Source organism: Calidris pugnax, unplaced genomic scaffold (assembly GCF_001431845.1).
Source record: "Calidris pugnax isolate Ruff unplaced genomic scaffold, ASM143184v1 scaffold178, whole genome shotgun sequence".
In the NCBI taxonomy this organism is placed as follows: Eukaryota; Metazoa; Chordata; class Aves; order Charadriiformes; family Scolopacidae; genus Calidris; species Calidris pugnax.
This window is the reverse complement of record NW_015090986.1, coordinates 1979065-2049214: the sequence shown is the minus strand read 5'-3', so window position 1 is coordinate 2049214 and position 70150 is coordinate 1979065. Positions and strand designations below refer to the sequence as shown.

The 70150-nt window shown below is 47.5% G+C and overlaps 2 protein-coding genes across 8 annotated transcripts; one reads left to right on the top strand and one right to left on the bottom strand.

Annotated features, from left to right (window-relative positions):
- The first annotated feature begins 34177 nt into the window (after positions 1-34177).
- CAPSL (calcyphosine-like) lies at positions 34178-48415 on the top strand. 7 transcript variants are annotated; one of them, XM_014953884.1, is made up of 7 exons: positions 34180-34363; positions 37715-37851; positions 38588-38638; positions 38712-38889; positions 40062-40271; positions 42458-42587; positions 48277-48415. In XM_014953884.1, exons 2-6 carry the CDS (start codon positions 37715-37717, stop codon positions 42557-42559), a joined length of 678 nt encoding a protein of 225 aa, XP_014809370.1. In that variant the 5' UTR covers positions 34180-34363; the 3' UTR covers positions 42560-42587; positions 48277-48415. The 7 variants fall into 7 exon arrangements, with proteins under 7 accessions (XP_014809371.1, XP_014809374.1, XP_014809370.1 ...); XM_014953883.1 differs by lacking the exon at positions 48277-48415 and adding an exon at positions 44092-44366; XM_014953885.1 differs by lacking the exon at positions 42458-42587 and having other exon boundaries at positions 34178-34363; positions 48277-48409.
- Positions 48416-53727: 5312 nt separating this feature from the next.
- On the bottom strand, positions 53728-69087 carry IL7R (interleukin 7 receptor). Its single transcript, XM_014953895.1, has 8 exons — positions 68871-69087; positions 63110-63248; positions 61674-61828; positions 59866-60020; positions 58608-58785; positions 57658-57748; positions 56027-56102; positions 53728-54669 (listed from the first exon to the last, which is right to left on the bottom strand). Exons 1-8 carry the CDS (start codon positions 68959-68961, stop codon positions 54166-54168), a joined length of 1389 nt encoding a protein of 462 aa, XP_014809381.1. The 5' UTR covers positions 68962-69087; the 3' UTR covers positions 53728-54165.
- Between the last annotated feature and the right edge of the window lie 1063 nt (positions 69088-70150).

Here is a 70150-nt window from a genome sequence, read left to right as displayed (position 1 = left end):
GGCTGTCTCGAGGGGAGACCTGCGGGGCGGGGGGAAGGGGAAGGGGGTGTGATTCCCAGCCCCCGGTGGCGGAGCCCCAGTTGCGCTTAAAGACGAGCGGAGGCGAGCGGAGGTCTCTCAGCCCGTGCGCGGCGGCGGGGCGGTGTTCGTTGCCGGGCCGGGGGAATGGAAGCTTCCCCCGGCTGTGAGGGAGCTACAGCCCATCGCCGAGCTCAGCTGCCTGACCGCTCCAGGGCTGATGGGACGTTAAAGCACGTTGTTGAGGGCATTGCCAAGCGCCTCTTAAACGCTGACAGGCTTGGGGGGCATCGACCGCCTCTCCAGAAAGCCCGTTCCGGTGTTTGACCGCCCTCTCGGTAAAGAAGTGCTTCTTAACGCCCGGTCTGAACCTCCCCTGGTGACGCTTTGAACCGTTCATTGAATTTCACTGAATTTTTAGAGTTGGAAGGGACCATAGAGATCATCTAGTCCAACTCCCCTGCTAAAGCAGGATTGCCTACGTGTCCTGTCGCGGGATCCCAGGGAGCAGGGACCAGCACCTCCCTCTCCAGGTCCCCTCCTCAGGAAGCTCCAGGGAACAACGAGATCGCCCCCCCCCCCAGCCTCCTGTTCTCCAAAACTAGACAGTTGGAACCAGAGTCCTCAGCGGCTCCTGTTGGGACATGCCTTCCAGCCCTTTCACCGGCTTGCTGCCCTCCTCTGGATGAGGAGGTCAGACCTCGGAACTCTCAGGCCTTCCAGTCAAACAAGGGTCTAGATGAGGTCCTGGATTCTGTAGCTGCATCTGTTTAGAAGAGGGAATAAATTAAGAAATAGGCAGCAGAGCAAAAGGTAGGTGGATCTTCCCAGGAATTAGTTGGGAAAGCTGTTTTGGAAGAGCATGATTTGTTTAGGCAGGCTGAACACTGGGGAGAGCAACAGGGGCTCCTCTGTCCATTTTGCTTTAACTGAAGTGGTGGTCTGGCTTTCTGAAGTTCTTAAGAGGTCCCTGGTTGTCTGTTTTGGGGCAGAGTTTAAGCAACATAGGGAAACGTTCCTGTTTTGTGTAAGAAAGAGTAAGTATCCATCTGGGAGCTAAGAAGTGAGAACAGAAAGCTGCAGTAAATAAAGGCCGTCTGGGCAAAGAGCAAGAAGCAAAAAGTGCAAGCTTCAGAGTGTGTGTTGTCCCTGCACAGTGTCAGTAAGGTGGAAAGGCCAGCAGTGCTGTTGGAGGTATGAACACTAGGAAGCACAGGAATGACTGTACCTCTGCCTTGAGGGGCTGGTGAAGGGCTTTTTCATTCACTGTTCACTCAATTCCTGCTCAGGTTTTGGCTCACGCTGAGGTCTGATGCGTGATGGGGGCAGTGCCGTTAGGTCACAGAGAGGGCAACACCGAAGGAGGAACGTGGTGGCCAGAAAGGGGTAAAGGAAGGTCATGATGCAGCCACTGTCACCGGCAACTTGCTGTCTCCTGCAGCCCTAATAACCCTTTTGTTCTGGATGTCTGGCAGTTTGTCCGGGATCTGCTAACTCATGGAAATGTCATAGACCAAACTTCCAAGCTGGAAGGCATAAATTTGTCAGTTTACCCAAAAAGTTTTTGAAGAGGATCCAACAGTAGCTACACTGCTGAGGTGTTTGTGCTTCCTGCTGCGATATGGGGGGATGCTTGCACCGTGACGGAGGAGGAACTATTTTGCTCTTAGGTGTGCAAATTACAAGTTATGAGTATATATAAATCTAAATCTAAATCTAAATTAGAGAACTTGTGAGCTAGAAACCCCATGAGGTTTCTAGCTCATGAACTCATTAAGTAATGAGTGAATTCACATGCTAGGATAGTCTGTACAAAGGGGGTTTGTCATGTTTGTTTGCTTTCTTTCCTAAAGAGCTCATTAATTTACAGAGTACACGGTCTTGTAAATTTGAGGGATCCAAATGGACCATGACACCATTGCTTCTTTTCCATGGCTCCATCCTCTTTGCTCCCTCACTTTAGGAATTGTCTTGGCTTAGCTGGGATGGAGTTGACTTTCTTGCCGTCAGCTGGTATACTGCTGTGTTTTGGATTTGGAATGAGAGTATTACTGATAGCACACTGGTGTTTTTAGTTGTCAGTCAAGGCCATTTCTGCTTCTCACTCTGCCTGACCAGCAAGAAGGCTGACAGTTCACAAAACGTTGGGAGGAGAACAGCTGACCCCAGCTGACCAAAGGAGTATTCCATGCCACACAATGTCATGCTCAGTGTATAAAGCTGGGGGAAGAAGAAGGAAGGTGGGGGTGGGGACAACATCCGGAGGTATGGCGTTTTTCTTCACAAGTAACTGTTACGCATGATGGAGCCCCGCTTTCCTGGAGGTGGCTGAATCCTTGCCTGCTGAATCCATGAGTTTTCCTTATTTTTTTGATTCTTCTCCCCATCCCACTGGGGCAGGGAAGCAGTGAGCGAGTGGCTGCATGGTCCTAATTGCCAGAAAAACACGACAGAAATTTATAGATATTGATGAGATCCTCCCTGAGCCTTCTCTTCCTCAGGCTGAACAGTCCTAGCTCTTTCAGCCGTTCCTTGTCTGAGAGATGTTCCAGTCCTTTAACATCTTACTGGCCCTTTGCTGGACTGTCTCCAGTACGTCTATGTCTCTCTTGTAAGGGAGAGCCCAGAACTGGGCACAGAACTCCAGTTGTGGCCTCACCAGTGCCGCAGAGAGGGCAAGGATCACCTCCCTCAACCTGCTGGCAGCTCTTCTCCTGTTGCTGTGCAGGTTACCATTCTCCACCTTTACTGTAAGGGCATGTTGCTGGCTCATGTTCAACTTGGTGTTGAACACCAGCATGTCCTGGTGCATGGGATTGTTTCCCCCTCGAGTGCCCTTTACTCCTTGATGAACTTCATGAGGCTTCTGTCATCCCATTTCCCCCACCTGTTGAGATCCCTCTGGAGGGGAGCATGACCTCTAGTGCATTAGCCACTCCTCCCAGTTCCATGTCATCTGCAAACTTGATGAGAGCACGCTCTGCCCCGTCATCTAGGTCATTAGTGAGTGTGTTAAATGGGAGTGGACCCACTGCTGACCCCTGGGGTACATTTTGACCCAGGAAGCATAGGATGTGCTCAGCTACAATGAGTCTGTTGGAGCTGGCTGGGACGGCTGTGCCAGGTACAGGGCAGTCCTGGGCCTCTACCCACAGCGGCTCCCTCAGCAGTCCCCAGCACTGCCAACACCTGGACAGGGACACCCAGTACACCAATAGGGCAGGCGAGTGTGTCTGGAGCAGTGCAGGTGTCTGGGCAAGAACAAAGAGCAAGACTAGCTGGAGTGACTGTGGCAAGTGGAGGAGCTGTGGCAGGGGCACCTGCCAAGAGGCCTCCCAAAGCCTGTGTCCTGGACACAACCTCCACATCAGGGGCTGCCACTTGCCTCAGCTTGCATGGCAGGAGGAGACTGTGCAGAAATGCTCTGTCTTTCCTTCTCTAGGTGTCTACTCTCATAACAAGTTGTCAAGGTCCTGGAAACTGACTCATCCCAGAGGAATCACTGGGATTCGTGAGCTACCCCAAAAGGAGCAGTTGCAGTGTCCTGGATGCTCATGCATCTTGTTGAGGATGGACGTGCACAGCAGCCCATTGGCATGTACACTTTGGAGATCAACACTGTGGTGGCTGAAGCTCCCCATGACGAGGCGGAGCCAGAGAAGCTGAATAGGCCCAAGCACCATGCAGCCCAAGCCCATGTCACACAGAGCCAGTGATCCTTCCTTGCTCCATAAGAACCCCCATCTGGCAGGGCTGGCCATGCCTAGGAAGGAAGAAGGCAGGAAACCATGCTTAGTACCATCCATGTCCCCATGCCCCTCTGCCAAATGCCCAGTGCCATCAGGGCAGCCTGTGCCCGCACACAAAACCTTTCCTGGTCCACCAGAAGACCATAAAGCACACAGAGAACACCCTCTTTTTTCTGCACAGGCTGCGGTGGGGTGAGCCCAGCAGACCGATGGCCAGCCAGTCCCCAAGTAACGGCTCAAGTTGTGCCAGGGGAGGTTCAGATTGGACATTAGGAAACATTTTTACACTGCAAGGCTTATTAAGCACTGGAAAGGGCTGCCCAGGGAAGTGGTGGAGGCACCATCCCTGGAGGTGTTCAAAAGAAGGGTTGACATCGTGCTTAGGGACAAGGTTTAAGGATGGGGGTTTTTTTTCTCAGAGTTGGGTTGATGGTTGGACTAGGTGATCCTAAAGCTCCCGTCCAAACGAGACAATTCTGTGATTCTGTGATTCTACGGGTCCCGTCAGGAATGCAAACCAGAGGGCCAAGTGGTCAGCGGGGTCTCTGCCCAGCATGTGGCCACGCTGCAGCTCTCTCTGTGGCGTCAGAGCCATGAGGTCAGAGCGTGCGGGGCCAGGCCTTTGTGAGGTCGTGCCCTGTGGTCCATAAGGTGTGGGCTCGCAGTGTGCTGCTGGCTGTGTGCCTGGGGCAGGCGTTCTCCTCGGGGCTGTCTCCAGGAGGGCTCTGCCCGCACAGACCAGGCAACGCTCGAGTGGCTGAAGGAGGGCACCGAGAGAGCTTCTCTTTCAGGAGAGCTTCTCTTTGAGGAGAGAGTCTCTTTCAGGAGAGCTTCCTTGCTCCCCAGGATGGGGAGGATAAGGGCTCCTGCAAGAGCCCCCAGCAGATGGGCCAGAGGCCCCTGGGCCCGATCTGGGCAGGCTCGGGGCACCAGGCGGCCGAGGTTCTCTCGCTGCAGGGCTGCAGCCAAGAAGGGTAAGTTCAGGGCTGCCTTTTTTCAGGCCATGCTGTCACCAAGGCTGCCTGGCTGGGCTGGGAGCCACGGCCCTGCACAACCAGCGCCATCCTGCCCCGAGGGAGGCCTGGGGCCACCTGGCCTGGCAGAGCATGTGGCGCTGGCTCCCCTGTGCGTGCCTTGGTGGGATCCTGGAGGAAGGCCGCGGTCCCCCAGGACTGGGGCCACCCTCCCTGCCCAGGCACGCCATGGGTGCCCTGCCTGCCGGGGGATCCTGCCCGGCCCTTGGTACCCCACTCCCAGGGTGCCCCCAGCTGCCCCCCTCTCCAGGGCATCCCCACGGCCCTGCCCCCAGGGAGGGAGGCCCAGCGCCCACCTCCCCGCTGGACCCGTGTCCTCAAGAGGGCTCCTCAGCTTCATCTCCGCTTGCTTCACACAGGGTTGCTCTTCAGTGTCCTGCTGGCTGCGGACTTTCTCCGGAGATGCCTCAGCACAGCCATCTCCAGCCTGTGAGTACAAGAGGGTGCAGGGGGGACACGGAGACGAGGGGTGCCAGTGGGTCGGGGCGAGCAGGGTCAGGCTGGCGGTCAGGCTTCCCACCAGGAGACCCTGGCTCCTCCAAAATCCCCGCTCCTCAGCTTGGAAGAGAAAGTCCCCCTGGGCAGGCAGGGCTCTGCCCTTGGCCACTGCTAAGCCCAGAACCCCCTCTTTTTCAGGAAAGAGACTGTCGCCGCCAACAAGAAGAGGCTCTTCACGATCCTCGTCGTGATGAGCCTGGCTGCTCTTGGTGAGTCTGTCTGCTGCCAGCAGAGCACGGAGGCGAGGAGTGTGAGCTTCAGCCACAAGCTCTCTCGGCACCCTTTCCCCATGTCCTCAGCCAGCCTCTTGCCACCACCGTGCTGGGGGAGGAGACGGCGGGATGGCAGGGATCCTTAGAAACCCTCGTAAAGTAACTCTCTCTTGGGGATGTGCATTGCAGCCGGTGCCTGCTGTGGGATCGTGCAGCTCTCGTGGAGGCAGCGGCCAGCGGACGTGCTGCAGGTGAGTGAGTGCTGTTTTGGGGACAGGAAAGGCCCAGAGGGGAGCCCCGCTGCTGGTGGGTGGGTAAATGGCCCCGTCCTGGGGTTCCAGGCCGTGACGCGGAGAACGGGCAGCAGCTTCTGCCAGCCCTTCCTGGAGCCCCCAGCTCTGGAAAGCCCCGGCAGCTCTGGGACTCCAACGGAGAGCTTTTCTCTTTCAGATTGGCTTTTCTGGTGGCTCCATGGAAAAATCTCAACGGCTGATGAATGAGGTCATGTGCCTGGCTGCAGACATGGACTCTATGAAGAAGGTGAGGCTGCACTTTGGGAAGGAGGGCTGGGACCAGCTGGGCCGCGCCCAAACCCCTTCTTGGAGCAGTGGTTGGGCTTTCCCTGCTCCCCAGATGGGGCAGTGGAGGGTGGGGGCAGCGTGCAGAGCTGCTGGCCAAAAGGAGAGCTTTCTTGAAAGCCCTGGCTGCGGTGCAGGGTACGGGATGTTTCCCACTGGATGGCTGTTTCCCTCCTTCCCGGCTCGGGAAGATGGCCGGGCGCTGCTGTCGGCTTCCCAACACGCCACTCGTTTCCAGCACAAGCACAGCCCAGCGGCGCGGTGCCGCCTGTGCTCGTGGCTCCATTGGAGCACTGGGGCCCCATCATGCCCTCACCTTCCGTGCTCTTGCCTTCTGCTTCCAGCCGGACGATTTCCTGAGGTACTGCTGGCCCTTCCAAGAGGCTGGGAGCGAGGTGCTGATCCAGGGACCGGCACAAATGCCTCCGCAGTCCATCACGGTGCAGCAGAGCTCCGAGAGAGCCTCTCCGCTGGGGACTGCCATCAGTGCCCCCCGAGATTTGGCTGTCTGTGTAAGTCTCTGCCGGGGGCTGGGAGCTGGCGGTGGGGAAAAGCTGTAACGGGGACTTGCTGCTCTCTGCGCGGCTGCCGAGCTGCGTGTGCTCCCAAGCAGTGCTGGAGCCACAGGAGGCGGGTGCAGATGACGGGCCCGGGGCAGGCAGGAAGGTTCCCTCGTGGTCGGGTCGAGCCTGACCTCCTCCCCTGTGCTTTGTCTCCAAGGGGCTGGCTGAGGAAGGCGAGGAGGCAACTCTGCTGGGGACATGCAGCTGCAGCAGGCAGGAGAAGGCCCACCAGAGCTTGCCTCTGCAGGTAGAGTGCGTGCGTGTGGGCAAGAGGCCAGGGCAGAACCGGCCGTTTGCCAGCAAGCCGCCTGGGGAAGAGATGGGGACGGTCCCTGCTGGGAGAGGGGCCTGACACACAGAGCCCGCTCTGGCTCTGCACACCCCGCAGTGACGCTGATTTTTGCCATGGTTTCTTTGCAGAATGGGATCCCCGGCGCCTTTCCGTTAGCAAATGCTGGTGATTGGAGCATCTCAGGAACACTAGCACAGAGGCTCCTTGATTGGATGGAGGCGATGGGGAAGATGGTGGGAAGATGGTGGCCGTCCCGTTAGACACCCGTTAGACACCCGTTAGACACCCGTTAGACACCCGCGTAGACCTGTTTTGTTCAATAAAATTTCATGTGTAAAAAGGAGACTCAGGCCAGAGGGATGCGGCTGTTGGTCTGGTGCAGAGCAAGGTGGTCTCAGAGGCCCTCTCCGAGCTGCCGGCTCCTGCCTTTCGCAGGCGGAGGCCTTCCTCAGGCTTTCCACTCTCTCTCCACCAAGGGCATCTTTCCTGACCCGGCAAAAGGAGACGACGCTCCCGAAGCCTTTCCCTGCCTAAGCTCCTTGGCAAAATCCTTTGGCACCGGGGTGGCCTCTGGCCCCTGGAAGGAGTCGTCGGAGCCTGGCAGCGTCTGGAGCTCATGATGGCCAGGCTCTGGCCCATTCCCTTCAGGGGACACGGTGGATCTGGGGACTGCGTCTAGTGGGGACCCACATGGTGCAGCCACGTCTGGGACATGCCTCCAGGAAAGGATGGAGATTCTCCTGAGCCCTCCTTTTGTTGCTCCTGTATCTAGACAGACATTTTCTGGCGCTTTTTACAGCTGTAGCCAGATGAAGTTCTAGCTGGGCATTGGCCCTTCTCATTTTCTCTCTGCGTAACCTAAGGAGGTCTTCCAAAGCTGGGAAACTCTCCTTTTGTCCCCTCCCCTGACTTCCAGCCAAAGCTCTCTGGTCAGCCAGGCCGGTCTTCTGCCCTGCCGCCTTGTCTTTCGGCACATGGCCATAGCCGGCTCCCGCGCCTTGAAGATCTCCTGCTGGAAGAACATCCAGCCTTCCTGATCCTTTGCCCTTTGGAAATAATTAGTAATTATGCCTGTTCTAAAGGACATGAAATGAATATTTGAGAATTTTGTGTAAGTTTTATGTTGTAGTCTGTCAAAATGTTAAAATCTTTAACATGTAAGGGAGGAATTCTCTAAAAATTTTTGATATTGTAGAAAAAGAAAAGTTGTATACTTGTATACTCGTGCATATTGGTTCAATTACAGTCACATGCATCCTTGCATGTATACTGATCCTTTTTGTGTGATTCTCAGAGGAACACGTTTAATATTGCCCCACCTATTTGTTACTTACTGTAACAAGCTCTAGGGAAGCACAAAGGAATGACATCTTGGTCAGTAAAAAGTCAGAAAGATGTATGAAAATGCGTATCTTTACAAGAGAATATGGACCACATTTTTTCTTGAACTAGGATACACTCAAGATAAGGCATCTACTCAAAGCCTAAATGTAAATGTCCCCCAAATGTAAGTGGGTTATCCTGGATAATCCATGTAATTCCCTGTCTGAAGCACTAAATTAACTTGGTTTTCCTTCACTCTGTAATCTTATGAAACATGCCTTCTAAAAGGGACTAAAGTGAATAGCTTCTAAAGTTCCTAGAAAAAAATGATTCTTACTAAGAGTAGAAGAAGATACCAAAAATGTAGGAATCTGAGGTACAGTCTTCATAGAGTTGACAGTCACAAATCAAACCACTTGTATACTCGTGCCAGCCATGCCTAAACAATAATACTAGGTGCAGCTGGTGGTATATTTAGGCAGAGGTTACTATATACAAATTACTCCTGGCATCTGGAATCTTTATTGAACCAGGTTTTTCACATGGGCTCATGGCTGCCCTAGAACAACCTTCTTCAGCTGATTTGAGTCTGGCTGCCACAGATCCTTCCTTCTGTCTGCACTACCAGCAGCACAGGGAACTGGTTCAGGGAGCTGCTGATGCTGGAGACTTCCTTCTTTGGAGAGTTAGTTTTCCTCTGAATTAGCTCCCTGAACAAGCTCCCCAAGTACTGCTGGTACAAGAAAGGCATCAGAGATGTGTTGAGGGGGCTGGAGAGAGGATGTGACTTAGTGGTACAAACTGCTGTGGAACAACACCTGAGTCTGGAGAACTGAGATCAAAGTGACTGAAAGGCTACTTTACACTTGCCTCCAAGTACCCTCCCTGAAGTTGAGGGTGCCTGTGCAGACATAACTGCAGGCTGTTTCACAATTTGAAGCACTGGATGGCTAGGCTTGCTAAAGATATTCCTGCCCCTCTGCCATGGCCTCTTGCCCTCCTAGGCTTTCCGGTACAGCTATTTCTGCATCCATGTTACAAACTTAGTTGTGCAACTGATTGGCTCTAAAGTGAAGAAGCAGCATGGACAAGTCAACCTAGTATTCATGGTGATCTTTTCGTACCGTGAAGCCGTGTCCTAAAGGTAACTCCTACCAGTGGGATTCCCGTGTTCTCCCTTCCTCTTGACTTACCCTTCGCTGAGGATACAGCTGAAGCATACATTCCCATTGCCGGTCTTTGGAAGAGTGCTCTTCAGAGAGCTGTAAACAGAATGTGTATTTCCTTGATTTAGATTGTGGTGTCAAACCAAAGTCAGGGGTGACCTCATTGCAGTCTACAACTTCCTCAAGGTGGGTGGCAGAACAGGAGCTGCCGATCTCCTCTCTCTGGTATCTGGTGACAGAACACAAGGCAATGGAATGAAGCTGCATCAGGGGAAGATCAGATTGGACAAGAGGAAAAGGTTCTTCATTTAGAGGCTGTCAGAGTTCAGGGAGCACCTGGACGATGCTTTTAGTCTTGGTTTAGCTTTAGGTAGTCCTACAAGGAGCAGGGATTTGGACTCTATGATCCCTGTAGGTGTCTTCCAATTTGAGATATTCTGTGATTCTATAAATTCTATAAAATATTTCAAGATCTGAAAACATGTTCAGCATTTAGAAGAAGAAGGATTGGATTTACATTCAAATCTAAATTTGAAATTACCTTTGGGTCATAATGCAAACTTTTAAAGTTGCTTTTTGAAAACTCTGCAAAGTTTTGCTCTGTTGTTTCTTCATAAAGACCAGCTTCCTGCTTAGTTGCTTTGATCATGGTTCTTTTCTTAACACAACTGGAAGTAGATTCTTCACTTGTATCATGGAATCACAGAATTGTCAGAGTTGGAAGGGACCTCTAGAGACCACCTGGTCCAACTCCCCTGCCAAAGCAGGGTTGCCCAGAGCACATCACTCAGGGCTGCATCCAGGCGGGTCTTGAAGATCTCCAGAGAAGGGGACTCCACAACCTCCCTGGGCAGCCTGTTCCAGGGCTCTGTCACCCTCACCGTAAATACGTTCTTCCTCATATTTGAGTGGAACTTCCTGTGTTCCAGTTTGTGCCCGTTGCCCCTTGTCCTATCACTGGAAACCACTGAAAAGAGTCCGGCTCCATCGTCCTTCAGCCCACCCTTTAGATACTTATAAGCATTAATTAGGTCTTACCTCAGCCTTCTCTTTTCCAGGCTAAGGAGTCCCAGCTCTCTCAGCCTTTTCTCAGCATCAACTTATAGAAAATAATTTTTTTCTCTTTTATGTCAACGCAGAGCAATGTCCCTTCCTATTATTATCAGGTCCTTCTTTGCCAAAGGATTTACCTGCTAATGACAGGCAATCTACTGCACTAATCTATTGAATTGTTGAATTCGCAACAGCCATGCATGGATGGAGCAGTGCTAAGAGGCCATGCGATTTCCAAAACTGCTGTTATGTAGACAAGAGAAGGATCTTAAAACTTGTCATCCCGTGAGCTTCATAGAGCCCATGTAAGAAGAGTTTTGGTCAGCAGACAAAGATGATCCAATTTTATCTGCTCTAAATAGTTGATTGAAAAGTGAACAAGGATGTATACTATTAGTGGTTAAATTGAGGTGGATTAAAATAAATAATCCTTAAAGATTAATTTTATTTTTTTTTTCTTGAAACATAACCAGATAGCATTGATCTTCTTGTTTACATGCAGTGCATTGGGAGGCAGAGAAGATTAATGAAATAATCTACAAGACTGCAGAATCAAAGAATCACAGAATGGTAGGGGTTAGAAGGGGCCTTTGGAGATCATCTACTCCAACCCCCCTGCCCAAGCAGGTTCATCTAGGGCAGGTTGGACAGGAGTGCATCCAGGCAGGTTTTGATTGCCTCTGGAAAAGGGGACTCTACCACCTCTCTGGGCAGCCTGTTCCAGTGCTCTGCCACCCTCAAAGTAGTTTGTCCTCATGTTGAGGTGGAATTTCCTGTGTTCCAGCTTGCGCCCATTGCCCCTTGTCCTGTCACCAGGCACCACTGAGAAGGTTCTGACCCCATCCTCTGGACATTTGCCCTTTAGATAATTATAAACATTGAGGAGGTCCCCTCCCAGTCTTCCCTTCTCCAGGCTAAATGGACCCAGGTTTCTCAGCCTTTCCTCTTAAGAGAGGTGCTCCATTCCCTTGACCATCTTTATAGCCCTCCGCTGGACTCTCTCCAGCAGTTCCCTGTTTTTCTTGAGCTGGGGGCCCCAGAACTGGACACAGTACTCCAGATGTGGCCTCACCACGGCAGAGCAGAAGAGGAGGATGATCTGCCTTGAACTGCTGGCCACGCTCTTTTTCAGGCACCCCAGGAGACCATTGGCCTTCTTGGCCACAAGGGCACATTGCTACCTCATGGTCAACTTGTTGTCCACCAGGACTCCAGTGTTTCTCTCTACAGAGCTGCTCTCCAGCAGGTCAGCCCCTAACTTGTACTGATGTATGGGGTTATTTGTTCATAAGTGCAGCACCCTACACTTGCCCTTGCTGAATTTCTTCGGGTTCCTCACTGCCCAACTCTCCAGCCTGTCCAGGCCTTGCTGAGTGGCAGCACAGCCTTCTGGTGTGTCAGTCACTCCTCCCAGTTACAGGCCTCCAACTGGACTCAGATAAGTCATTGGAGAGTTGAATGTTTCATCCTTTTACCAAATATTGGACAAAGTTAGATGTTTGAGTGTACTGGATGGCACGCATCACACCTGCAGCTCAAATACAAGAGTAAAGCCTAGGAAATAAGCCTCTCTTAATAAATACCTCAGATTGACGCTGCCCGGAAGTGGCAAGCAAGGGCATAGGACAGCAGCCCCTTCAGGCGTAGGTGCACGGACATCTCCTGACCAAAAGTGTTACTGCAGGTCTTAAACTGCCACTTAATTCCGACCGTTTTGAGGGGAGCTATGTTTCTTACGGGTGGGTATCAAGCAACTAGTGTGTGAAGTTGGTGGAGATGTGCTGTGGTTTTGGCTGAATCTGTTAAGGATTCCTATTGAGAAAGAACAGAGTTAAGAATCACTACTTTTTGAGATTTATCTCACCTGTGATAGCTTTAGTGAATCTTCATTTTATGAATGTAACCCAGTGTTGAGAGACCCATGATCAGCTTTGGCTCTGACTCTTCTTGCTTATCCGGGCTGGAGAGACACGCAGCATTTGCCAGTCATCTAGTTTTATTCCTTTTCAGTATCTTTCACCTTAAATGTAATATTAGGTGAACTACATGGCTATATAGTAAAGGCTTTGATGAACACAGATACTTTGCAGAGATTGGACACATGCAGAGGAAAAGTATAAATCTGGAATTCAAACCCCAGTAGTCTGTGTTTTTTTCCCATTCTTGGTAATCCATTGGGAGAGTGGAAACACGATATGGCACGATTACGATGCAAAGGACACCTCTGCATACATGCAAACTCTTACTTTTCTGTTCCTGTGCACCCCTGAAGTTAAGTATCTTACTACTCAAGAAAGTTCTCTACTGCTAGTAGACCTGACCACAGTAAGTTTTGTGGAAAGCATCTTGAATTTAGCTGTAATGAGTCATTCTTTTCCTGAATTTCAACTAAGCTCACAGACGAGCAGAGACAGAGGTGCTCAAGCCCCCTTTACTATCCCCGCTTCCCTTCAGCTTGAGCTTTAGCAAAAGGCCAGGACAGAGGGAAAGGCACAAGCCCTGGCCCCTAAACACGGGAGTGCAAACAGCATGGGGCGCACAGGACTGTCCACAGTCCCTCTCCCACTGACTTGTTGCCAAACCTGCGGTTTTGCCCTGGCCTCTTGCCCACACACACCCCCCGTACCTGCAGAGGGAAGGTCTGAGTCGGCTCCCCCTGGATGTTGAACCTGAACATCCCGAGCAGAGTTTCCTCTTCTCCTTCCACATCCACTCCCTTGGGGATAAAGCAGAGGGGAGCAACTCAGGCTCGACTCAGCTGCGAGAAAACAGGTATGCCAGATCCACATCTGGCCCTGCAACCCACACCCCCTCCCCCAGCTCCAGCTCAGTCTGGCTCAGGATGCAGTGGAGCTGAGCTGCCAGGCCAAGAGGCACCGAGCCAGGCTTAAGATGGGATGACACCACCTTCTGCATCCCCTGAAATGTCCCCACAGGGCACAGCAGTGCTCAGGAGAGACCGGCACGTAAATCTCAGGAGATGTGCAGAGACTAGCAAGTTCCCCTTACGGCTTTTCCCCAGCACCAGGTCCCAGCCCCAAGTGCCTGGCAGAGACTTACAGAGACGGTGAAAACTTGGGGGGCGCTGCTGATGTCCCCGAGCGCAGAGGACTCTTTCAAAGGGTGCTGCACAGTGATCGCAACTGGTCGGACTCGCACGGGCAACTGAATGTCCACCTGGCTCTGACATGCTTGGAAAGGCCAGCAGTATCCTGGGGAAATGTTCCACTGAAAGCAGAGGGCAAGGGCAACGGTTGCTAAGGGCACAGTGTGCTGCTACCAGTGCATCCAGAAGCAGTGGCAGCACTGCATTTGTGCTCACTATTAGTAGTGTGGTATCATCAGTGAACTTGCTGAGGATACACTCTGTCCCCTTGTCCATATCATTGATGAATATGTTGAACAGCACTGGACCAAGTATTGACCCTTGGGGGACACCACTGGGTACAGGCCTCCAACTCAACCCTGCTCCATTAATGACAACCCTCTGAGTTCTGTCACACAGCACCTCTCAATCCACCTCACTGCCCCCTCATCCAGCCCACACTTCCTCCGTTTCCTAATGAGGATGTTATGGGAGACAGTGTTAAAAGCCTTGCTGAAGTCAAGGGAGATGACATCTGCTGCTCTCCCCTCATCCAGCCATCCAGTTATAACATCATAGAAGGCTATCAATTGGTCAAGCCTGGGTAAATCTGTGTTGACCACTTCCAATGACTTCCTGTTCTTCAATGTGTTTGGAAATGACTTCCAGAACAAGTCGCTCCACTACGTTCCCCAGGATGGAGGTGAGACTAACCAGCCTGTAGTTCCCTGGGTCCTCCTTCTTGCCCTTTTTGAAGACTGGAGTGATATTTGCCTTCCTCCAGTCCTCAGGCACCTCTCCTGTTCTCCATGACCTTTCAAAGATGATAGAGAGGGGCCCAGCAACAACATCTGCCAGTTCAATGGTGGTGCAGGATGCAGCAGCTCGGCTCAGTTCAGCTCAGCTCAGCTCCTTCCTGGGGGAAGCCAATGCTTTCTAGCAAGCCCAGCCTGTGAGACCTCAGGTGTCTGGCACCAGCCCAGCGCGTGGGCTTCAGCAATACCACTGGCCTGAGGGTAGATGCCCCAGGGCTTGCCTTCAACCTTACCAGAGGGAACAAAAGCAGCACTGGTGATTTCTGCTACCCTATGGACTGGTAGATGCACCCACCCCAAGAAAGCCCTGACAAAAAGCTGATAAAGACCTAACAAAGACCCAGCAAAAGCCCGTGGAAAAACTTCCTGGCACAGCTCTTCTTTCACCCACACGGGGATAGTCAGCACATCTGCATTTCAGGCCAAAGCTGAGGAAGTTGGACTCTTCCGCCACTGGGGGGCTACGTGGCCACGTGTGACCACAGATCAGATTCGAATAGGGCCCCGCAAGGGAGCCATTTTAAGATGGTCCTCCTCAGAGCAGCGGTCTGCAGTCAGGGACTCTCCCCATGGGCTAGAACGTCATTCCATGGCTCATCTCCTGTATAGGGTGAGAGCCCTTGTCTTATAGGCAAGTGATTATGTGCATTTTGGATCATCACCTCTAAAGCTCACAAATTCTGAAGTAGGGCAGCATTCATTTCCTTCTACCTTCTGAACCTGCGGTTTACTAATGCCGTCTGTGGTGAACAATTTTAATTTACCTCATTTCCATTTGGTTCTCTGCTGAACAGGCTTTGGCTGGAAAGAAGTATATTTTATCGCCTGTCTAAATTTGATGTTGCGAGCCTCCGCGACACCATACCTGCACAAACGTGTCCAGACAGTTCCAACCGTGAAAGAACTGGAACATGCTGCAGGGCCATGTGTAGCTCCTGGGTGATCTCTCCAGGCTGATGGTGACCCCTGAAGGGAGAAGAGACGAGCTGACTGCCTGTCAGAGGCCCCAGTGGCTGTAGGGTATTTCTAAGGCTGCCTGCCAGTCCCAGGCCCAGCCGCATGCCCTTGGAGGTGACGCTGGCAAGAAGGGGGTCCCCGTGCCCAGTGACAGCATCTCTCTCACAGTTGCACAAAGAGAAGCTCTGCGGGCACCGTGAGACTGCAAGCCGCCGTGGGAAGGGCAGGGGGTCCAAGCCGATGCCCTGCTGCATGGAGAGTAAAGGACGACCTGACCACTTCCAGGCTGCAGGAAAGCTCAGTGAAGAGGCAGAGTGTAGCGATGCTGGCAGGGGCATGCCAAGGGCCCAAGGACAGGACTGGAGTGAGCCCAAGGGAGCCAGTGTGCCACAGCCCTGGGACTTCATCTCCCCCCCGCATCAGAGAGCAGAGTCTGCCATGCCGCCTCCTTTTGGGAGCGCGAAGCAGGAGCCAAGCGCAACGAGACCTGCCTGCCCGCATCCATACCTTCACTTTTCAGAACCCAGGCAGATGCCCCAGGTATGGCAGACTCGGCCTTTCTCATGTCCTGAAGTTCCTGGGAAAGAGAGAAGTGGACATAGGAATGCAGGACAACCCTCGTCTAAACAGCTGCCAGGCTCAAAGCCTTTAGATGAGGAGAGCGTGGGCTCAGCAGGAGCGTTTGTGCCTGCAGGTGTGGGTCTGGGCCCCACAGCCTCATCTCCACCTCCATGCTGCCCAGCTGAGCCTGGAGATGGGCTCAGTGCTGCCAGGGCCAGATGCTCCTGGGAGGGCACTTGTGTCTCACTGTGTTCTGGGGCCAGGCCAGAACTACTAGAGGCCCTGGCACACTGGGAGAAGGATTTTCGTACTCCTCCACTGCCAGCCACGACCCAGTTAAACTTGGCCAGAGGAAGGGGCTTTAGAGCAGAGAAGCTCAACCAGCTACCCCCGGTAAGGGATGGGTGGGTGAAGTGAGGAGGAAATCCCCACCAGCAGCCCCAGGAAAGCGTCTTCTGCGGGGCCCTACTTATCACAGCCCTCTTTCCCAAAGTGCAAGATCACCTTCTTCACACAGCTCCTCTCTGAAACCAGGAGTGACACCACCGTCCTCGGGTGTTGGATGTGCCAGGCCAGTTCCCCCTGCGGAGCGACTGATGTCCTGCAGATGCTAGAAAAGTAGATCTTGTCACGAGAGCTGCTCGGCCTCTCCCAGGGCCTCTAAGCTCACAGACGAGCAGAGACAGAGGTGCTCAAGCCCCCTTTACTATCCCCGCTTCCCTTCAGCCTGAGCTTTAGCAAAAGGCCAAGACAGAGGGAAAGGCACAAGCCCTGGCCCCTAAACACGGGAGTGCAAACAGCATGGGGCTGGCTCCCACTACCCCACCAAATGAGCTGTGGGGCGGGAGAGGGCTCTTACCTCTCAGGCTGCAGCTCGCCCACAGGTTGCACCTGAAAGGGAAAGGCTCTGCACTTGAGTCCCAGAGCTGCCAGGGCTTTCCAGAGCCAGCAGCTCTAGGAAGGCACTGCTGCTGCTGCTGCTGCTTCTTTGGGTCATGGCCTGGCATGCTGGCAATTTACCCAGCCACTGTCAGCCATGCTCCTCTGGGGGCTTCCTGTCCCACAACAACAGTCACTGACCTCTGGCATCTCCTTTGCCCACAGCTTCCACACAGGCCATGAGGTTCCGCAGTAGGCACCAGCTGTAATTCACATCACCAAAAGAGTGGTTTTACTGCCGTGTCTCATGATCCCCACACTCACACTGTCATACCAGGGTGGCAAGAGGGTTGCTGAGAGGTTCGCTCCCTGCTGCAGGGAGGACCAACACCCCACTCCATGCACAAGCTGCGCGAGAGCCACCTCTCTATCCCTCCCTCTGCACGGCACTGACGAGGAGTCCCACTGCAAGGGACTTGAAGCTCCGTTTCATGCTTGAAGCTCCGCTTCCCAAGCAATGCCCAGCTCTGGCCCTGGCTCTTGCCATCTCCGCTTCCTCCAGCACACCTCTGAGCAGGGGCTACCAGAGCAGCAGCTGCACAGCAGCACCGGAGCTGGGCCTGTCCCCAGGGTGGGCTTGCAACAGGGCACTTGTTTCCATCAAGAAAGAGAAAGGCCTTCTCCAGCCTCCCCTGCACAGCTGCACAGGCAGTTCTCTCCCGCTGCCTCTGCCTCTGCCTTTCCCTCACACACTCCCTGAGCATGCCAGCCAGGCTACTCCTGGCTGCGCTTCCTAAAGCTGTGTGGGTCTGCAGCGGCCCTCTGGCATGCTGGCATCTGCGTGTAGGCAGCTCCCTGAGCTGAGGAAGTGGGACGTTGGAAGGTCCCCACCGGTGTTGCAGCGCCTCTCCCTCCCCTCACACTGAAGCTTGCACCCTGCTGGTCCCTGCTACTGCATGCAGCGGGCCAATACTCACCAAAAGCAGCTGTGAGGATGAGGCACAGGATCATAAGGATCTTCTGGGTGGTGCCTCTCCTGAAAAAGGGAGTCCCAGCGTTACCAGCGCGCAGAGCTCTGTATGAGCACGTGTTCACTTGCAGGCTAAGCAGCACCAATGCTGCAGGTCAGCTGAGGACAGAAAGCAGACAGACCAGCCCCTTTTAAAAGGACCTGTCTGCACCCTTCAATACGGTAGGCAGAACTTGCCAAAAAAAATAAAGGGTTCTGAGATCACCTTCAGAGAGTGAAAATGATCTGGGGAACGAGGCATAGCTAGCAGTGGAGATGGACCACCTCTTGTATGGGGGTGTTTCCACAACACTGGGCAGAGCAGCAGGCATTTACTGCTCCTCTGGCAGCCCAGCTACAGCCCTGTGTGGTGGTGTGCTCTCCCTGTTTTTCCATCCCATCAGTTGCAGTAAGTTGCACCTGGACTTGCGGGGATGGCTGGCAACACAGCCAAAACACTGTGAGAATATGACTATAGGTCAATTATCTTACTGTATCAATAGTGGACAGCCCAAGAGCTCTTTGAGCTCTCCTGTATGCCAGCGGGCTGCACACCAGATCTCCCCTTTTGTGAGGACGCTCGCTAAAGGGTCTCCTCCTCGAGGTTGAGAGATTCCTTGCTGCAACAGATTCTCGGGAAGTGACTAGTAACTTGCTAGACTTTGAAGTCTTAGCTAAGTAATATACAGAACTGCTTGCATATATATATATGTAATCCTTTAGACATAAATCATGGACCAAGTGTGGGACTAGGACTGGATGCAGCCTCACCGAGACTCTCCTCTCAGGAGGAGTTTAGAAAGCAAGGGATTCCTTTCTGAACCCCATGACTCAGCAGGAGGGTCTCCCTGACCACTTGTCTGACCCTGTCCTCTATGCAGGAAATAATCAAGTGTACCTTGCCATTGAATCTCGTAAAACACTGTCGCATTCACTACTAGTTTTGTTAAATCACTCTTTCACCTTAAGAAATATTTCACGACTTCTCTCTTACGAGTGAAGTTAATCACTCCGCCTGTGATGCCCTGTCGACCAAGGTGTCTCCCCTGCTCTGGACCACTACCAGCCTCCCCCAGAGCCACTGGCACTCCATCCATGTCCACGCTGGGCATGCACCGTACTCACACAGTGGATAAGCCACTGACAGCATTTTCCTCAAGGCGCGCCTCCAGGACCAGCTCGTCACTGTCGGAAAGAGTGCAGATGAAGCCTGGCAAAAAGAACAGAGAAAACCCTTCATGAGGATACCTGGTGGGACACGTCAGACCCTGCAGGGAGGTGGTGCCATGCGCTCCCACCCCAGGGAAGTGGCAAGAGCAGGGCCAGGGTGGTTGCCCTGGGGAGGCGGCAGCTGGGTGCCCCCTGGGAGCGAAAGACTGAGGGACGGGCAGGGTCCCCTCGTGGGCTCGGCACTGAGGGCTCGTCCAGGAAAGGAGGGTGGCTTGAGCCTTGGGCTTCAGGGCTCCCACCATTTGGATGTACCCCCTGGTTGCGAGAGGATCCCCACAAAGAAATGGAAATGGTAGCCAGCTCTGTCGACGTGGCGTAGCTGAGATAGCCCCAGGCTTTCCTCAGAGCGGGGTGGCGCTGGCTCTACAGGGCTGTTGGGCCTGGCCCCAAAGGTGGGGTGACAGGCACCCTCTGCTCCTCACCCCTCACTGTGTCGTTTGACAACCCAGGGGAGGCAGAAGGATCAGGAGGATCTCCGGCATCTTTCCTGAGCAAGCTGTCTGCCCTGTGCTCAGGCGCTAGCAGCCTGAGAGCACTTGCCCTCCCCTTTTGACTCAGGCTCCCAGCAAATGCTTGTCGGGCAGAGTCATGGCCAGAGCAGGGCAGCCTGCAGTCCCCTGCGTGGTGCAGGCCAGCCGGCATCCTCTCCTCCAGCTGCGGTGCAAAGGAGTTCTCTGCACGTATCCCAGAGGACTTGGGATAGCAAGGACGCGTTGAACCTACTTTCATGCTCTTCAGGGCTCTCCCCTTGCTGGGTCCCGGCCTGGGCCACCTGAGCGTGGGTGTGCCTGAGGGAGGAAAGAGACAAGAGCCGTCTTGTGCGCTGTCTCCATGCTGTGCGATCCGAGGCAGGTGGGAGCCGCCAGTGTAGAGGCCCCAGTCAGAAGGCGATCCTTGGGAAGTCTCCCAGGAGGTGGCCCCGCCGCGGCGGGATGGGGAAGCAGCAGGAAGGCAGCACGGCCATCCCAGCCCCACGCCCTGGGGCGGCCATCCCAGCGGCCCGGTGTCGCTGGGGAGAGGGCACCGGCTGCCCACCTCCGAAGCCCCCCACCTCCTCCCGAGGGCCCTGCAGCAAGAGGGACAGAGCCCTCCTCAAAACTCAGGGCAGCGGCAGCACAGCAGGGGTTGGTCCCCAGGGGTCAGAGGGGCTTTCGGTGACTCTCCCAAGCCCCACGGCTGCTGCTCCGCGTATGGCCCTTGGCAGCTTCCCCGCCACGTCCATCGCCAGCCCCGCACGAGGCTCTGCCTGTGCTACCCCCCTGCTAAGGCCCCCCCGAAGGGACAGCCCCCCTCCCACGCACACCCCTTCTACCTGTCCCTGGCCCGTCTCCTTCTGCGGGGGCCTCCCAGTGACCTCTGGGGAGCCTTTCTTTGAGGCATGTTGGGGACTGCCAACCCGCGGCCCTTCTGTCAGCCCCATGAGCTGCGGCTGCCCAGGGTATGGCCACTCAGCAACGCCCTCAGCTCACAGAGGCCAGGTGGTCACCTCACAGTGTGAGGTGGCACCTGTGACATCACAGATGGGGCCACGAGGGGGTGGGCGATGGGTAGAGAGCCTACACTTCAGCCCATCCGCAGCCACCCCGGCTGCTGCAGGCCTTGCCTTTTTCCCTCTTCCCTTCACTTACTAACATGTTTTTATCCCAACCCAAGTTTTCTCCTCTGTTCCACTCAGTATTTTGTTCCCCACGGGGAGTAGGCGCTGTTCCTGTTGGAGCACATGACTGGCTACTGTAGACATATTGTAAGGGGCCTTCATTTCCAGTGAACGCTATCTTAAGCAACGCAGGACAAGATAAGTGCTCCCATAACCCTCTAAATTTAGCAAGCTCTCATCAAGAGTAGAGAATCATACAATGCATAACTTGCTCCCTACTAAGGTTTCTCCTTCAACTCCTTTTGAAGAGTTTTGTGGAGCTTGGGAATATGTTCTCTACTGAGCCCCTGCACCTAAAAGATAAATCAGCGCTACCTGCTGTGATGCCTCTTAACTTGGCGTCTGAACCTTCTCAGGCAGCGTAAGCATACTGGTTGCATGACCAGCCTCTGATCATCAGAAGTTAAGTGTTTGCAGGTGGCTACGTGGTTGCCCCAGCTATTTTAGCTTTTTAATAACAAGTTACCCCAAACACGTCAAATTGAAATAGGGCAAACTCAGTTTTTGCTTTCTTGTAATAGTGCCACCTCAAATAAATATGATCTTGGCCCAGTCAGAAGGCGATCCTTGGGAAGTCTCCCAGGAGGTGGCCCCGCCATGGCCACCTGTGTTGCAGAAAGCTTTTTTATCAGAAATGTCAAACACGATTTTGCCTTAATGTACGGTGAAAAGCAAACACGTAATTTCCCTTGAAAGGGAAAGTCCACGGTAAGTTTCTACTCCTCACCTGCCAGCAGACTTGCTTCCCCCCATCATCACCTCAAAGTGAAAGAGTCATGAGGATGTGATTTTTTGCCAAAATGGAAATAAGCTCCAAGGTCCAAGGGTTATAGCATCTGAGCCTGGTATTTAGGTCTCACTGGTGTCTGAAAAGCACTAGTTTTGCTGCCAAACCCCAGTGAAAGTGGGATTTGGCAGTTTCTCCTAGTCAGCATTAGCAAAACCACAAAAGTTCACAAGCCATAGCTGGAGTCTCCTGTCCCAGTGGTCTGTTTCCTCCAGTAATGAAGAGCATGCACAGACTGGATGCCGGAGGATGATACTGGAAAAAATAATCCATAAGCCAAACTATAGGGATCCAGGAAATAATGGAGACGGCATGTCTTCATCTTTATCCAGTATACATGCCCTTTAAGAGCTGTGGGCTCAGATCAGGACTCCAGCTGTGATGGCAGGTCCCCTGTGTCTTTGCTGAGTGTTACGAATGTCTGTGTGAGCCTCATTCTCTTGGAAGCTTTGGGGGAAATGGACACCAAACTCCCTTTGGTTTGCCTGGAGGGTGTCAAAGGCACCTATACATGTCTACTGTTTAGGAAGGAAATGCATGCACTTATTTTAAGAGGACTTAAAGTTTAGACACTTATGAAGGTGCACCAGGTGCTAAGCAGATTTAATTCCACCAAGCCTAAAGAGTAGCATCCTCAGAAAGCCATATCTGATGATCTATCCTGGAATTACAAACCTGTAAATATGACTCCTACACCAGGCAAACAAGGAGAAACTAGTAAAGGAGGAGTGTGCTTAGATTTTTAATTCCTTCTTGTGCATGTGCATCTGTGCTCTGTGGGCACTTGAGTTGTTTGCCAGCAGTGCTACTTTCAGCTGGAAAGTATTAGGGCCACCCCATGCCTGTCCTTCTCAGGCTTTGGTCATAAGACCCAGTAAACCTGGGTTTAGCCCTTGGCACAAGCTTGGCAAAAGTCTTGGCAGAGACACTCTTGCTGGACTTTACCACCTCTTGCCTTCCCATCCTTATTCATCAGTGAGGACACCCCAAAATCTGAAGGACTGCTTGCAACATGAGATGTGACCTGCAGGATATGACAACTCAGTGCTTGTGGTAATTGTTACTGTCAGGTTTTCACGTGGGCCAAATGTGCTAATGGGTTCAAAGAGAGGCTAGAAGAACTCATGGAGAATAGCTCTATAGGTGCAACTTCCAGCTCAGGAAGCCAGGAAATGGCTGGTTGCTGGAGGGTGGATGGGGAAGAAATCTACAAGCATGCCTAGTGCTTATACCCAAACAGTGACTGCTGGCCACTGTGAGGATTTAGAGATTGGGTCAGCAGACTTTTGGGGTCACCCAAACAACCAAAAAAAATTGGTTTTTAACTTCAGATGTTCTTATGATGCTGTAAGTCTACAGCAGGGGCAGCTAGAGGGTGATTCAGTTGCATAAAAGCCAGCATCTGGGTGTTCTGCCATCCCTTCAGCACCTCTCCAAGGAGAGCTCAGGTAAGTCCTGCTTAGTTCTATGCAGGTACCTGGGGTGTCCTTGGTGGCTAAAATGGCCCTAAGTACATATGGTTGGGCTCTCACTGTTTCTGGGACCAGGGCAGAATTGGAGTGGGACCCTCTTTAAACAGTGATGCTTTTGAAGCAGTTGAATGTTGAGGTGCTGGTGGTCACAAGACACAAGTTTTTGGGCACTGCAGCACTAGGAGAGTGTAAATGTCAGTACTTGGCACTAATCTGTTTTGAGGTCTGGCCCTGGGTTTTCAGTCTGCTGACTGATCCCTGTAGCATTTACTTTTTGCAGCCAGAGAAACAAGATCTTTGCAGAGGCAACAAGAACTCATATGCCGAGGTGGCACCATCTCAGGGGTCAACGGGTGTAGTGGAGCCTGACAATAATTAATCCTTCCAGGTGACAAAAGTCACTCCTAAAGTAAGCGTGTGTCTGTTAGTCTGAAGCAGAGCGAGGTGGTTTCGCAGGCCTTCTCGAAGGCCACATGGTGCCTCGGCACTGACCTGTTTTACTTTGAGGGTGACAGAGCACTGGGACAGGCTGGCCAGAGAGAGGTGGTGGAGTCTCCTTCTCTGGAGAAGTCTGAAAAGCTGTAAAGGCTCTGCAGAGCGCTATACAAGAGCAGGAGACCTGGATGGCGGCAAAAAAATGTTTGTTGGTCACCCCGGTGTTGGGAATCGGGGCAGCCACACAAACGCCGCACCCCCCATGCGATAGCAATCCTGCCGAGCCTACAGACTCGCGGGAGGGCGATACCCCACAATCCCCGAACCCCATCACAGTCACGGAGGGGCAAAATCAGCCAAAATCCGTCTGGGACAAATTAGCCGAGGAGGCCAGAGCTGCCGCGGTAAAATCAGAGCCTCAAGAAGCCTGGGCCAGGCCCCCGCCCTATGCGCCCCAACATGGCGCCGAGCCAAGAGGAGAGGGGCGGGGCGGCGGTGCCTTCGGCGGGATCAGGGAGGAGGCGCTAGAACCAATCAGCGCGCACATAGAGGAAGGGACGGAGAGAAGGGGCGGGGATGCCGGGGGTGGAGACGACCGGGCAGAGGAGGGGGGCGTGACGGAGGAGCGAAAGACCAATCAGAGTGGCTGTCTGTTCGGCGCGCCCCCGCCCAGCAGAGGGAGGAGTGTCACCACAGGGACGGAGTGCAGCGCCTACAAGGGAAGTGGGCGGGGCCACAGCCCCAGCAAAATGTACACGAACCCGGAAGTAACCAGCCAGTCGAATTCCGGCTCCGGGTCCGACACTTCCTGGAACGAGTGGCCCGCAATGGGTTCCAGCGGGCCGGAACCACGGGGGGGAGAACTTCCTCTCACGGATTGGAAAAAAGCAGAGGCTTTGTGTGCTGACTGGGCCCCATCCGCGGATTGCGAAAACGTAGAGGCCGTGTGTGCTGACTGGGCCTCATCGGCCAAGCTGGCATTCCCGGTCCGGGTGACGGACGGGGGACAAAGGGTATACACGCCGGTAAACGCTAAGGATATACAAGCGATCGTTAAAGCAGTCGCAGAGAAAGGGATCAATTCTGCCTTGGTTTCTACTCTCATAGATGGGGTTTTTGGGGGGGATGACATGCTCCCGTTCAATATAAAACAAACTTCTAGGCTGATCTTGGGCGGAGCAGGGATGATTGTCTTTAAACAAGAATGGGAAGAACACTGTGTGAGGCAATTAGCCTGGGTAGACGGGCCAAACCATCCGCTCCACGGCTCCGACCTGCAGCGACTAATAGGTACAGATCCAACAATGATCACCCCCCAGGCACAAGCCCAGGGCTTGCGAGCCCATGAAGTTATGACAACCACTTGCGTGGCCAGAGAAGCCTTGCGTGTAGCCTCTAGAGTTATTGCCAAGCCATCACCATTAGCCTCTAGAGTTATAGCCAAGCCATCGCCATGGTGCTCAATAAAGCAAAGTGAAAGTGAGAGCTTTACACAATTTGTAGATCGCCTCCAGGCAGCGGTCGACTCTTCGAGCCTGCCCCCAGAAGCAAAGGGCCCTGTCGTCGCAGACTGCATACGTCAGCAGTGTAATTCAAAAACCAGAGAAGTCTTGCGATCTCTACCAGCAGGGGCAACTATCGCAGACATGATTAAGCACGTCATGAATGAAGAGCATCTAGCCCCAATCCAAACAGCCGTTCGTGCCGCAATAGCTGGTGTGATGGCCAGTTCTAGATGTGGCCAGGCAGGCCGTGTAAACTGCCCTCAGCTAGAGGACCCGCCTCCATCGCACCAGAATCGAAGTAGGGGACCATGTTGGGCTTCTGGAAAAAAAGGGCATTTTGCTAAGGAATGCAGATGTAAATATCAGGGTAAACAGCAGGGAAACAGTGAGGGGGAGAGGGCACCCGGGCCGCACACAGCCTTCTCCCACTTGGGATATGAGGCGGCCCGGCTGCACCAAGCCCTGCTGCGCCAACCCCACCTGCACCAACCCCAGCTATACCATCCCCAGCTGCACCATCCCCAGCTGCACCAACCCCTGCTGCACCAACCCCAGCTGGGGCAGGGCGTTTCCGAATCCTTTGCCCTATCGACAAGCGAGCAACTTTGTGGCCCAACCGACAGTCCAACCAAGTCAGCCCTTATCACAGGGACAACAAGAGCAACCCCTTGGGGAAGAGATCCCCAAGTGGCCCTGGCAATAAAGTGTGACAACCCGCCAGTGGTGTGGGGGATCTGTTCTCTCTATAATGCCCCCAATAGCACCACCATTAAGGTCCCTTTCTTGATTGACACCGGAGCAGATGTTACAATTATTCCTGAAGCAAAATGGCCCCCATGTTGGAACTTGGTAGATGCTCCCATGGTAGGTGGAGTAGGGGGATTAACCCGAGCTCGGAGGAGCGCCCAATTGATAGCAATTACTCTTTATACTGAAGAGGGACCAGAGAAAACCATCAGCCTTTTCCCATTTGTCATGCCAGGAGTCCCAGCCCTGCTGGGAAGGGACGCTCTAGTCCTATTGAAGGCCAGGGTGACAAATTTACCTTGAGGGCCACTGCCGCACACCCACTTCCACCAATTAGACTGACATGGAAATCGTCCGACCCAGTGTGAGTTGAGCAGTGGCCCCTATCAAAGCCTCGAATGGATGCTCTTCTTGAGTTACTTGACCGTGAGCTACAACGAGGTCATGTAGAGCCTTCAACTAGCCCGTGGAACACTCCAGTTTTTGTAATACCCAAGCGAACAGGGGAGGGATTTCGCCTCCTTCATGACCTACGTGAAGTAAACAAGAGAATCCAACCCATGGGTCCTGTCCAAACGCTTTTGCCCATGAACTCTATGGTACCAGAAGGGCAACCTTGTGCTGTCCTTGATATCAAAGACTGTTTCTTTTCAATACCCTTGCATGAGGAGGACAAGGAAAGATTTGCCTTCTCGATCGTGTTCCCAAACAGCCAACGCCCTAACTTGCGCTTTCAGTGGAAGGTGTTACCGCAAGGAATGATTAACTCGCCTACTATCTGCCAAATTACAGTGGATCGAGCATTGGCACCAGTTCGACGCAGCGACCCGACTGCGACTATCATTCAATATATGGATGATATTTTGATCGCCGCTCCATCAGGAAGTCAGGTAGACCAGCTAGTGTCAACAGTTTCAGAAACTCTAAAAGCAAACGGCTTCGAAATCGCGAGCGCAAAAATTAAAAGAGGACCATGTGTAAGCTTTTTGGGAGTGAACATCACGTACTCCTACATAACACCCCCTCGAATAAAAATCCGCCGAGATATCCAAACACTCCATGATATGCAACAGCTAGTAGGGTCCTTGCAATGGATCCGCAATATTGTCTTGATCCCTCCAGAAACCATGACACCCCTCTACGATCTCCTAAAAGGAAAGAAGCCATGGGAAGAAAAAACTCTAACGGCGGAAGCAATGAATTCTCTCGACTTCATCGAGAAACAGGTATCATCAAGCGCACTTGCCAGATGGAACCCAAGTTTACCACTCGATCTGTACGTGCACTTCACGGAAGCAGGGGGAGTAGGGGCATTGGCCCAGGGACCCCCTGAAAAAGCTAAACCAATACAATGGATAGTCCTGGGGAAATCATCGCGTGCGTTCTCCCCAGGAGTGGAGTGCATAGGTAACCTCATCATGAAGGGCAGGAAACTCGCCCTAAGACATCTAGGCATCGAACCTGCCACAATATACATACCCTTTCGTAAGCAGGTCCCGATGAAATCAGTGGCAATGTCAGAACATCTAGCTATAGCCCTCGTTGGATTTGGAGGGGAAGTCCGGTACGCCGCGAAACCCCCTTGGACTCAAATGCTGGCAGTTGTCGACATCGACCTTCCAGGGAAGGTCATGGACCGGCCCCAGTCGGGACCAACGGTCTTCACAGACGCATCCTCAGTGACCTCAACTGCAGTAGCAGTATGGCAATCAGGAGGAGAATGGCACTGCATTAAAATGACCGATTGTGCGCTTTCAGTTCAACAGCTGGAAGCAGCGGCCGTAGTATTAGCGTGCGGCCTGTTCCCAACGGAACATCTCAACATAGTAACAGATTCAATGTTCGTGGCCAAGCTTTGCTTAGCCATGTCAGGGCCAGGCGTGTCAACATCTCCAATAGCTCTAATGCTAGAAGAAGCGCTCTTTTCCCGACAAGGTACCATATCGATCAACCATGTCAACAGCCACGATCCAATTAAAGGGTTTTTCCAAACAGGTAACGATAAAGCAGACTCCGCCGCTAAAGGAGTGTGGACACTAAGAGATGCCCGTCAGCTACACGAATCCCTCCACATAGGAGCTAAAGCGCTAGCCAGGAGATGTGGGATTTCAGCCACAGACGCGAAACACATAGTAGCTACATGTCCCCACTGTCAAAAAGCACCACTGTGGTCCAGCGGAGTCAACCCCAGAGGCCTCAAAGACTCCGAGGTGTGGCAGTCAGACTTTACGCTCTGTCAGTTACTGAAACCTCGAGCGTGGTTAGCGGTAACCGTAGACACATATAGCGGTATGATCGTAGCTACACAACACCTTAAGATCGACTCCAAAACAACCATCCAACATTGCCTAACGGCCATGGCGTGGCTCGATGTCCCTAATCAGATCAAAACAGACAATGGTCCAAATTTTGTATCTAAATCAGTCCAAGCATTCGCTCAGAAATGGGGTATTACTCTGGTACAAGGTATCCCATATAATAGCACAGGACAAGCCATAGTCGAGCGAGCGAACTAAACTTTGAAATCAAAATTGGAGGTACTAGCAAAATCAGAAGGTTTTACTAACGCTATTCCCTCAGGAGATCAGGTGTGCTTGTTAGCAACCGCTTTATTAGCACTAAACCAGTTCCCTAGAGGAGATGAAGTAAATAGTCCTATCCAAAAACATTGGGCCACTAGAGCGCTAGAAGAAGGCCCGTTAGTTGTAATTAGAAATGAGCTGGGAGAATGGGAACAAGGGTGGAGGTTAGTCCTTACAGGGCGAGGATATGCCGCGGTTAAAAAAGATGGCATAATCAAATGGTGTCCGCTTAGGTCTATTAAACCAGACCTTCAGAGTGAAACTGATGACACTAACGAAAATTGTGAGTTTCTGTTTACAGAACCAGATCATCAGACACCCTCGTAACCCGTATACTTCGGTGGCGAAAGAAGTTGACAAGCCAACAATCCTGTCTAAGCCTGGAAACCGACATCGACAGAAACCGAGCAACGGCAAAACAGCCTTCGAGGAAGGGGGCTACAATGTCTTTGTGTGATTTATATTTTAGAGCTTGTCACCATAGAACAGGTGAAATCAGGTAACTTTCACCACCAGCCATTAAGAGGGTCCTTCTTTCAACTTAAGGACCACCCAGCCCAGTGCATATGGGACATAGAAAATCAAGGCGTATATGTGTAAGCAAAGTCCCAAATTATAAAGAACAACTATGTATTAATAACGCACAATATAAAAGCCTACAAACTGGTTAATACCAGCCAGAAACGCCAACTAGATTTGTTTTGCTATCAAAGTAGCATCCTTAGCACAACAGAGTGAAGAATTTAATGTCAGAAGATAAGATAAGATAAGATAAATCTTGTGCACTTATAAACCGACTGAAGTCCTTTAAGTCTTAAGTCCTTTAAGAATGTAATTCTTAATTAAGAATGTATTGACTAGTTATCACTAGTTCACTTAATTACCTCAAGTTACACTCCATCACTACCTTTTACCCCCTAATTTGCACATGTTCACAGTGGCTTATATTTTCTATTTAAGTTTTAGAAATAATATATTTTAGCAGGTTTAGTCACTGCACCTTAAGTTTTCTACTCTTTATATGCACCTTAATGCACTTTATATATGCACTTAAATGCACTTCACTTTACTTGCACTTAAGATTGTATTTTAGCTAATTTAGTTAGGCATAGGGAGGGGGGAAATGTGGTAGTTAGGGTATGGTGACCGGAAGATCTCGCGCTGTATGGAAAGATAAGGCCCCTCTCCCAATAGCATTTAGGCTGTGATGTAAGCAGACGGAGGTGATGTTGTAAACCATTGCCATATAAGGCAGTGTCACTTATCAATAAACGCCATTTTACCGTCCAACACATTGGTGTCTGCGGGTCGATGGACCCAGCGGCCTGGGGGTAGTGGTCGCCGTGCTGTTCCTGAACCAGGTCACCACGTCTACTACAGGCAACATTCCCCCAGCCTGTTCCATCCCTTTGTTATGTCAGCCTTTAGGGACGCTGCTTTGAGGAGCAGCTAACTGAAAGCTTCTCCTCTCTTGGTTTTGGCTCCTGTCTTTTTCCCCTCTTCACCGAGGACAGATTGTTCTGGTTTTTGTGGCAGCAAGCTGCAGACTGCTTTTGTGTTCAGCTGCAGACTGCTTTTGTGTTCCTCCTTGTGGGAAATAAGCTAAGTTTTGCTTCAGCTAATTGATGTATCATTGTTAGTGTGATAGTACTAACAAAGAAGCCTTAGTAATAGTAAACTCTAATACATTGTATCCAATTAATCCCCAAAAATGCCCTTGGTCTGTCAAAGGATCCTTGTTCGCAGAGCGTTATCTAGGTGAAGAGAAACAAACTGGAACATGGCCTTCAACACAAAAACCCAAAGGGTAGGGGAGTATCAATAAGGCCAAAGAAACTAGTCTGGTAAATCTGCCAAGTAGATGGTAGCAAAGACTCTGAAATAACGTGTAGCATAATCAACTAATCAAAAGCGTGTTTAGGATAATGATTTCGTAGAATAAGTGTTTGTGTGCCTTATATGGGAAAAAGTGCAAAATAAACCTGTAATAGGTCAAGCGGTCGGGAAGAATGTGAGCTCCAACTTCTCAGCCAATGAGAAAGGAGACAGAAACTCAAGCGGCCGGGATAAAAGTATAAAATACCTGAAAGATAAAAAATCATCGTGCATCTATTTTTGGTGCACCCAATTCAGCGCTGTTTCATATTAATAAATTATTATTTTTAACCTTTGCTTCGGTGACTTTGTCCTCTTTAAATTCTAAGATGTGAGTCAGTGTTTCTCACATCATTAACTCCTCCATTCTTCAGTGATCCAGCACAGCTTTTCAGCATCAAAAAGTATTTGATCCTACTAAAGGCTCGCCTGTTTAATTGTTTTCTTATCTGGAGGAAGGAGAGAGAGAGGGGCGAGCACAGAAGTTTTTCATGCATGTCAGACCTCCATTGCATTGTTTGACTGTAGCTGACAGAAGCCCGTTGATATTTTTGCAAAATGTGAAAGAATTAAAATAAAAATACATTTTTTTTCCACTTTGCATGAAATCTTTTTAATTTTTATTCTTTCAAGGTGCCAAGGTAAAAATAATTGATTTTCAATAGACATTTCATAGAATCATAGAATCATAGAATGGTTTGAGTTGGAAGGGACCTTAAAGATCATCTAGTTCTGTTGCTGAACTTGTTGAAAAGCTGAAGTATCTAGAGTTTTCACTTTTCACTCCCTAACTAAAAACAGGATTTTGGTAGATTTTCAAGAAAAAATATTTCAAAATAACACACCCTTTCCTGGAATGTTCCTGATCTTAAATCACCTTAAAAAAACCTGCCAAGCGACACATGCCTTTAAGAGCAGACATAGTGTTATGAGTAAATAGATCTGTTTGTGCTTCTGCAGAGTGAAGGGAAAAGGTAAGGTAAGACAAGATAAAGGTAAGGAATCCCGGAGAGGCGTAGTGGGGCAGAGCAATCCATTGGGGCAGCTGCTGACAGCACCATGGACTTTCTGGGCTGGAAAGGCTCTTTGTCCTGGAGGGATGAGCCGTAGGTCACTGTGGTGGTGTCAGACCCACGTGGGGAGACCGAGCTGCGTCTCTGTAACGAGCAGGGCAGGGGACTGTCCCCAGTGGGCAGGTTGGATGTGACCACCCTTGCTGAAAGAGTTCAGAAGCACGGGCATGGTTTGCCCTGTGCTATCTGGTCTCGCTTCCGAAGAGCAATCATGGGCACAATTGGTTTCAGCTGGGTACTACAAGCCACAGAGGGAGACAGCATTTTTGGACGTAAAAGCATTTTATTAGGGTTGGAAGTTCAATTTAATTGGATTATAGCTGAGTTAAAAATGAGAATACTTTTCTCTTGACAATACTGCTTACCATGGGGGTTTCTTTTTTTGGTGTATGTGAAACTTTCTCAATTTTAATGGCAGGAAAAAACCAAAAGTTTTATCCCGTAAAATTAGTCTTCATTGGTGTATACTGTTCTGATACTTCATTTTTGTGTGTGTGTTTGTTTTTAACCTGCTAATTTAATGGTATTGAAAACTAAACACCGTGCTGATTCCCCCAGTAAGTGTGAGCAGATGTGTTCATACCTGCACTTCTCACTGCTGGAGAACTTCTCAGCAGTGATGGCGACAGGTAGCACATTAAGAAACAATACTAGTGCATGTAAACTATGCCAAAAGACCCAGTGGCTTCTCTCTTCTCTTTGAGGCATGGTGCATTTCTTAAACCTTCCCTCCTGCCTATATTCAAGAAGAAACCTGAATTTCTGGAAACTGAAATTGACAAGATCTCAGTCTCTGTCGTGAGTGTATAGACCATGTTAGATGTCATAGATTTTTTTTCTTAGATTTAGTCCAGTGCTGAACCACAAAGTGAACAGACAGTTCAAGCTCTTCAGACTGAAAAAAAAAAAACACTAAAAATCAAACAGATATGTACTCAGAGCTAGTTAGAAAATGAGGACTAGAAATTCCAAAGTTCTCATGAGGTCTCTGTTTCCTTTCTGATAAATTCTGAATTCACTGAGCTCTGCTCACAGCATGGTGCATGGCAACAGAGCAGGTACAATCAAATAAAGTTAATCACAGCCTGGCGCTATCTAAGACACCTGAAAGCCCATTAATAATTGTTCAGATTGGTAACTCATTAACCAGCTCAACCATGAAGCAGTCCATTTTCAAGAAGAGTTTGCTAAAGGTGGACTGAACATCCGCATGCGTGTGCGTATGGCAGAGGGCCCGACAGGCAGTAGAAGGCAGCCAAGTATCCAGATGTTAAATTAACTTATTCTTTTGTTTTCAAGAGTCTGTCCTTGCTGCTCCAATATACATGCACCCCTCCGAAAACAAATGCAAATTCTCCATCTGAGGAATTGCTTTACTCAGGTGGGATGCTGAATTTCAAGGACCAAGTGGTAGTTCAGTGAGAATTATTCCTCCAGTCTGTGCGTCCCTGTTTTAGCTCTGCCGTGTGTGCTGGCAGACAGCAGGGGCTGCTCCTCCTGCGCAGGCAGCCACAGGGCATATTCAGGGCCCCTTATCTCTTCTGTAATCCCAGGAGGCCTCTGGAGATCAATCTCCAAAGCAAAGATAGCGGACGGGGAGGGGGGAGGATGTTACATTGTCACAAAGTCAATATTTTTGAATCCCTGAACGATTAAATAAGCATTGTTTCCTGCTTGTGCATTAATGTACAGTCCGTTGCCAGGTGGGAGACATAAAGCACATACAAAGTCTTGCACAAGCTACAGTTCAGTACCAGGAAGTACCTGTCGATGAAAGATAAGCAGCCCGCCAGGATGCAAATGTTATTACTCTAGTAATTGCCTAAAATTATTTTTTCTGCTCTTGTCAGGAAACCCTGCACTTATTCATTCTTGCTTGGTGTTTTATTCATGGGCAGAACCGGGTCCTCTCTCCGTTTCCCACACACTCTCACCCTGATGGGTAGGAACTGCTGTTGCCATCAGCCCCCATCCTGCCTCTTGAGGCTGCTGCTGCCCGGGAGGGCCGGGGAGCGTTACACAGGCTATTTTTTCACCCCTGAGGAATCTATCAATACACCGATTCCTTCCCCAGGTGTTACAGTATGTTACTGATAATGCTTGTGACCTTCTGCAGGCAGAACTGTTAATAGCTGTGTCTAGACAGGGAACAATTTTTCCTCATCTTTCGGGTGTTTAACCTTTTCAGTTTTCTACTTGCTACAAATGAACACGATCTCAGCATCTCCCCAGAGGTTCTCACCACCAGCAGGTCATCAAAATGGCAATTAATCAGCAGGGAAAAAAGATACACGGACAACTTGGGGGTTTTTTTTGAGTATTTGGTGTGTTTTTGTTTTTTTTTTTTTTTTTTTACGGAAGATAATTGATAGGCTTGTACTTATTTTCTCCTATTGTGTTTTGAGGAAAGCATTGAACCAGCCAAGTTTCTTCAACCCGATCAACTATGGAGCAGAGAAACCTGTTATCAAAACGTAGCCATGCCCAGCACTGACGTGATGCTCCTGCACCCTCCTGCAGATTAAACAGCAGGGAAAAAAAATACCCGGGCAACTTGGGGGTTTTTTTTGAGTATTTGGTTTTTTTTTTTTTTTTTTTTTTTTCCTACGGAAGATAATTGATAGGCTTGTACTTATTTTCTCCTATTGTGTTTTGAGGAAAGCATTGAACCAGCCAAGTTTCTTCAACCCGATCAACTATGGAGCAGAGAAACCTGTTATCAAAACGTAGCCATGCCCAGCACTGACGTGATGCTCCTGCACCCTCCTGCAGGCATCTCGGGGCGTCTGGGTGAGGGGCAGCCCAAGGTGACCCCCGCCTCCCCCAGGCAGCTGGTCTGGGCAAAGAGGAGAAGGCAGGCATTGATTTAAAAGGAGGTTAAATAAAAGAGCTCTTGCAACCCAGCGGCGATCGCCTAGGGGAAGGGAGCGTGACTGCAGGTTGGGCCTAGCCAGTGTCACCCTGGAGACGGGCTGGTAAACTACAGGCCTCCCAAAAAAGGGGGGGGGCCAAGGCAGCCGGGTGTGTAAACAAGTAAAACGAGATGGACAAGGAAGCTCTGCAGTGAGCCCACGGCCCTGCATCCCCTCAGCTTGCCTCCCAAGCCCGGCCCGAGAGCGGGGAGGCAGGGGGGGGCACGACGCTGTCCCAGCCCCCCGACACCTCCCAAGTCCTGGGTGGGAACCCCAGGTGCAGGATAGCATTTCAGGTAAAGGATTTTCTCTCTTGTTTGCTAGCTCGCAGTGAGCTTCTCCTACCAGTTGAGCTTGCTGTTCAGCTGAGGGTAGGGTTTTTTAAATATACATATATCATTCCATATATATTTTGCAAAATATATGTATACGCAAAATATATATATATATATATGTGCAAAATCTATATATATATGCAAAGCAGGAAGAGCACTAATGCCTCACCTGCCAGAAGATGGGAGTTGGATGGTACTGGGGATGGTGGGGAGGCAGAGGGGAGGCTGCAGGCTGCTACGGTGGGGTCAGTTGGGTTGGAAAGCCAGATTTTTAGGGAGGTGTTTAGATCATTGCCAAATACTGACAACAGTTTTCATGCTTTTAATAACTTAATGAAATTATTAGGAAAATAACCCAAAGGCGTGCAATTGGTTTAGGCCTCTTAATCAGTTCCCACACTCTGAGATCTTCCTCTCAAGGGTGGTGGATGACTTGTGTGTTTGGCCAGGACAGGGGCTTTCAGGAGCCTATGGTAATCCAGAGGCTAGTGTGGGTTTCTGTCGGCCACATTGGGGTGTTTTTCACAGGAGGCTCGTGGGCTCATGTGAAGGATAATGTATAAACAAATGGTGCTGAGCAGTAACAGAGCCTAGATTACATCCGGCTCTTTCCAGGTTTAAGCCTTGGGCTTAGAAGAATGCAAAGGGATTTGGTTGCTGAACAGCCTAAGGTTTTTCTGGAAAAACCCAGCCTGAAATTTCAGGTTTTGTATTTGTTAAGAACAAATGCAATCATTTCTCCTCAGCTTACACAACACAACATGGCCCATAGAAACAAACAATGCTGAGAATATGGAATTGGAATTGCTCATAGCCCAGGCTGTTACACAAAACAGAACTCTCTGGTGTTCAGAATTAAATTAACCAGCCCCTTTTCCATTTTACTGTGGGAAACTTCTGATGATCTTGGAAGAGATACAAGAATTAAAAACACACAAAATTATAGTTAGGATCTTTTCTTGTTTTACTAATGATTATTAATGCATAGCAACTTCGTTATGAATATAACAGAGAACTGTTATACTCAGTTAATCCTGACTGTATCTCTAGTTACTTCATGTTATCCAAAAAGGGGCAAAAGCAAAATGAAAGGAGAGAAGAGAGTAGGTGGATCACTGTGATTCCTCCATTGTTGCTGTGATTCAGAATCTGTTTACTTACACATTTTCTTACAGTGCAGTATAGTCTTTTAACAGCTTTGGAAGGGTTTATCTCTAACTTAAACTAGCAGCCAACAGAAATTGGCAAGTGGTAGACAAGTTAATTGGACCAGACTCATGTGAACTAGGGCTTATATTTAATTTGTTTTCTTGTATTTCTAGCATGTATAGAAAGGATTCTCAGATGCGTACTGCTGTGTGACACAAGAAGCCAGGTCATGTTTAAGAGGCTTTAGTGAAGTGTGTCATTTAAGTGCAATCTCTTTATAAACAGACTGTATTTTCTCAGTTTTATGTAACACCATGGTGATGGTAATTTTGTTATTGACTGTTTTAGAGAATGTAGATTTGCAAGGAGCAGCAGAAGTATTTACTGTTAGTGTTTTCAACTGTGATGCATGGTGAAAAAATTACCTTATCTCTGCCTGTGGCATTAATGAGATTATTGGAGAGCTCTGTCCCACCTCAGAAGGAATACTGGAAAAAAATTGGAAAAGTTCAGGAACAAGAGCAGAATTATCTATCATCTGGAAACTCATTTTGTAGTGAGAGTCCTAAGCTGTGTCTAATTATTTGGCAAAGAGTGTTTGAAGGGGGCCTAGAATCTTTCATCTAATTAAAGAAAGTAAAACAGCATCTAAAGATGGGGGAAATTCACACTAGGAAGAAAGAAAGAGATTCCATACTGGAAAAACTTAGCCTAGAGATGGTGAGTTCTCAGCTGGAAAAGGTTCTAGGTGCAGAAGCAAACTGTGTACTTACTGCAGAGATAACTGAGGATGGCCAGTTTCAGTGTCTTTTATTGAGTTACAGGAGATCATAATAGAAACCCTGTCAGATGATCCCTCCTTAGCCTCAATTCACGAGTCTTGCTGCAACGATTATTTGATGCATGTTGCAGTACATGGAAACGCTGAGCCTGAGGTGAAGAGCTCCTGCCTTCTTTTCACAGTGTGCATTTATGTAGATTTTTGTAGCGTGCAGTGGAGATGAAATGTGTCAATGTTGGTCTCAGGTTATGGTTGCATAATATTTATAGATCTGTATAAATGCATGATATAGTATAGAAACTTAATGTGCAGTGCTATGCTTGCAATATGCAGTCTGTATGCAAATACATAGGCATTATATATAATGCTATAGTACATAATTATATAATGTAAGTGTAGCTTACATTGTGTTTATGTAACCTCACTGTATTTTATATTCTCGCCAGCTAAGCATCTCCCCTTAAGGCATGTGGGTGGTTGCAAAGAACATTTTTGACTGCTGGTCTTACATAGCTGTAAGGTCTTTCTGGTCACCCGTTAATGAGTTCCCAGAAGAACTTCGCTCATTCTGGCTGAAACAAAAGGTGAAATTCTGCCATGGTGGACTTCTTCAATATGCTAGTGCTGAAACCATTTTGGGGGAACAAAAACTTACTATTTTTCTGTTTCTCCAATCCCAGCTGGTGTTGTCTGAAGGGGTTGCAAAAGTCAACACAGATGACGTTACCAGCTGCCATAGCCAATGCTCTGTAGACTGGAGCAGAGCAGCATAGATGAAACTGTTTAATTCCACATTTCTCAGAAGTTTTTTTCTGGCTACTTCAATTCACACAGCTGCACAAGCAATGATAGTGAGACTGGAATTGCAATGTGCACTGATGATGCCTCCTCCCAGAGCTGCCCATCTTCTTCATCTCCCTGTCCCTGTGCACCCTCAGCAGAGCACAGAGTGCCCTATGAGTCAGAACAATTTTTACTCTCACAACTCTACCTGTGGGGACCACCGATGGCAGACCTGGCCAGGCTGAGGAGGCTCTGCAGGGCTGCTGGGGGTGCAGTGGCAGCAGCGCTCTCCTGGGTGCCCTCCACCTGTTTTCACTGTGTGCAGCAAATTCTCACCCACACTTTCATATTTGTATCCGGATTAATCACAGGGGGGATGGCTGAGGTCTCCTTGCAGGGTTGGTGGCCTGTATTGGCAATATCCCCTTCTGATAGAACATTGTAAGGGAAAAGAAACAGAGAGTCAAAATGAGTCCTTGTGAGAGAGTTGCCAGTACCTTCCAAGGGAGGGATTTGGGAAGCTCCATATAGTAAGGCAGGTTTCAGCACTCTGCCTCATGGATGTGAATCCACGCCGTATGAGTGCTTTGGTCTTCCAGATGCCGGGCACAGCGAGGCATGACCGAGAGATGGCAATCCAGGCCAAGAAAAACCTGTCCAAAACCACCGACCCCGTGGAAAGACTTCGCCTGCAGTGTTTAGCAAGGGGATCTGCAGGCATCAAAGGACTCGGCAGGTGAGTCTAAGAAGTTAAATGCATTATTCAGCATAACGTTTTTATCTCCAAGAGGCTCATAAGATAAGCAGGGTTCAAACTCGAGTTGTCTGATTCTAATGCAAATGCCACAACTCACAGAGCCTGGGCTTGGGAATCCTGTGTTTTGGGAGGCAGGACTGACCTGCTTGTTCGGTGAAGGACTGTGAATCCCTCAGAGGAAGGTGCTTTCTTGAGACCCAGAACAAATCCTGATGGTGAGAGGGAGAGAACAAAAAACATATCTCTCTCTTTGGTAGTTTCTATTATGAAGTATCTCAATAGTGGGGATTTTGTGCTTCCTTTCCTTTGGGATGTGATTCCCTTGTGTATCATGATCTATTAGCTGTCTAATCTATGGGAAGCTTCTGCAGTCACCTTGAGAGTGTGGGTCACACCACCCCTAGAAAAAGGGAGCTGGACCACAAGATTGAAACCCCTCCTGAGCCCTGTAATCCACACAGGAATCCTAGTTGACCAGCTGGAACTTGATCTACTTGCTTAACTTTTAGGTGGCTCTATGTATAATGAGTAGGAAGACTCCTTCAGGTAAGGCAGCCTTCACCTCATTTAACGTCAGGTGTGTAATATTCAGGCACCCAATCTAAGCAAATCACCTCTGCTGTCAGTAAATGTGTGGGTTATGGTTTTTTGTTGTCCCATGCCTCCTGCCCTCCTTCTGCCCGGCCCCCACCACCTTCTCTTGCTTTTTTCTCAGAAGGCTGTACAAGAGGGAAATCTTATCTCAGGAAGTTGTCCCTGTGCTCAGGTACTGTGCTAAACCACTGCAGCATTCCCAAAGTTTTCCTATGCATTCTCCTCAAATTGCACATTTTCCACAGAGTATTTCGGATTATGGATGATGACAACAGCAGAACCCTTGATTTCAAGGAGTTTGTGAAAGGATTAAATGATTATGCTATGATGATAGACAAGGAAGAAGCACAAGAGATTTTCCGGATATTTGATAAAGATGGGAGCGGCACAATTGATTTTGATGAATTTCTTGTTACACTGAGAGTAAGTCTGGGAATTTATGTTATTGATGCAGTAAATGGAGAAAAAGCCTTTATTTGTCATTAGCTGAACACGAAACACAGCACTGGTGTTCACCTTAGTAATTAGCGAAATTAACAAAAAAAAAAAAGCAGTTACCCTTAAGAAGTTAAAATAATCTATTTCCATCTAAATGTGCTAATGGGAAAAATCACCCTAAACCTATCACTTCTGTGAATGAGAAAGCTCAGAAGCCAACATGTATCTGAAATTTATTGGCAAGGCATAAGTCTCCTTGCAAATTAGAACAGAACAGAACAGAACAGAACAGAACAGAACAGAACAGAACAGAACAGAACAGAACAGAACAGAACAGAACAGAACAGAACAGAACAGAACAGAACAGAACAGAACAGAACAGAACAGAACAGAACAGAACAGAACAGAACAGAACAGAACAGAACAGAACAGAACAGAACAGAACAGAACAGAACAGAACAGAACAGAACAGAACAGAACAGAACAGAACAGAACAGAACAGAACAGAACAGAACAGAACAGAACAGAACAGAACAGAACAGAACAGAACAGAACAGAACAGAACAGAACAGAACAGAACAGAACAGAATAGAATAGAATAGAATAGAATAGAAGAATAGAAAAGAATAGCTGCAAATAAATCATGGCTTTGGGGCTTTTTTACATGAATTGCTGCCTCGATTTAGGTACCTAAATTCCTATATTGCAGTCCGGTTACCTACGTGGTTCAGTCCATTGAACTCACATCTTTGTTCATCATTTTATAATGCATATCCTGATAAAATGAACTAGTCCTGTGATGGCTCTCCCTAATGAACCGCAGTGTGACTGATTTTGGTTGGAGCTTCTTTGCTCTGCAATAAAATAAAATAATAAAAATAATATAATAAATAAATAAAATAATAGAACAAAAAAGTGTTCTAGGTAGCATTTTCTCTCTCATTGTCCATTTACTATCATATTGATATCCAATAGTCCCAATCCCACTGCTTTTTTGGTGATATATAGCCCTTCCTAGCTCATGGGCAGTGTAGACTGTCAACAGTTTTCTCAAGTACCTTGAAGTAGTTTTACTATTATTAACAACAGTTAGTTAAATTTAGAATTGGGCAAGTAGTTGGCAGAAATACAGTGATTCTGTGAATATTTCCTTACAGCCTCCCATGTCGAAAGCAAGAAAAGAGATTATCATGCAGGCGTTTAGGAAGTTAGATAAGACTGGAGATGGAGTCATAACAATTGAAGACTTACGGGGGGTGTACAATGCAAAGCATCACCCCAAATACCAGAATGGAGACTGGACAGAAGATCAAGTTTTTAGGGCCTTTCTGGATAATTTTGACTCACCCTATGACAAAGATGGGAAGGTAAGTGAAACACCTAATGTCAAGCCATGAAATCACCACGTGACTCAGCATTTGACTTAAATTATGCAATGTGAGTGATCGCACTACCAAACACGCATTTGTAGCACATTTAAAAAGTAAAATGGGTGCATACCCTCTGTGTGGGACTGTTGGCCCAGCTTGCTTTCACATTCAGGGGCAATGGGGCTCTGCAGGAGGTGCAACGGTAGATGTGGCTTTTAGCCATAATGCTCTGCTTTCATAGGTTACTGTTAAGTATATCTTCAGACTCGCCCACACGATTGCTGATTTTCAAAAGCCACATAAATTGGAGGATTATTCACTTCTCGGGAGAATAAATACCAGAATCCGGTTCAAAAGCAGGTTCCCTAATATGTGAATTACTTTACAGTTAGCACTTCCTGGTGAGACACTTGACTTGGAAATCACTCCATACCAGAGACAGATTTATCCACAGAGAGCTGGAGGGAGGGAGAGGCTTGAGGGAGCTGCCACCAGCCGTATGCCCTGCAGAGCCACTCACTGGCTTTGGGGCAGAGCTCGGAGCCCTTCTCGTCCTCTGCCTCGGCTGTCAGGTGCAGGTGGAAACCCTCTGTGGTGGACTTCTTATGCATCCCTTTGTAGCCCTCTCTGAGTTCAAGCATAATTTGCTTCCCTTTGCTACGTGTCTGCAACCTTATTTGGTCTCAACCTACATGTGTTTGACCAACTCAGAGCAATTGTGGATCTCTGCTGTTCACATGGCGATAGTCCAAGCTGTTAATAACAACAAACTACATCAGGTTTCATCAGCGCTATGTGGAATGTCTTGAACACTTTGCACTTCTGAGGTTGCACCTGGGGTTTCACGGCTGCACTGCACTCGTGACTTCTACCTGTCTAATGGCTGACTACAACAAATCCTTGCTTTGTTTCCAACAGGCAGGTTCTCAGTGTGTAGGGAGATCATGGTTTTTGTTTCCCTTGGGCATGACTTTGCACTGGGTAGAGCCGAATTCCACCCTTTTTTCTGTTGTGTCATCCGCAGAGGTATCAGTTGTGTGAGTTGTCCCCTTCCTTCTCTGCAACAGTGGTGACATCTAGCAAACCTCAAGCAAAGTGTTCCTGCTTTTTCTGATGAGGTCATACACGAACAAATAAATTGAGTCTCCAGAATGATTCTTGGCAAGTTCTGTGCCTTGTGTGCTTACAAACACTACAGTGTTTGAGCTTGTAGAAAAGTTACTCTCAGCAGCCAGCTCTTGCTCAGCAATCATGAGCCCACCCAATTGCAGTTTCTTCTGAGAAATTACTTTGACTTTCCTGTGCCTGAATCAGAGGTCACTAATGACTCTGGTATGAGCTGAAGACCTAAAATGCTTTTAGCAGAAATGCCTCAAAGCTAAGCATCTGCTGGAAAGGTCCTCTTCACTGCGATCTTGCCGGGTGCTTCTGAAAAAGTCAGGGTCAACAAAACATGTAATCAGTTCCAGATGGTAGGACAGGCTACAGGGTTCACTTCCCCTTACTGTCACATTGTATTTAGCTCTCAAATGCACAATGCAGTAGGAGAAAATGTTTTTCTGTGATACTTATTCAAAGAATGACTTATACAGCTCAAGGTTAAGGCATAACAAGAGACATGTACTGCTTGTATCTGATTATCATATTTTAAATGGTCATTTTAAAACCGAGTCAACCTCAAAATACCCATGAAAGATATTCAAAACTCTTATGTATTTGAAAGAATGTTTACTTCTTTAAGTGAGACCTCTTTAGAACAATGATATTTTCTCTCTAGTGAATGGGTATAAAGCTCGTAGCTATCTCTAGGTTGCACTAGAAACCACTTTCATTAATAATAATGCAAAGAATCAGATTATAGGAAAAAAAATTCATTAAAACATTTGTCTTCTTGAGCAGCACTGATTTTAACTTCAGTTCCTGGTAAGATTGGTTTAACTCTGCATGTTTCATTTCCATCCAAGTGTTCCTGGAGGACAAGAGCTCTTATTTCTAGCAAAGAAGTGAACTTGCACAAATTTTCAGTGTCTTCATTCTTTCTGGTGGATTTGTTTTCACTAGCAACAATGTGAAACAGCAGATGTTAAGTTTCATTTAGAGTTCTTCTCAATCTGTGGTTTTGACTTACCATAGCATTAAAAAAATAAAGGTTCATTTTCTTACTTTAAATCCTTCTGTCTCAGGTGACAACAGAAGAATTCATGAACTACTATGCAGGAGTCAGCGCTTCAATAGACACAGATGTCTATTTTATCATCATGATGAAGAATGCTTGGAAACTCTGAAAGGAGAAAGACTTTACTTCCACTTTTTGTAGGTTCCCATGCTTAAGCATATGCACAACAAAACACTCGTTTTCCGTAATAACAGCTTCCAGTAACTGTGCCAATTACAGTCAATCTGCAGAATTAATTCCCAGATGCTTTGGTAGGCTCAGCCTCAGGGGATCGGAGCATAATCAGAGAGCATATCTGGCACCCAGCCACTCAGCAGATCTGTCCCTTTTTTCCCTGCATCCCTGATGTATCTTTTCTTTTCTGAGACGGCTGCTCCTTTCATCTCAGACATCTGTGGTAGGTCCCTGTATCCCCTCCTCTAGCATTAGATACAATTCTGTTCGACAGAGGATGCAAGAGGAAGAAACTGAAATATTCTGGAAGGGTGGTGGTGTGGGGCAGACTGTTGCAAACATGAGGAAGCCTATCCCAGGAGGGTCATCTTGCCTGTAGCACTGCAGCTTCTTGGCTTCTCGGGTCTCACTTGTGGGGTGGGAGCAACTGCTCAGCTCTCTGCTGGGAATGTGCGAGTTCCCAATGCTGGGAGGCTGGAGGGAGAAACAATTCAAGAAGAGAAGACACAGACCAGAATAAATACAAAATGCTCTTTAAAGCCCGGTTTTCTCTCCAGCTTACAACTCAGCATACAGTCATCTTTCCTTTGTGTGCCTTCTTTCAAACCTCTGTGGGCCCGCTTATAGCTTTTTTACCCTTTTTGATTTCTTTCTTTTTGTACTGTGAGATCATCTCAGTAATATTTTTCTTTAAAGGGCATCCGTGTGTTACAGTATTTTCTTCTTACTGTTCCTGGAACATTTATTTGTCTGGTCGCTGTTGCCTGTACACAGCTACACTGAAAGTTGCTTATTAACGTTTTTATTTATTCTGGTTTATGACCGAGCTATGACTTCAGGGAACTTTCTGGGAACTCCAGAACTCGTAAGTTTCTTGTCTTGTCATTTTCTGTTTCTGATGCTGAAAAAAGGATGGGAACCTGCCCTCCTGGTCACACCAATGAGGCAGTCTCAGTTCTAAGATCTTCTGTCCTTTCCCTGTACTGAGAGTGGGGAAATGGCGCACAAAGGAAACTGGAGAAAAAAAAGAAGAAAGAAAAAAGAAATAAATAAGAAGAGGTTGTGTGTGTGCTGTCTCATTATTCCTGCCTTGACCCCTTTTATTTTCATCTTCTTCTTTCTGCTTCTCTGGCATCGTTGTGCTGCTCTCCCAGACTGAGATGCTGCTGCTGTAGTGGAGTAAATGGCTCGTGTACAGCAGCGTTAGCTCTGCTTCGGGCTGGCAGCTGGCTAAAGCAGTTTGGGCTTATAGACTGGACTTTCAAAAGAGCTTGACTGATGAACTCTCAGCTTGCACTCAGCCTGGGCTGCTGACAGTTCAAACATTGAAGTCCTGGGTGCTTGCTGCTCTGGTCCTCTGCAAACGCCACTTTTGTTTTTTTCCAGCCATGATATCAGTTCAAGTAACAGTTGCTTGCAATTCCTTAATAAGGGCTGTGCAAACTCAATTTTTCTTTGTTCTGTAAGCCTACAGAAATTTGCGCACTGGCTGACACTGGAAACTGATGGAAAGAATCTCTGTGATTGCCAGCAATCATAAGAGGAGCCTTTACTTACTGCGATGCTACAGAAGTGCCAACATACCTTAGATGAAAAACAAACTTACTGTCAAATAGAGGCTGTACATGTTCTGGCAGCTTGAGTATAATCTTTTTCTTTCCAACTTATTAATTGGCTCCACAACAGTGTGTTGTGTTATCTGTTTTCTGTGTTTCAAATAAAAAGAAAGTTATGTGAATGGACTGTGGGAGTCACAAAATGAAAAAAACCTATTTCCTTTTGACACACTATCTCTTGTCCTCAGACCGCGCAGTTGATCTGTTGTGCTGAAGTTTAATCAAGTGCAGTGGAAGTTTTAATCTGAATAACTGCAACCAGTTTGCCTTTTAAGTGCTAACCCTTTTCAATTTGACTTAATCCCAAGTGCAGTATGCCTTTTCAGAAGGGAGGGGCAACTTTTGGAAGCAACTATGCTTTTTTAAAACCAGCAGAAGCTTTGACACTGGCCTCTGGGTGCCTGAGGAAAAGCTGAGTGCTCCAGGGTGGGCTTTCTGCACTGAACTTGACTGCCGGGGTTGTGTGTGGGGACCTGAAGGACGTGAGCCAAGAGAACTCAAGCCCACTTTCCCTGGTGGGAGGGCTCAGTGCCCACCCTATGGGCAAGAGCCTCAGGCAATACACCCCCAGCACCCTCAGAGCAGCTCCTGGCTCCTCAGGTCTGCCCGTGTGTGGACCTCATTGCTACTGGATGAGTTTCTCAGCATGCGGAGGACGTTTTCCACATAGTAGTCATTTCAAAATTTGTATGGAGCATGTTTCCAAGGGCTGGTTGCAGATTCCTGCAAAGTCGGTGGCAATGTTTCCTTTGACTTCTGCGGGAGCAGAGTTGCTCCTGGAGAGATCTGAGTAAAAACTGGTAACTGCAAAAAAAACCCCCAAAACCTACAGTGCTTTCTTTTGGGAAAAAGAAATGATCTGGGAAAGAATAAAATGTGATTTCTCGCTTGTTCTACATGTCATAGAGCACAAACTGGAGTCTGTGCAGTAAGCAATGTCATTTGATTAACGTGCCTGCAAATTCATGGGACAAACACAGGCATTGCATGGATGGCTAGGCAGGAAAATCTCAACTAGGAGACGTGCAGCCATAATGACACACTGGGCACACACCCCTCAGATTCAGCGGAAGCACTTTGCAGAGGCTAAGGGCAAGTTAAAGGGACTCGAACCAGACATGAAGGAATATCAGGTGCCCAAGGCTGCCCTTTAGCACTTCAGCTTCTCTGTCTGTTGCAGGGGCTGCTGCCCTGCGATCTGGAAGAGCCAAAACTGAAGTTAAAGAGCTCATCTTCAGCTGCTGGCTGCTGTCTGCTGGTTACAAACCCAGCAGATGCTGGAGATAGATGGTGATGCAGGCTGTCCTGCCAGCCTGTGGTTGCACTGCACACGCGGCAGATACTGGGAGATAGGTGGCAATGCACGCGATCGTATCTGGCGCTAGCATCAAGATTGTCAGATCTTGGTTGGTGCTTCATGTTCGAAGCACTATTTCTTCTTTCTGATTGTGCAACAGACGCTAAACAGGATGGCACAAACCATAGGAACATCTGAGTCTGCAGGGCTGTGGGCCAACACCAGAGGCGAAGGTTCTGCCTGCACTTTGAGCTCCAGCCTGCCCTTGTGGGGACGGAGCTGCCCTCCTGGCCAGGCAGCACCGCAGCTTGCTCCAAAGTTGCTGGTGGAGCCCTATGGTCCCTCACAGAGTGAAAAGGCTCCCTTATACCTCCCCCAAAAGTCCTCCCCACCTCTACATGAGCCATCAGAGCATCTCTGTGATGCTCCCCAAAAAGAGCACAAGGCATGGGGGTGGAAAGGCAGGGGACAGCATCTCCCTCTGTGGTCTTCCCCGAGGAGAAGCAGCACTCCTGCAGCATCCTTTACTGCATTTGAGTTTTGCCCCTTGTGTGCTTTTTGTGGCTTTATGTTTTAATCCTGGAGAGGAAATTTTTGGCTTGATACAGTCCAGAATTGTCGTTTGACTCACGCATTCTCCTGCAGCATAGATTTCTGGTTCAAGCAACTGAGTTTTAATGCAAGCCCCACTCCCTGGCACGTATTCTTGAAATTAGACCAGAAGGTGTACTCAGTGCTCTGATTCATTTTGTTGGTCTCCTGGCACAAAGCTGTCTTGGCAGAGGCAGATGGAGGTTTCTGCAGATGAAACCACCTGCGCACGTTGCCGTGTAAAAGCCGACGTGGCTTTGTGTTACAGCTTTTACGCAGAACTGCCTCAAACCTCTGCAGCTGCGTGGGGAGAGCAGAGCTTTGCCGTCCCGGGGCTGGGCTCGTGGCCTCTGCTGTCACTGGCTGGCAGAAGGAGCCAGCCTGGTGATTTTGGGTTAGTTTTGCCTCCCAGATCCTGTCCTCCCCACCGGGAGCAGCAGCAGCACCATCAGGCTCCACTTCCCCTGGTAGAAGAGATAACACCGAGAGCAGCCCGACGCCCTTGGCAGCTGCCCACTTTCTATGATTGTTGCTCAGATCCCCATCCTGGTTCTCTAGAAACCCTTTCTCATAGCCAGCTCAGGAGGAAGGGGTGAGCAGAAAGCAGGTTTCCTAGTGGGCTGGACTTAACGCCAAGTCCTCAGGTGGCTGAGAGCAGCCTTCCTGTACTTCAAGCCGCCCCTGACCATGCTGGTTTTCTCCAGTTTGGTTTTGGCTCCATCACCTCTTCAGCTGTCACACCAACGGGGGCTGCAGGAGGTGGGAGCACTGTAGCACTGTAGCAAAAGCTGGTTTGTACCCAACCCCAGGTACGGCACCCCTGTTTCTGCTGAAACCTGGACCCAGGCTTCCTCCCAGTTTTCAGCATTGCCACGGATCCCAACAAGAGCTGCAGCTGGAGAATGGGGATGGGATTCAGACTGCTGAACATCTTGACAAGCAGGAAATATGAGAAAGAAAAGAAGTGCAATGTTTTGTGAAAGTTAACTCAAGCCTGGTATTCTGTTGAAAAGCAGAAATTGTGGTAAAATGTAAGTGGTGTTTATTTTCCAGATACAAATCTATTCTTTTTTCATGGAAAATGTGATATTTTTGCCAAAAGCTGCAATTCTTCTTTTCTTAATTTATTTTCAATTGACAATTGAGCATTCAAAATTTACTGGTTTTTTGGTTTTGTTTGGTTTTTTTTTTTTCATTTTTTGAGTTTTGTTTTGGGTTTTTTAGCTTATGTAAATTTTCTGGAAAAAAGCAGTAGATTGCTTTAGAGAAGGTCTGACTTTGTGGCATAGATTTATTGCTTTAGACATTTCCACCAATGCATTTCTACTTTGTTCGTCATTTTTTTATTGCTTGACTAACGTTTAGGACTTTTTACGTTAATTTGATGATGGCACTAATGTTGGAATAATCTAATTTCCTTGTTTTATTTCAGTCAATATTTACCAATAACCTGAATAACTTTTCTTATATTCATTTTTCCAGGACAGAGCAACAGCTCTGTCTCCCAATGCAAAAAGCTCAATCCATTGACTTCAGCGTCATTGGACCAAATGCTGTGTGAGACCTTGCTGCAGCAACACATCATAGAATCCTAGAATGGTTAGGGTTGGAAGGGACCTCAAAGATCATTGAGTTCCAACCCCCCTGCCATGGGCAGGGACACCTCCCACTAGAGCAGGTTGCTCAAGGCCACATCCAGCCTGGCCTTGAACCCCTCCAGGGATGGGGCATCCACAACTTCCCTGGGCAACCTGTTCCAGTGCCTCACCACCCTCATAGTAAAAAATTTCTTCCTGAGATCTAATCTGAATCTTTTTTCTTCCAATTTAAACCCGTTTCCCCTTGTCCTATCATTACCCTTCCTGGCAAAGAGTCCCTCCCCAGCTCTTCTATAGGCCCCCTTCAGGTATTGAAAGGCCGCTATAAGGCCTCCCCGGAGCCTTCTCTTCTCCAGGCTGAACAATCCCAGCTCCCTCAGCCTGTCTTCACAGGAGAGGTGCTCCATCCTAATGTCAGAGGATGGTCAGTCTGATTTAAAAATCAGACTTATCTGGAAGATGCAAAGAATGCATCATGTTACATAAACGTCTTGCTTTGGGCCACAGTATAGGCGTTACACATTATAAAAGCTGTTTTTCTCATTCTTAGGTTACAAAAGATGAATTTTTGAACTACTACTCTGGAGTTAGTGCTTCTGTGGACAGCGATGCCTACTTCATTTTAATGATGAAGAAATCCTGGAAACTCTAACTTTTGCTTTCATTTGCCTCAACTTCTTTGGGACCAGGGACCCTTTCATTTGCCTCAACTTCTTTGGGACCAGAGACTATAAAGAAGTGAAACACTGTCTAGTTTGTCGTGGGTTTGATTTTTTTTCCCCCCCAGTTCCTGTCTGAGCGATGTTTTCAGAGCTGCATGATTTGATGACACCCCCAAGTGTCCCGGTGCTGGACTCTGGCAAGTGGCTTCGTGTTTCAACAGATGGCGCTTAAAAGCCGAGGAATCGCCTCTTCTCTGAAACCCGGAGCTGCCGAGCGAACAGAGGGATGGGGTGGTCCCTACAAATTAGCGTTTCCCGCCAACATCAGTTGTTTTATTGTGTGTCTGCACATTAGGTTTGTTTTGCCAGTGTCTCCGTCACACACAGGAGTACTGATTTGGGAGGCTTCATGATCACAGTAATAAGGAACAGTTTGATGCTAAAATAATGCTTCACAGAGATGATAAATCTCCTTTTATGTTAACATTTTAGCTGGTTTTGAAGGATAGCTCCAGAGGCCCCCGAGCAAAGACATAACTAGCTGGAGCCAAAAGTGTATTGACTAAAAACCTGCTGCTCTTTTACCCTGGGCTGCAGTGCTGCAGTATTTCTGTATAAATACAAACCTCCAAGTCAATAAACACTTTTGCTGAGAAGCGTGGAAGTGGCTGAACTCCTGCCCTGCAGAAATACCCTGCCAGCATCCCCAGGTCCCCTTGCTGCCAAAGGGATGGCTTCAGGGTCAGCTTGTGCCTGCCTAAAACTTCCCCAAATTCAGCCATGTGTTCCTGGGGCAGCAGTGGCTGGGACAACCTATCACTATTTATTTCATGGCCCAGACTTCACTGCACGTCACATCTATTTAACCATCCCTTTGCTCTGGCAGAAACGGTTCCCCCACCTCCCCATGCCTAGCTGGTCTTCTACCACCCCACCAACACACACAGTCTTTTTGTGTGCTTTATCAGCCTTTCTAATGAACATGCATCAGAGGGCAAGATTTGGTAAACAAACTAATAAATTCAGCAGGGGACGAATATCGCCTTGGGAGGTAATTAAAGTTTTTCAGCATCATTAAAGTTAGACGGTGACTCAGTGTTATAACTGACAAAAGACTTAATTTATTTCACGGGTTAGCATTTGTGTGCCACTAGGAGATGTTTGGATAGTGCAAATGACATAGATGAGGGGAGAAGCAAAGACAGGAGGGTGGCTGTGTTGTACCACGAGCACAGAAGAGCTGGCAGAGCCTGATGACTATGTACAGAGAGAGGAGCAGGCAGCTGCAGCCACAGTGTGATAAAGCAGCTCCATAGAAACCAGGGTCACCAAGAGCTTTTCATTTGTGCAGCTGAGTGTGAGCACGGGTGGCAGAAAGTGTGGAGGAGGGAGGTTATGCTGAAGTCAAGAAGGTGCATGGAGTATGTGAAAGATGAGTTATACCCCCAGTGTGGATGCTGAGTCAGATGGGAATTTGTGAACAGCTATGGAGGAAACTCTTGTAGAACTACGAGGAAACTACTCGGTCCTGACTGGGTGAAGTGTTGTCAAGACATAACTGTGGCTCTGTCTTCATGTATGTACTACGCATCTAAAAGCTGGCCATGGACCAGAAATGTTTGTGGTGCATCTTGCTTTGGTGCATATTTGTGTTTTTTTTTCTAAAAGGAAGCTGAAAATTTTTAAATCTGTATACACCCATCAAATTTAGATTGATGGCTCTAAAACCACGTATGATGTTCAGGGATGCTGATACTAAGACTGCTTAATTATTGGTACTCATCACCTGCAAAACAGTTAGGGACCAATTTTTCCAAGAGATTTAGCTTCCACCATTCAGGCCAGATTCTCAAAGCTGAAGGAGACTGCTAACCTCTGCGTGCTTCCGAGAAGCCTAATCCCCAAAGAGAGTTATTTCAGAGGAACTTAGGGCTTGTGAAAGTTCAGCCTGACAGGACTTGACAACACCACCATAAAGACCAAACTGTTGGCATTGGCTTGGTAGCAGCTGGATGTGGTTCAATGGACAGGTTTCAGGGCTCTTTCTGGGAGGGGAGTAAGGGTCCTTTAGAAATCTTAATGCTTTTAACCCCTCCTTGATTTGACTGTGCTCGCTGCTGCTCTCCTGGGAAGATACTCTTCTAGCTCGGCTATGCCTGGAATAAAATAACCCCTGTGTCTGGTGTGAGTTAGCCTACATCCTCCACTACAAACAGCTACATTGGGATGAACATAATTAATGAAAGGCTGCTTTGTTTTCTATCAGTTGCACATTTGTCAGCATTCAGCAGTGTATTAATCTCTGAGGACACAGCTTATATGGGACTTTGCCTTGCTGTATCCATACTCAGGCTATGACAAGCCTGAGGTGTTTTTCTCTTTCCTGGTGCTTGCAGTGTGGACTCACTGCTGCACACAGGGGCTTGGGTGAAGCTTCTGTGTCACCTGAGCAGGCACGAGCCATCAGCAGGAGACTGGCTTCACCCACCTGATTCCCTGAGCTGTTACCTCTCTGTTTTCTGGGTAACAAGGGCTGGGTGGCAATCCGAGTCAGGATGAACAGAGGCATGCCAGGTCAGAAACACAGGGACTAGACTTGCAGAGAGGCTTCCCTGGCTCACAGGGTGGTGGTGATGGAGACAGGCTTGCTGTTATCCTACAGTGCTTTCAGGCCTCTGAGCTGTCTAGATTTATTTGGGATGTATCCTGCCTGAAGCTAGGTAGAGACCGTAGAATTATTCTAATTTCCGTGAGGGTAGAGTAAGTCCTGTCCTGATAGATGTATGTTAGAAGACTGAATTACAGGAACTTAAATTGGTCATGCAAATAGACATGTCCCTTTAATATGGTAAAAACAGTATAAAACCAAGGTTACATGTTATCTAATTAAATAAGATAATAAGACATAGAAAATAGAATGACTGTTTAAACATTAGCAGCTATGCAAAAATATGACTACTACATAAGAAAAATATAACTATTTCAGAATAACTAGAGTCACTAAAGTAATGAGATTTGTGCTACTTTCCAGTACCAAAGAGCAACCATGAGTTTTCCTCTGCTTTTCCTGTATTAAAGACAGTACACCTTCATAGACAAACAGAAAGATTATTCCACATGGATACCCTGCTGCCTCAATAGTGCAAATAGACATCTGTCATTTTTAATGTCCCTTTCAGTTCTTAAAAAAGTGTATATGAGTTCAAAACAAGCATAGCGCATACTGTATAAGGATATTGCTGTTGGGCTTTTCTTCTTCCTCTATCCCCTTTCTGATTGCCACTGTGTTGCTGGAAGAGGGTATCTTTCCAGCACAGTCTGTCTGCATCTGCAATCGCGCTGTGCAAGCCCGCACAGTATGAGCGTTACCAGCAGCTCTTTTTAAAAAAGAAATGCAAGCATTATTAGGCAAATTAATGTCCATGGCTTTCATCTTGGCATCATTCATGCATTAATTAATCAGTGTTTCATTCAGCAAGAATCAGCAATAAAAACAATTCTGCAAAGTATCACTGGAATGCCTTGAGCCAAACCCTCGCCCCTTTGCATGCAGGCACCGTAAGGCTGTCCCCATTTGAAGGTTTCCCTGGTGTCAGGTGGAGGTGGAGAAAGTGGAGCACTGTTTGGGGAGCGCTGCTTTTCTCCATCAGGCTACATCAAATATAGCAACAGCTCAGTGATTATTACCAGTCAGAATAAATTCAAGCAGCTCTGAGGATGAGCAAGGACTCTTTTTACCCTTAGACTCTGGCAACGTGAATACATTTCAGTAAAGGAGAGTGTCAAGCAGCTAGAGGAACTGAGACTGCTCAGTGAGGTGCACACCAATCTCAGAGCACAGCAAAGTGGCTTGGAGTTCCCATGGCCACACTGCTTGGCTGTCATGCAACCATGTGGCTCTAGCAGCTTTACCTCCAAGCGGGTGTTCCACAACGCACAGTGTCCCAGAGGGACTGTGAAGTGGCTCAGCCATCTCTGTGTGGCAGCACGTAGGATCCCCTTAGACCTGGACACAGAGTCCAGAGAAAAGTGAATGGGAAGGGACAGGATGCCTTCCCCTATCATAATGTAAAATTAAACAAAAAAAAAAAAAAAGGCAAAACCTGCAATTTTTTACTCCAGGCAATTTACAAAGTATTTTGCAAAAAATACAGGTCTTCTGATCACTGCCAGGATCCATGGCGCTCCATCCATCTTCCTAAATCAGATGTCGCAGAAGAACACTGCCTGGCCAAATTTGAAGTATTTTCATGCAGTCACAGATTTGTGAATAATGCTCGTAAACAAACATGGTCCACTCAGCCCTTTTGTCCTGGAAAGTATTTGCATGTGCACTAATGCTTGCACAAGAGCTGCAAAGAAAGACAGCATCATGCCTTTTACAGCCCCAATTCTGTTTATAGGAAGAGATGGGACTTTGATTTTCATTGACTTTCTTTTGTTTTCTTAGCTAAATATTGCTAGTACATGAAATAGGTCTTTAACCTATAGCACTAGGAGAAGTATCTGTGGATGCTTAAATTGGCTCGAGTAGATCTTCACCGCCACTGAAAAGTAGTGGCATGTGGGGCTTTGCTTTGTTTTACTGTCTCTCAAAAAAACATAATACCAGCCTGAGAAACATCTTCCTAAGGTGAGTTCATATGCCCTTTTCCCTGGAGACTCAGCAAACCACCTTTGTGGTGGCCAAGCTCCTGAATCCCCAGGCAACTGATTTGATTGCAACTCTGGTTTACTCGTATTTTGCAAACTTGTGGACTTCCACTGACTGCAGAGGGGTTACTCTTGACCTACCGCTGTTTAAAAGAGATTGGATTCTATTTAACTTGAATTTGTTGCTGTATTTCTTGCTTAGGCATTAATAAGAGCTTAACTCTGCAACCAAGAGGTTAACAGAAGAGTTCATTAACTTTTACAAGACATGCTGAGATCCTTGTCTAGGACTTCATTGTCATTGCTCTGGATTAATCAAATCAAAGGATTAAATTTAGGTTGAATTCATAAGCCAGCAGTGTGCCCAGGTGGCCAAGAAGGCCAACGGCATCCTGGCTTGTATCAGGAATAGCATGGCCAGCAGGAGTAGGGAAGTGATGGTGCCTCTGTATTGGGCACTGGTGAGGCCTCACCTCGAGTACTGTGTTCAGTTTTGGGCCCCTCATTACAGGAAGGACATTGAGCTGCTGGAGCATGTCCAGAGGAGAGCCACCAAGCTGGTGAGGGGTCTAGAGAACAAGCCCTGGGAGGAGAGGCTGAGGGAACTGGGCATGTTTAGTTTGGAGAAGAGGAGGCTGAGGGGAGGCCTCATTGCCCTCTACAACTACCTGAAAGAAGGATGTAGAGAGGTGGGGGTTGGCCTCTTCTCCCAGGGGAATAATGACCAGACCAGAGGAAATGGTCTGAAGTTGGGGCAGGAGAGATTTAGGTTAGATATTAGAAAAGATTACTTTACTAAGAGGATGGTCAGGCACTGGAACAGCCTGCCCAGGGAGGAGGTGGAGTCACCTTCCCTGTAGGTATTTGAGAAACGTGTAGAAGTGGCTATTCAGGGCATGCTCTAGTGCCCGAGATTGTTGGGGTTTTTTGTGTGTATATGGTTGGACTTGGTGATCTCAGAGGTCCTTTCCAACCATGGCGATTCTGTGATTCTGTGATTGCACTGTGAGCAGGGTGCGTTGCAGGGGTGGCAACTTTCGGTATGCAGGAAAAACAAAACAGAAAGCTTCACTGTCCTGCTTGTTAGAGAAAAAAAAAATGGGACGCCATCATTCCTCTAAGGCTTACTGAATTTTGTAGAAGCTAGACATGGTGACATAGGCTTCCTCGTTGTTTGGTGACCTCGTTTCACTGGTAGGCGTCATCTGGTATGTGGCATCAGCATTTAGGGGCTCTGACCCAGGCTGGCCAGAGGGATCCGGGGGAGGAGTGGAGGAAGGGTTGAAACCATCATCACACAGGGGCACCCCATTGCTGTGGCACACCTCGTATGTGCTGGAGCCGTCGTTTCCTTCGGTGTCTGCAAACTGGCTGGTGTCCAGGAGTCCGTGCAGGGCTTCAGCTGGCCAGATTCCTCCATAAGTCACAGACAGGTTCTGGTTGCTTTTGTCTGTAATCGCAGTGATCTTCTTCAGTTCTGAGCCGCTCCTAAATTTTTCTGAAAGGTTTGTCTCTGGAGTGGTTGATGGCTGCAGAAAATTTTCCAATTCTGCTTTTGCTCGAATGCCATCCACTTTATGGATATGAACGTAACCAAAACTCTCTGCATTAAAGCTTATATCAAAATTCTGTGTGGCAAAGGGAACAGCATGATCAGTTAACAGTGGGTATTACCTTAAAAGGTACTTTAATAGTTCATTTGATTTTAGAAGGGTGTTTATTATTTCTTTAACTCTGAAAGTAACCCTAAACTGAACAACAGGTTAACAGGGAATAAACTATCACATGGATTAAAATCCTTTTCCACATTAATCTGAATCTATCCAGTGACCTCCTGCATGCAGTACCACTGGAGAGCATTTTATGATCTATGCAACGTGGTAGAAACTGGTGTTTCAGAGGCTTTTCTGAGCCATGCATCTGTCGCCTGCCTGCCATTTCACAGGAATCAGTCTGCCAACCCAGGCAGTTCCTTTCAGTTTTACCTTCCTAAATTAGCAATGAGGGAAGCAAAAGTTTGCCACAACTTCCTGAAACAAATCAGGAATCCCTGCACTGGGGAGAACAGAGTGTGGGAGAGTAATCTTAGACCTCTTATTAAATTAAGAACATGCTAATAATGTACCAAGAATGAGAGAACAGTGGTGATGAGTTTCTTAGTGAAGTAATGCACTAGACACAGTTTTAAGGCAACAGGTTAATCCCACAGTTTACAGTTTGTAACATTTGTGCATCTAGCTTTTGTCTGGCAGAACAGTTCATGTATCATATGGTGTGTAAGGAATTCTACTGGCCGTGTAAAAGTACATGAGCATCACCAGAGATGTTTGCAAAGGGTTCCCACCCAGCCCCATGATCAGAGTTTCATAGAATCACCAAAGCATCTTGGTTGGAAGGGACCTCTGAAGTCCAGCTGGTCCCACCTTCTGCCAGAAAAAGGACCTGGATTGGGTTATCCAAAAGCCCTATCAAGCCAAGATTTGAACATTTCCAGCAAAGGAGAACCTACTTCTTCTCTGGGCAACATATACAATGGAGAAAGATTTTCTTACTCATAGATGAAGTTTGCCCTAAAGCAACAAGTGCCTGTTCCCTCTGCACACAGCCTTGTGGCAAGAGAACCTCTACCATCTCCGTACCTAAAGTTTTGGTATTGGAAGTTTGTGAATAGTAGTCCCAGCCCTAGGCTTCCTCTTTTCTGTAAACAAGTTCCATTCCTTCAACCTTTCCTCATATATAAATTCTCTAGCCCTGTGTAGTTACTTTGCACAAGCCAAAGCTCAGGCAGTAGCTGAATTATCTCTTATTTCCATACCCTTGACTAGCATCATCCTGTGCAAATGTGGGCTCTCTTCAGTGAAATGGAGAAGTAATTTCTGTAAGATGTCCCAGTTCATGCTGCAATTGCATGTACTGTCTCTCATGAGTTTTAGTTTTGTTCCCAATAGTCTATACGTAGGTGAAAACAATAGTAGAAGTACATACACTTTTTGGCTTCTTGCATAGTTGCTCCAGAGTTTTTTTATGATCAGGCAGGTTTGGCCACACAGCAGGTTTGATCCTGAAACAGCAACAATAGACAAAAAGAGGTTCAACAGTAGACAAAAGAGGAACATATTGAGATATCAGAGGACCATATTGCATCATTTGTACTAATTCTCACAAAGCCTTAGGGCTGGCTTGCATTACCCAAAATAATGACAGAGAAGTCTGAGAATAAAACAAAAACAGGAGAAGAGGAGTTATAAAGGTCACTGAATAGTCATTGTTCTTTTGAGTGCACGAATTGTCACTTAAAGGAAGACGCTTCAGCAAGTACTGGAAAAAACAGCAAATTATGCTGGCAAAAAGCTCATTTGCATCTAGCTGTGTTAACAGGGTTTTGCATGGTGAAACCAATTTCTGCAAGTGAAAAAGGGTTTGTGGTTAAAGTGCAAATTTGCTGATATTTGCCTCTTCATGTTTACATAAGTCAAAGAATTACATGTTTTCCCACTCCTTGGCCAGCTGTCTGTGCTTCAGATACATGTATTGTAGCCTTGTCCAACAGGTCTCATTTTAACTGCCTGGATTAGCAAAGTTCTTGCATTGTGCTGCTAGAAACTCTCAGCTATGATGCATCTAAAGAATATTGCCCAACTGACATTCAATGTCGAAGTGATACAAATATAGCTATAGATGTATATGAATATATATTTTATCTCTGTGTATATGGGTATATACACACACATGTATAAAGCTCTCTGCTTTTTAAAAGGTGTCTGTGTTCAAAAAGTCTCACTGTCTAAAAGCTGTTTTTTCAGCAGTTCAAAATTCATCTCCTATGGTTAAACTTGGGACTTTTTCACTTCAGATTCTCATTTCACCACATTATCTATAAATCTGTTCATTTTCTTAAATTTTTCAACTACTTATTCAATATTCAAGAATATATTCACAGCTGTCTATGTACTGCTGTAGACAAGACTGTGTAGACAAGATATGAAAAAAGAAATCGAAGCAGACAAAGGACTGCCTGTGTAATGAATGTATCTCCTGTCCCACTTCTGCTGTGACAGCTTTGGTGGGGGATGTAGAGCCCAGTTTTGCCACAAGGCTGGATGTGGACCTGGCTGGGCTGGTGGCAGATGCCATCAAGCCCCTGTTGCAGAGAGCTCTGCCCTGCTGCTTCCGAAAGCGCTGCAGAGCAAACACCCTGCTGACTCAGCCTGTGAAAGGGAAAGAGGGAATCTCCCCGGTATACCATCTCCATGCCTCTTGGGACTTTACAAAAACCCCCAGGCTGCTTTCTTTTCTGGATCTTGCTTGAAGTTTTTGAGTCAAATTTGCCTCCAGTGTAACACCGACTCTGTAAATGTTCCATGGTGACTTCAGCTCCCCAAAGGTCTCAGTGTTTCAAGCCCAAGACAGAAGTCTGCTCAAAGTGGCAGGTCATCTTCTGTCTGCCAACACCCTCTCTTGTATTCTACACTTCTACTCTTTGCCTGCCTTCGGCTTGATACAGAGGTCCAGAGTTGGATAGAGAATAGTTCACAAGTGTAACAGGGAAAACAACAACACTTTAGGAACAGGATTAGCTTCCAACACTTTTTCTGATACAAAGAGACTTAAATTACCTGTTTTCCCAAAAAGTTACGACCAGGAAAATCATGAGAATGGATAGCATGAAGCCCAGGATGGAGAGTATAACCACGACCACACTGTTATCTAAGGAAAAATAAAGAACATCAGCCAATGCATCTAAATGTCTCTCTGTTAAGCCACCATAACTGTACTGTCTCTTCAGACAATAAATCAGGAATTAATGCTAAGCATTGCACTTGCCTGTCATTAGACTGGTGCAGTGGTGCATTTCTCCTGCCTCCCTAAAGGAGGGAAAAGGAACACTGCCAGAGCATCAGCACTTGGCCGAGCTCCAAGCTGGGTTCCCAGGTTGGATTAAAGGAGCTCAGTCTCCTGTCACTTGCAGCACGTTGAAGTCACTGCTCACCGCATCCTTATAGCAGCACTGACATGACTTTGAACTCATGTAATGCTGAGGTGCTCCTGGGGACTGAAAGGACCCCAAGGACTAGAGGGATTACTCATGTTTACAAGTGCAATGGTGAGATTTTATCCTGTATCGTATTTGTGATTAAAGTGCCATGTTCGCACACAAATCCGGGGCCCTGACATGGGTCATGTTTCCCCACTCTTTGTGCTCTATCTAAAATGCTCAGTGCAAGCCCGTCTTCTCCATGCACGCCAGCAGGCAGCAAGCAGGGGTGAGTCAGGCTTCACTCCCTTTGCCTGCCTTGTGCCCTTACAGCAGCCCTTCATCTGATCTTATCACCCTTGAGGGAGATTTAACGTCACGTGGAGAGTCAGCCCCAGACCAGAGTGATACAGCTGCCTTCTGGGTCATCTCCTCTGGGCTGCCCAGTGCCTGTGAGAGCTGACCCTGCTGTGGCCACGGGCTCTCCCCCTCCCCATAGTCTCATCACTGCTGCCACCAGGGCCGGACAGGGGTCTGGGAACCCCTAGCTCTGCTTTCTTCCAGGTGGACCAAAGTGGTTTCTGCCCTTACAGCTCTCTGTGGAGTTCTGCTCCCTTGCAGTCCTGAAGCTTTTGGAAGTGCTCCATTCGCTCCACATGCCCTTAAAATATTCTCCATTGGGCTGTGAACGTACTTTCACCTCATACAAGGCATCATTTTCGAGGTTTTTTCCCAGTAATTTCACTTGAAGGTACGGCGACTTTATTGTCTAAACACACACAAAAAAATCAAATTATTTTTCTAGCAGACACAGGAGAAGTATCTTTGAGTTTCAGCAAAGTGTGCAAGATCAGGTACATCCCTGCAGTACTGTGCTGTTTGCTCTTTGTCTTTGGTTATTATACAGGTGGTCATCATGCCACTAGTCTAGCTTAATAGCAAGGTAGTCCAGACAGTACTGAGAAGAGAGACTAATGTTAGGTAAAAGCTCTTTGGAAAGCAGCTGAAAGTATTAACTGTTCTTTGCTCCTACAGACACTGCAGTGGGAAATACATGCTTCCCTGGGAAGAATCAGAAGAGAGAGGGGAAAAAATTAATTTGTGTGGCATAAAAAGACAATTCTGAAAGAACAGCTGCAGAAAAGAAGCTGCAATCCTACCATGCAGCTCTGGTGATCTTCATTTCAGTGTGTTTGCCTGCCTGAGTAATTTTCTTTTTCTAGTTATACTTCTCCTGTGTTCCCTCTGTAAAAGGCAGGTACAGTCCATGCTTTTCAAACACCTCCCATCTGGACTGGTGTTTGCATGGCTGCTCCTGTGACAGGGGACACCAAGGTGTCAGCAGTTGGGCAGCCCAAAACAGACCCATTTCACAAGCAGCTACAGCCCGAAAGATGGTCTGAGGGTGGGAGAGCTGCACGGCTGCACTCAAAGCCGGGAGAGGCTCAGTAAAAAAAACAGACATGAAGAAACTGTTGCTAAATAAGAAATGGGGTCGTATGAGTTATGGACTGATGAACCCAGGAAACAAGAGCAAAACCATCATAGCAGAGAGCAAGATGTCCAGACACTTAGACTGGTTCATTATATGATGTCTTGTCTTCCCACTGCAAAGACCAAATGAACGAAATCCCATTAGCCCAGAAAAGTGTCTAACAGACATGGGTGCTGTTGGTCTGGAATGGTTTTGACTGATGAAATGTCTAGATGCCAAATACTGCACCTTTCCAAATTTCCAGCTGGAAAAACTGTTGAAATGCAGATTTGAGGGTTTTTACTTAACACTGGTATTTCTGTTAACATTTAATTTTGAAAATTATTGTAAGCTCACCAATACATCATCACTTACCTTCCATGTACCTTCTTCCTGCCGATAGGCTACTTGGTGAATTAATTTGTCCTGTAAGTATTTCTTCCATGAGTGTGGTGTACTGTAATGAATCAGATATTCATTTGCCTCCTTTTGGTATGTGATGTTTATATCAAATGGTACTTCAGGCTTAACTGCAAATGATAACGAACCAGGATATAACAGGAGTAGGACAATGTTACCACAAAATAAACAGATTTTGAAAAGTCCAAAAAAAATAAATAATCAACTTCAAGTTATACCCCCTGCAGGGTGACCTATCTTGAATGAGTGTTGGCCTGAGCTGGGTGAGTCTCACACTGAGCCCCAGCTTGTCCTTACACCTTGGTCCTGAGGGGCCTTGCTGTTTGACCTGCTGGAGCAGCAATGTGAATAGCAGGGTTGATACTTCCTAGGGAAGTGACATTTAGTCTTTGAAATCAATTCCCATGCCCAACCCTGAGGTAGCACTGCTTGAAGACCTGAAATTCAGTCCCTCTAACCAGTGCTCTGAGATGAAGATCCCATGGTAAAAACCCATGGCTACTCTGGGAGGAAGGCACTGGGAGTGAACTGGGCACAGGTACAACCACCGCTGGTCATCAGGGCAGGGGTACAGAGGAAGGGACAATGTATGACAGTGTTAGACATAGCAGAGAGGGCTATGGCTCCAGACACTTGCTATAAACACACATATGACCTGGTCTGCAACAGACTTTGTCAAATGACCATCTGTGTAAGTAACTCAAGTCCAAAAATGCAGCCCTCAGGACTCTTCCCAAGCTGTGTCTGAGCTGGATGTGCCTGAGGTCTGTGGGGACCTGTGTCTGTGCCACTGAGCCTTCCTGAATGTGCCGTGTAAAGCACATCACCTCTCACAGGAACAGAAAGCCCACACCTCTCTCCTCTCAGGAAAGTGCATACAGCCAAAAATCATGCCCACTTCTTCTGCAACCCACAAATGCTTAATCCTTTCATGCAGAGCCTGCAGTTTCTAGAGACCACTAGATATGGACCAGGCTGGCCCATAAACTGAGAGGTATTGTAAGATTATTACAAAACTATTGCACTGGGGCAGAAATGTTTCATAAGGGAGGGATGACACAGTATCTATTGCCAAAGAAGGCAAAGCATGGTGGCACCAGAGCAGAACAGAGCTGCCCTACACAGGCTCCTCTGCAGCCCTCGAATGAGACTGGCTCCCAAGAGGGATAAGTCCCAAGGAGCCCCTCCTTCCCCCAAGTTCCCTATTTTTTGGCTTAGGCAGGTCCCCACTGTGGCTTTGATGAGCCCATTCATGGCCTCTCAGTGTCCCTTCTGTGCTGCAGGATGCCTGAGTGCTTCATTCAGACAACAGGCTCCACCAAGAAGCAAGATGTGAAAAAGTGAGAACTTGCAACCTTGTGGTCCCTGTGCTATTGAGCTCACACTAGACTCGAGGTGGTCAGTCCTGAAACTGCACAACCCCTAGCAAGAGATGAGCAAAATTTCCCTGCTTGACAGCTCATCCATGCTCAGGAACAGCTGCTTCACCCATGTGCATGATTCGGTCTACGTCCAGGTCTGGGCAGAGTGTTATGATAGGCCAGAATTCAGTTCCACGTTCTGAATGGAGGTGAATTTTGAATGCCTTGAAGCAGGGGGAACACCACACTGTCAATACCCCAATATGAGGCTACATGTCCTGGTAGGGCACTGTTTTATACTGCCTCTATGTCATCCAGGTTGATGCTAAGGCTTTGCGCTGGGCTATATTTTCCCCAGTAACACCTATATCTTAAAAATTTCCAAAACGTAAAGTGTCTTACCTATGTCAGTTACAACCAGACTCCTGCAGACCATTCTCTTCGTCTCAGAGTTCATACAAATGTCTTTATTTGAGAGTATATCAGTGAATTGCAAGAAATACACATCCTCCTGTTTCTCCATGTTGAAGCACATGTAATTGCTTTCTTCCTTGGTACTGTTGACCAAAGTGACACAAGATTAATTTCTTCTCAGTCTTACTATAACATAGTAAGTGAAGAAATCCATTTAGCTCATTTCACATTAACTGAAGTGGCACTCCATGTGAAATTAGAAAAAATGCCATGCAAATAAGGAGTTAAAAAAAATAGATAGTATTTTCCATCATGGTCTTGGAGCACAATAATCAAGTGACATGAGTCATAGTAAGAGCCCTAGGGCTTTTGAAGGAAAAATACAGTTATTAAATTGGAGATGTATGTATTAAAAACCCTTGTATCTTTAAAAATTATGTTACTGATGCCGTTTTTAAATATAGGGCAATAGGTTTGAATACTCACTGAAGATAAAGGGAAATTTCTTATTTAACTGCAGTGTAGAAAATATAGGGTCAACAGTCAGACAGGCCATGAAGGAGTCATATGGCACAGTTTCAGAAGTGAAAATATGTCTCTGTGTTCCTTCATCTGTGTGACTCCAATATTTGAGGACTGCCATAAAATTTCAGTCAAAATCCAGGAAAACAGAAATATTCTAATAAACTAGGTGGAAAAAAAATTAGTGATTAGAATAGAAGGATTAAAAAAAAAAAATCCATTTCTTTGGCTGGCTGCCAGAAAACTTTCAGTTTCGGGAAAAACAGGCAAAGGGAAAAGCAGAAGTAAGCTAAAGAAACAAAAGCTGAATTTCTTCAGCTAGCTGCATCAGTCAAAAAAAAAGGTGGAAAAGAGTTTCAAGGCCTCGACAAGCAGTGGAGATGACTGATGTGTTTGATAATTATTTGCATGTCTGTGTGTGCAAAGACAATTGCTTAATTTTTGTCTTGACCTAGATAAAGACACTTTCCCCGCAGTGGAAAATGAGTCCTTGTGCCAAAGAATTTTCTGTGGAAAGGATCTGCCTCTTCAAAAACATTTTTACTTTTCACTTGGTATAGACTAGGTTTGTTTTTTTAAAAATATTTAATTTAAAGAAAAAATTGCTCACAGTTCATGCTGGGCTACTTCTGTAATTACAGGTGTTTCAGAGCAACAGAGGCAAAATCAGAACTATTGGAGGTGTTACAATGCACTTCCAGCTCCTTAATTAGGCAGTTATGTTCTGTTTCAGTAAAGCTTTCTTCTTTGCTGAATACAGCATTCAAACTTGGTAAACACTATGAAACAGAATTTTGTCTAGCTTTGCTGCTCCTGTTTCCCAGCACACGGTGCCATGACTCACTGGTGCTTTGCGTTTCGCTTTCCAGAAGTTTACCAAAGGATGGACTGACAGCACTTACCACAGGGCCAGGGTATAGTTAGTGTTGTGAAGAGGCGGCTCAGTAAAATTGCAGGTCAGGCTGCTATAGGAATCCTTAAATTCCAGCTGGCTGAAGCAGCTGATGTCAAAATTGTCTGGTTCGTCATCTCCAAAAGTCCCTAAAGAGAGATGCGCAGGATGTTATTGAAGCAAACCTGTGAGTGTATTTGATTTGCAGCTCCATTGTATAGGAGGTAGTTTCTTTACGTGGTTGCCTGAAATGAAGAGGGTTGACCCATCTATTTTGTAAGAAGCAAATAAAGCTTGTTCAAATTGAAATTAAAAGCCATTTGCACCTTTCGAGGTTGCTCTGCCTCCATGTCAGTGAGGTCCACTCAGTTACCATGCATGAAGGTACATTCTGCATCACCAATCTCAGAACTATAAAAAGACATAGTGTCGCAGATGGCTTGGGCAGATGAGACACCCTATGTCTGTTCTTTTCTATTAATCATGGGCAAAAAGGAGTGCTGATGTCGACCTGGAAACCTCTCTGAAAAAGTCCCAGTGTCAAACATAAAGCAGAGATAATGTATTGTCTGCTTTGCAGTTTAATTCGTGCTAAGTTTGAGTCAGGGACAAGGGTCTTGTTGGTTTAAAAGTTAGAGATAAACTTTATACCAAGATAAAAGCAGGACCATCTGAAAACTATCTCCGAAATTTCTCAAACAGGCTTACCTATTAGGAACCAAAAAATGCCGCTATTCTTGGGAGCAAGACATGTTCATGATGCCTGTTGAAAAGCAGGGTGTTCTAGTGAAGGACAAAGGCACCGTTGAAAATAAACAGAACAGAAACACGCACTGGGGAATACACTCCACACGGTCACCTCCAGAGGTGTCTGGGGCTGATGCCCGAGGCTAACACTGGCCCAACACGGTCACCTCCAGAGGTGTCTGGGGCTGGCCAGAGCAAAGGCTAGTTTCAACGGGAGTTATTTGTATGGGAATTTCAGCTCAGGACAGCCTCTAAGTACCTCAAACACCTTGTAGCTCCAAAGCAGCAGACCCACGGCCAAGGACGCAGGCTTGGCAGTTGCCATTGCTGCACCTGCACCAGGACCAGCCGTGTTGCAGCCAGCTGAGAGTGCCTGGGCAGCGTCCTCCTGTCCCCGCTTGGCCCCTGCCCATGCTTGAAGGTCTGGCCTGTCACTGGGTTCCTGAGAAGACTGGAAAGTAGTATGGGTGGTTTTAGGAAAGCAAGAGTATTTTGGTGTCATGAGGCAATTAAGCCCTACTTTGGTTGAACGGCAAAATTTTCTGAAATGTCACGAATTTGGGCTCAGGAGGGAAAGCTCAGACTTTCTGCCAGAATGCGTGGCTTCCTGCAAATTTTCTTCGATGACTAATAAAACAATCGCGATTTGAGTAAGAGCATACGTCTCAAGTCCTACACTTGGCAGGTATGAGTTCAGTGAGGCAAAACCTGATGCTTCTGAGAGGAGTCCTCTCTGGCAGAAACTGCCAGTTCAGCCTCACTTCATGAATTTCACCCACCGTAGCCAAGTGGACAGGGAAAGGGCTTATGCCATGATACCTTGAGTGGATCCTCAGGGCAGGAATGCCTCTGTCTCCTTTAACCAGTGGTTAAGAGTAGCTGTGAGGACACGTAACCCTCTTCCCCATGTCCAGGGACCATACCTGGTCCCCTTCTTGGTTCTCTCCTACCCACTCCGCAGACATGCCCTTGCCATGTGGGGCACCTGATGCAGTGAGCATGATCCCTGGGCTGCTTCAGCGACATCAGTGACTCAAACTCACAAACAGTGTGGGGAAATGCCCATGGAAACATTTGGAATGGAAAATCCCTCCCAGAAAAAAGGATGGTCACCTCTGCTCTCACCCAGGTGAATCGGATCACTGAGGTGTGACCAGCTACTTGGATACCCTGATGCATAGTTCTACTGGTGGTGTTCTATGATCCTTGGCCAATCCTGCCAGCATACAGGGAGACCCAGACCTTGTCTGGCATAGGAGCACACCTGAAGATCCAAAATGGTCTTGGTTTGACAGCAGGGAGAAAGAAGGGGAGAGCTGTTTGACTACTTTAAAATACAAGTAAAGAGTATCACCCCACAGGCTTACTATCAGCAGTGCTTCCTCCCGACCTCGGAGATGAGATGCATCTGGAATCGTGTTTTGAGTAAGAGAAGAAATTGAGACGTGAGTCAGGAATGCAGAGTAAAACCCAAAAGCAGTGCGGGCAAGGATCGGAAGGAGGCTGTTGCCACCAGCACCCGTGGTGGACAGCAGGAGGGACAGCTTCTGATGCTGCACCAATCCAGAACCCAGGGGCAGATCTATCTCCCGAGCTAAGACACAACGGCCATTTGTCATCATGAGCAACTGGTGCTAAGAAGCAATTACTGGTCTTCCCTGCTCACCTCAGCTCTGGTGGGGACAACGAAATGCAATGTCTTCCACCACCGCGGCTGCTCTGAGCAGATAACCTGTACAAACGGACAAAATAGGTGCTGTACAAAGCTGCTCTACTTGACCATCACATTCAAGAGAGAGACACAGAGGTCAGTGCAGCTCTAGAACAAGCCCTGCAGCAGTTTCACACAGGCAAGAGTCTTGACCAATGCAGCCCTGAGCCATCTGAGCATACACTCAATGTATATTACATAAACTTATATATTTCTTGGTAAAAGTGTGCGCATATAGATATACGTCTATTCAAAATTCAGGGGATAACAAGTAAGCTGAAATGAATCTGCATAAAATGGAAAAAACCCCTGTATTTCATATAGATAGGTACACCCAAAGCTCACATGCACAGATATGTCACATTTTATGCCTCTAAGATTGCAGCTACCAGGAGACCAGCTTAGTTATGCTCATAGATGCCTCAACATTAAAACTTATGAATTAGGATGACTGCTCTTCCTTTATGTAAGTGGGAGAGACTGTTTGGTGCTGTCTGTATATGCAAACTACATATACCAGATTTTGCATAAACACGCAAAACTGACAATTCTTGTATGAATAAATGGTATATCAGAAATAGTAATTCAGCTGTCCGCTAATGTTTCGCTGAAAAGTGACAAAAATTTTAGTTCATTCTCTAGCAGGCTTACTGCAAAATGAAAAGAAAGAAAAAAGGTTTTGTCTTGCTATTTAATATTTAACCAGCGTAGTGTGCTTTTGGTGCTGCACTGGAAAGTTTACTTTACCCCTTTGACACTGAACTTTCACATAGTGATTATGTGGTTCCTTACTTATGGAAACAGCATCCTAACCATAGAATGTATGGTAATTAGACCTCATAAATCATGTTAAGTAAGCATTTTGAAATGCTTTTTCGGACATGGTTCCTCCATGGGCTGACAGTAATTTTCTGGTCTGCCATAAATATGCATGTAGTCTCAGCTACACTCCTTCCCTAAACCTCAGAACGACCACACACAAATATTCACTACGTAAATGGTTTTGATGACTCCAACATGACTCACGGTGCTAAAGGACTCATTACACAATTAAAGGTTTACAAGATTACAACTTTTTTCCTTGAGAAACCCAGATCAGGCCGAGCCCTGAGTATGGCATGCTGGAATCAAGGTAGGGCTTGAGATGGGTCAATTCTATTGGGAGAAAAACTGCTCTAGTAGCTACAGCTATGGCAGGGTCTTTGCAAAGATGGTTGTCTCTTGGGTTTGGACAACACCCAGCAAGATGGTTCAAATCACAGCAGGAATCTCATGAGCCTTTACTAAGAGAAGAGTATTAGCAGAGGCTACAGACATGCTTCAGCTTTAAGACCTGAAGCCACCAGGATGATCAACAACGCATGAAACCAAAGGCACTGCTAAGCATCTGCAGGATCAGTGTCATAATTTCCAAAGTCAATAAAGTGACTGTCTCCCTAGACAGAGTGATGCAAAATCTCTAGTGATGATCTGATTCAGGCAGAAGTCAGGCAGAACTTGTTTTAATCCTACCAGTTTTGATGTGGGCTGGACAAACCATAAAAGTCTAGGTAGGAGGACCACTGAAGCCAGCCATCCAGATGATGAGACCCTGGTGCCTGCTGTCTCTTGCTTCCCCTGCCCATGCCCCTTCTTTGCTCTTCTTGTAGCTCTCTTAGGTCTTTTGGGGATCTCCACTGCCTCTGTCAGTCTGGGTGACAGCTCTTCAGAGGCTGTCTGCTACTTAGAAAAGAGGAGAAGATGAAGGCAAGTGCTGCCATGAGCTTTTCCCTCCTCTTCCCATAAGAAGGGGTGATCTCATGCCTGTGTTGGCTGGTGGCACTTTACCAGGAGGCAGGGTGAGTTGGAAAGGTCAAGAGAAAGCCAAACATCCACCACAGGTGATTTTACCCTGGGTTGTTTTATTTATTGGCCAAACCCATGAGACTCATAAAGAAATCACAAAAGCTGCTAATTGCTCAATGGGGATTTTCTGAATCTATTTGTCTTTAATTCTAAGCAAATTATGCTTTACTGGAGGGTAGTGACAAAACAAGGAAATATCTGCTTTTGGGAAGCCCTGACAAATTCAGTGACAACAGCGATAAATCACTAGCATTGGTCATTCACCAGTAGTTGCTTGCCAAAGATGGTTCTAACAGCTGCAGATTGTATAAATAAAAGGCATATAGAAGAAAACAAGGTTGTTAGTTGCAGTTCTGAGTTACTCCCTGTTGTCTTCTAGCTAAAAAACTTACCATGCATAGCCTATCTATGTAGATATGTATGCATTTACATATGTGTGCATCCATACATGGTATAATGCACGAAACACTGGGGAAAATATGATTTGCTATCTGTGAGACAACATAGGAATGCAGCATAGGACACACATGTCTTTCTGAAAACCAAAACTACTTTTGCTCCCAAACAACAGAGCCCTAAAACTACCAATAGCTGAGTGACTGTCCATGTCCTTCAGGCTCAGTGCAACAAGCTCTGTCACTGCTCTTTGCTTATTATTAGACAAACTGTTTAAGAGATCTGGGATGGAATGTGTAAATCCAGTTTTTCAAGGGACAGCAGACTGAAACAGTGATTTTATTGCTATTCTTTATACTTTGATTTTTTATTTTCATGATGCTAAATAATTTTTACTTCTCTAAATGAGATAATGAAATCTGCAAGAAACCTAAATTTAAACTGTTGAATTAATTTATAATTATTTGCTGAGTAAGGGATGATACTTTTAGTGACAGGCTGTGAGATCCCCCGGGTTGAGCTGTTGCTTCAGCCATACTACTAGGGAGACTGGGACTATCCTGCAGATACACCTGGTGCAATTGCTTAAAGAAAAAGAGAAAACGTTTGGCTTTTGAGGTGGAAGAGTTTGGGCCAAGTTTGAGGTACACTGAAACATTTTCTTTGGAGGAATCTGCCAAGAGCAAGATAAGCCAGAACCTCACCCTTCTCTGATGGCAGCTCAGAGTGACCATGGACTGCAGAAGAATGAAGCGGTTCCCCACTCCCAGGCGTAGCCCCTCACATGAACAGCAAATACAACAAGGGAGGATTAACAGGTCTGATCTTGCATGCCCTCTGCATACAGCTATGGTCTCCCCCATTTCATACAAATTTGGACATTACAGGCACAACAGACTTGGGAATTAAATCAAATAGGTGTCCTCCAGCTCTACATCTGCCTTAAGTACTGGTACTAGAAGAAAGGCTGTAAAACAGTAACACATTTAACTCATCAGTTGCATTTCAGAGCACTTAACTCAGGTTTTTCAAGATCATACATGAGTGGAAAGATGAAGATGAAATGACTCACCATCACCATCTGCTGAGGTGCAACCACTTTCCCCAAAAGTGGTGCGAAGAAACAAGACGAAAATGCTCAATACTGTACTCGTCTGTGTCATCCTGAGCACGCTGCATGTGTGCAGTACGTGTGTGTGTGAAAGCCGCGCTCACTTGCTTTATACTAGACACAGAACAAACCCATTGCCTGATAAAGAGACCGCAGGCAAGGGGAAATGTAAACATGCCGACAAGGATGGCTAGTGGCGGAGAGCAGGAAGCCAGCGTGAAGATATTTGCAGAGCTTTTACTTTGAAACACGCTTCCCACTTCAAAATTAAGGACCTCCTGGATCAGGCCCATTGGTGCATTGGGCCAAATCTGGTCAAGTCCAGTGGGTCAGGAGCACATTTCATGGACAGGGCTCCTGGCTTGGCCAGTGGGATTTTTTGCTGCCGATTTTGTGGATGTCCCATCCCTGGAGGTGTTCAAGGCCAGGCTGGATGGGGCTTTGGACAACCTGATCTAGTGGGACGTGTCCCTGGCCACAGCAGAGGGGTTGGACTAGGTGACCTTCAAAGGTCCCTCCTAACCCAAACCATTCTCCCAAACCATTCTGTGATTCTATGAAGTCCCACATCAGGCAATTCTGACCCAGAAAAGCTGTGATTTAAATTACTAATCCTGCAAAACCTATATCCTCAGAACAAAGCAGTATGTATCACTTTTTTTTTCGGGTTTTGGACAAAGCAGAGGCAGAAAGCAGAAGATAAAGAGGTGTTAAATGATTTCCTTTGCACACCGTCTGTGGCTGTATACACCAACGCACCCCAGAGCGTAATGCAGGGCCATGTACGCAGCTGACTGATGTGGCTAACTACAAGTGAGATGAAGACCTGAAAGAGAAGAGCAAGCCTGGCACAGCCCCGGCTGCACCAAAAAATCTTTATGTCGGAGGCGTAAAGGAAACCGAAGGCAAAGTTGGTAAAAATGCCCAAGTAAACAGAAAAAAGATGACACTATAAGAAGGAGACTCAATATGGAAGCCACAGTGTCACCTGCTTCCCTGAGCAGGGGGCATGTTTCTGGGATTTCCTGCCCTGTTTTAATGGGAAGAACTTCCTCCCCCAACCACCACGTCCACAAGAACTCAGCAAGGCGGCCAGGAAGATGGACTTCTCCCATACATGCATCAGATCCCTCCTTGTGGTAGGACCCTGAGGCTCCCCACAAAGCATTCCCTGAAAGTGCACAAAGCCTGAACAGATACAGAAAAGTGGGTTTGGGTTCATTACTCAAGATGTAGGTATT

Bases quoted from the DNA above. Each gene is read 5' to 3' on its own strand.
- CAPSL (XM_014953884.1), top strand. From the start codon at position 37,715: ATGCCGGGCACAGCGAGGCATGACCGAGAGATGGCAATCCAGGCCAAG. The intron at 37,852-38,587 runs GTGAGTCTAAGA...CTTTTTTCTCAG, and splicing joins GGCATCAAAGGACTCGGCAG to AAGGCTGTACAAGAGGGAAA. The intron at 38,639-38,711 runs GTACTGTGCTAA...CATTTTCCACAG, and splicing joins GAAGTTGTCCCTGTGCTCAG to AGTATTTCGGATTATGGATG.
- IL7R (XM_014953895.1), bottom strand. From the start codon at position 68,961: ATGACACAGACGAGTACAGTATTGAGCATTTTCGTCTTGTTTCTTCGC. The intron at 60,021-61,673 runs GTAAGACACTTT...TATCATTTGCAG, and splicing joins TCTGGTTGTAACTGACATAG to TTAAGCCTGAAGTACCATTT. The intron at 58,786-59,865 runs GTAAGTGATGAT...GTGTGTGTTTAG, and splicing joins AGGAAGAAGGTACATGGAAG to ACAATAAAGTCGCCGTACCT.